At 45.5% G+C, this 69,545-nt stretch overlaps 5 protein-coding genes across 7 annotated transcripts in view; 1 reads left to right on the top strand and 4 right to left on the bottom strand.

The window, feature by feature from the left end:
• Positions 1-2,629, bottom strand: part of LOC124061712 (cytosolic 5'-nucleotidase 1B) — a 3,199-nt gene extending 570 nt beyond the window's left edge. Inside the window, exons 1-7 of one of the 2 annotated variants that reach the window (XM_046393887.1) lie at positions 2,488-2,629; positions 2,339-2,395; positions 1,414-1,527; positions 699-834; positions 483-605; positions 218-348; positions 1-126 (exon numbers count right to left, since the gene is read on the bottom strand). The exon at positions 1-126 is cut by the window's left edge and continues 570 nt beyond it. In XM_046393887.1, coding sequence (XP_046249843.1) covers positions 1-126; positions 218-348; positions 483-605; positions 699-834; positions 1,414-1,527; positions 2,339-2,374 — 666 coding nt within the window. In that variant the 5' untranslated portion in view covers positions 2,375-2,395; positions 2,488-2,629. The remainder of the gene's footprint in view (positions 127-217; positions 349-482; positions 606-698; positions 835-1,413; positions 1,528-2,338; positions 2,396-2,487) is intronic. The other variant, XM_046393890.1, reaches the window with a different exon arrangement.
• A 43-nt stretch (positions 2,630-2,672) lies between these two features.
• On the top strand, positions 2,673-13,510 carry LOC124061709 (GRAM domain-containing protein 4-like). Its single transcript, XM_046393883.1, has 19 exons — positions 2,673-2,823; positions 4,541-4,744; positions 5,274-5,379; positions 6,341-6,461; positions 6,561-6,628; positions 7,074-7,206; positions 7,345-7,370; positions 7,478-7,569; positions 7,869-7,960; positions 8,177-8,225; positions 8,328-8,399; positions 8,492-8,535; positions 8,624-8,733; positions 9,070-9,224; positions 10,590-10,737; positions 10,928-11,021; positions 11,457-11,547; positions 11,731-11,799; positions 11,916-13,510. The coding sequence occupies exons 2-19, from the start codon at positions 4,583-4,585 to the stop codon at positions 12,021-12,023; spliced, it is 1,740 nt and encodes a 579-aa protein (XP_046249839.1). The 5' UTR covers positions 2,673-2,823; positions 4,541-4,582; the 3' UTR covers positions 12,024-13,510.
• Positions 13,511-13,743: 233 nt separating this feature from the next.
• Positions 13,744-24,060, bottom strand: cdhr5b (cadherin-related family member 5b). The gene is made up of 12 exons (XM_046393884.1): positions 24,016-24,060; positions 23,421-23,510; positions 22,965-23,054; positions 22,649-22,750; positions 21,922-22,107; positions 21,346-21,436; positions 21,134-21,231; positions 20,459-20,662; positions 19,549-19,659; positions 19,407-19,473; positions 17,167-17,336; positions 13,744-15,160 (listed from the first exon to the last, which is right to left on the bottom strand). Exons 2-12 carry the CDS (start codon positions 23,484-23,486, stop codon positions 14,645-14,647), a joined length of 1,701 nt encoding a protein of 566 aa, XP_046249840.1. The 5' UTR covers positions 23,487-23,510; positions 24,016-24,060; the 3' UTR covers positions 13,744-14,644.
• A 14,176-nt stretch (positions 24,061-38,236) lies between these two features.
• On the bottom strand, positions 38,237-46,861 carry LOC124061608 (ceramide kinase-like). The gene is made up of 13 exons (XM_046393638.1): positions 46,504-46,861; positions 42,408-42,548; positions 42,046-42,168; positions 41,830-41,955; positions 41,667-41,733; positions 41,439-41,584; positions 41,043-41,117; positions 40,298-40,450; positions 39,706-39,811; positions 39,473-39,552; positions 39,119-39,324; positions 38,716-38,936; positions 38,237-38,613 (listed from the first exon to the last, which is right to left on the bottom strand). Exons 1-13 carry the CDS (start codon positions 46,637-46,639, stop codon positions 38,526-38,528), a joined length of 1,668 nt encoding a protein of 555 aa, XP_046249594.1. The 5' UTR covers positions 46,640-46,861; the 3' UTR covers positions 38,237-38,525.
• Positions 46,862-49,318: 2,457 nt separating this feature from the next.
• On the bottom strand, positions 49,319-52,948 carry LOC124061609 (zona pellucida sperm-binding protein 3-like). Of its 2 annotated transcripts, none has more exons than XR_006843785.1 (9): positions 52,710-52,948; positions 51,767-52,074; positions 51,390-51,508; positions 51,113-51,216; positions 50,558-50,735; positions 50,273-50,390; positions 50,108-50,190; positions 49,584-49,762; positions 49,319-49,441 (listed from the first exon to the last, which is right to left on the bottom strand). XR_006843785.1 is itself a non-coding variant. In XM_046393639.1 (9 exons), the coding sequence occupies exons 1-9, from the start codon at positions 52,846-52,848 to the stop codon at positions 49,377-49,379; spliced, it is 1,203 nt and encodes a 400-aa protein (XP_046249595.1). In that variant the 5' UTR covers positions 52,849-52,944; the 3' UTR covers positions 49,319-49,376. The 2 variants fall into 2 exon arrangements, 1 of the variants encoding a protein (XP_046249595.1); XM_046393639.1 differs by having other exon boundaries at positions 49,674-49,762; positions 52,710-52,944.
• Positions 52,949-69,545: the final 16,597 nt, after the last annotated feature.

The raw sequence follows: 69,545 nt of genomic DNA, 5'->3' as shown, positions 1-69,545 counted from the left end.
CCGCAGCGTCCGCAAGGCGCCGCCACAGCTTTCCCTGCCGCCATGCGATGTCATCAAGATGATGTTTAGCGGGCTGTCGAACAGACCGAACCTCTGGCGCATCTCGCCAAGCTGAGCCGAGAAACTCTGCAGAGGAGGAATGTGAATTTACCTTAAATGTTCTCTTTTCTCGTCTGTGTCGGCTTTAGGCGTATCAGCAGGACGTTGCTGTGAGTACCTGGGCGGCTTGTCGGCTCGCCGACACTGGGCCCGCGTCCTCCCGGGAGACGGCGTCCCCACAGAACATCACTCTGAGCTGCTCCGATGGACAGAAAGCTGCCTGCTGGTCCAGCAGTGCTGAGAGGACACCTGAACCAATGACAGGGAGGATGATTCACGCTCTCACCTGGACGCCTTACAGCACATCATCATCATCAATACACACTGGATCCTGTTTGAAGCGTCAGCTGTAATAAACGACAGAGAAGAAGAAACTTCCCGACCTTTCTGCGATGACTGCAGCGCCTCGTTTCTGTCGGTCGTCAGGAACAGCTGCACGTTACTTTTCAGTAAACTCTCAACGAAATCCTCCTCGTTGGAAAAACAGAACCTGCTCACCTCGAGACCTGCGGGAAGGCGGAGATGACATCACGACAGGAAGTCAACACCGTCGCCGACAGCACTACAAACCGTTCTCCGTCAGCGGCAGGTTAGATTACCGTGGTGTCTGGTGCTGCTGATGATGCGGGCGCTCAGCTGCTGCTGCTGGCTGTCCGTGGTGATCAGGACGACATCAAACAGCAGCGACTCAGCAGGATTTTCCTCCAGAAGACGTTCGTTCACCCTCTGCAGGGCCTGAAGAGCAAAACGTGCAAATCAAATGGGATTATCTGAAATCTGCCTTTAGAGCCTCTGGTTTTATTCTTTTATTTTATTCTGTACTTTTGTCTCAGTTTGCTCTCAGCTCCTGGTTCTTTGGTTCCTACTGAAATATTTAAAAAAGAAGTGTATAAATACATGTACACGTGTTTCATGTTTTTTGAAAAGGTTCAGTACTTCCAAGCTCTTCACAAACATCGCTTAAGCAGGAGCAAACGGTGCAAATGTTTGGGACTATTTTCAGAAGCAGATTAATCCACGTTTGGTGCTCTAGTGAGTATGTGGGGCAGCAGGACGGGGTGTGTGTGTGTGTGTGTGTGTGTGTGTGTGTGTGTGTGTGTGTGAGTGTGAGTGTGAGTGTGTGTAAATATGACATCTGTTGACCAGAGCAAAAACACAGAAGACGCCAAACTTTTATTTTAACTTAATTTGGTATGAGTGAATGTCACCGCTGGTTCATGCAACCATCCAGTGTGTTTTCTTTATTTTTCTACACACACAAAATGACAGCAGGCGAAAGTTTTAAGTTGATGTCTTTTGGTGCTAAATTCTGACCTGCAGCAGCGGGAAAGCCACGCCCACTCCGTACACGTCCTCGCCATCATCAGCTCCAGATCCAAAGACTGCACGAGACGTCACCGCGACAACCACTGCGTGATCAGCATCCTTCTGTACAGACACAGAACCTGAGTCTTTATTTTAGCTTTTTAAAACCCTGAACAGAAGCAACACGGAACACCACTTACAGTCTGATTGAAATAGAAGAACCTTAAAGTGTCCGTGCAGTCAAACTTGTGTTTTTCTTCTTGTTCCTACGGTTGAATGTTTGAGCTTCACTGTGTGGAATGACTACTAGTCTGGAAACCAATCCAGGACCAGCACTCAGCAGACACCAGTGTGAGGTGGAAACTTGAAGCCTTCAGTGCACAAACGCTGAGAATGAAGCTTAAAAGCTTAAAATGAAGTGTTTTCTTACACGGGACCTTGTACAGTTTGTCACCCTCCTGCAGAATAGTTTTGTTTGCTCTGTGCAGTCAGTTTCGTTGTCTTTGCAGACACTGCCCAAATTTTAGCCACATATTCTCCTGCCAGAATCCGTTTAGAAAATATTCAATTTTGAAAATAATTCCCTAAAGGGTGAAGATATGTCACAGTTAAAAAATATTACATGCTGCACTTTAAATTACTAGGTCTCGCTCATCAATTCGGCATACACACTTGATACTTTAATTTTTGACCTACTCCATCGGGACATTTGCAAGTTGTTCATACTAGAAAATGTACGCGATGTCCTATTGGACATCATGAGAGCGACATGAAAATACCAGATTGTAATCAGGTGGAAAACTCGGAGAAATGCTCGTGCAGGACAGGCCCGTGTCTCTGCGGGTATGTGATCTCACCTGTCTCACTGTCTTTTGCGATGAGACAGTGCTACATACACGGTGCTCAAAGAAAACTTGCCTCAGGTGAGTTTTACCTGCTTCACGTCGGTGTTCTGGATCGTGGAGACCATTTCCGCCTCTCAGATGAAACTCTGCGGGTTAGAAACACGCTTAACACGCTAATCTGCACACCTGTTCGCCGTCAGGACACGGTAACTATCACTGAACTGTCAACATAACTTACCTCAAAGTTCCTCCAGAAACAGAGACTTGACTGTTTGGGTTCCGCCTTCCCGAACACCGACGTTCGCTTTAAGAGCGCAGCGTGATGGCGTCACTTCCTCCTTTGTCTGCCGCTGGCCACCCCGCCCACAGCACTGATTATTGTGTCAGGTAGAGAAACACGGTCCGGCTTTACTCTCTAAGCCCCCGGATCTGGCCTATCTGACGGGACGGAGGAGCGAAGCTGGTCTTTAGCTGGTCTGAGAGGAGACTGGTCCGGTTTGGGGCGGGTCTGTAACCGGTGTGACCCGCCGGGAAAGAAAGAAGGAGGGAAAGTTTGCTTCAGCTTCGGTTCACGGTGAGAACCTCTTCCTCTGTCCCTCTTTTCCTCCCTCACTTCCTACCCCCTTCATACCTCCTCTGAGGCGTCCAGGTGTGTCTAACCTGTACCCCCCGTGAACCACCCGGGTTCCTGTAGATCCTGCTTTAGGTTAGGCTCGCAGGTAAGCCGCAGCTGATTGGCTGTCATCAGTCCACATGGTAAACAAAAGCCAAAGGGGGGGACTATTTTCTGTCATTACAGGCTGAGATTAGATTGGCAGGCAGTTCGTAAAAGGGCCAGTCTGTCTGTTTTCGTCAGTGAGCTGTCAGTCCGTACGCCTTTCGTCCGTCACTCGCCAGCTCTGTCAGTAAACACTCAGTCAGTCGGTCTCACCTGTGTGTGTGTGTGTGTGTGTGTGCAGGTAAAGCATGAGAGCGTGATCTCCAGAGTCAGTCAGTAGTGTGTGAGTACACTTAGTGCTGTCAGTCCTGCGTGTTCAGACGGCGTCGCAGTCGTGATAATCAGAAGTGGTCTGACCGGTCGGACGGCTCAGAGGACCTGAGACCGAACAGCAGCCGTCCGGCCATCACTGAGGTGGGCCACGTCATGGGGCTGAAATGGAGTGAATGGGAAAACCACCCGGCTTTTTACACGACAAGTTCAGCAACATGTGACCTCCTCAGTCTAAATCTGATGTCACCCCGAGGGCAGACTGTCTAGGGTTAAGGTTTAAAGGAATAGTTCAGTGTTTTGGGCTTATTGGCTCCCTGTGGAAGAGTTAGTTGAAAAGATTGACAGCTCTGTCTTGTCTCTGTGGTAAATATAAGGCTACAGACAGCAGCTAGCTAGCTTAGCTTAGCATAAAGACAGGAAGCAACAAGCTTGGCTGTGTGTAAAGGCAATAACACCCGCCTGCCAGCACCTCCAAAGCTCGCCGAGTGACACATCAGACCTGCTTTGTTCAGTAAAGTTGTTATTGTTATTACAGACTTATTGTCATCTGTCTGTATATGCGCATGCACAGAAAGACTTGTATATTGATTGATTTTATTTTTATTGTTATTTTATTTTATTCCAAATATAAACCCTGTATAATGACAAAGAGAATGAACATTTTTCCCTGAGTGGCAGACTCCTCTTTTAGAGAAGGAGTCTCTTTGTGGGCGTGATTGTGTTGACTGAGTCCAGGTTTTAGAGGAGTCAGTTTGGAGACCACACAGACTCTGCAGTCATGTGTCACAGTCCCCCCTGTGTGAGTCCAAAGAGCACAAGATAAAGCGTGAACAGGGGATCCAAACATTTCCTCCTCCCTGGACAAACAGTATGGTGACGTCCCAGTGGAGCGTCTGATTGGTTCTTTGTTTGTTTAAGTCTTCATGGGAGTTGGCTGCAGTGTTGAGTGCTGACTCTTCTGATTAAATGAATGTTGAAGGAGGCTCACATACAAATCAGCCAGAAGAGTCCATTTTCAGGTGTTTTTACTTTGTCATCTCTCTCTTTTTAACCATTAAATAACTATCTAAAACCAAACTGATCAGAAAAATGAACACTTGAACAAAGTTTGGTTCATGTCCCATGTGCTAACATGGGCTTATGAGCCGTACTGCAGCCAGCCACCAGGGGGCGTCCAGGTGTTTTGGGGAGTTTTCATGTTGTCCATCTTCATATACCATCAGTGGGTTTAACTTGTTTTAGATGTTAGAGGTGCAAAAATCAACTGATTAATCGATGAGTACTTTTCCGGTCTCTGCAGCCCCGTCATGTTCAGGTAGAGACCGGCTCCACGGAACCCACCATGCGGAAGCATCTGGACAGGATCCGATTCCGGGGCCAGAAACGGGACGAGTTCCTGGATCTGGCGGAGTCGCCCAACACGTCTGACACAGAATGCACTGAGGAGGGCGCGATGAAGCCTGAGCTGAGGGAGGCTGACGGAGAGCAGCAGAGTGACGCTCAGGTACACAAACACACCTGTCTGATCTGTGACAACGAAAATCTGAGAAACACAGCCAGGAGATCTGGTCCTCAAAATGAACCAGATCCGTCTGAGGCTGTCTGAGGGCTCATGTTGCTGCAGGACGGACTGTTTGGCTCTGCGATGAAGCTGCTGAGTGAAAAGTTTCCTGCGCTGATGGGAGTGATGCACGAAACCACCACAATAAGAGCCAGACTGTAAGAGGAATCAGAAACGGGCTCACCCACATGCCTCTGCAGGTCCTGCAGAGACCCTCTGGCTGAAACGTTTCCTCCCTCCTCATCCCCACTGCGTCTGTTAATTCAGTCCGTTTCCTGTTGATCTCAGCTCTGATAGACTGCTGTCTGACGGTCCGGTCACACCATCACTGATCCGTTTCACTTCAGGGAACACTTCAGTAGCTGCGTGGAAGTTTCATTGTCATGTTGTCACCCGGAGCCGATAACACAAAGTGTCTTCATGTTGTACAGAGTTTTCTATGTCTCTGGTTATTTGTGTGCTTGTCCCTCAGGCTGGTCCAGGATCATTTTCTGCAGCTCTCCAGGACGACGTGAGGTCAGATCTCAACGAGGTCAAAGGTCACCTGGAAATCGCCTTGTTAGAGAAACACTTCTTACGTGAGTATTCAGAACCAGAAGTCCTTTATTTATCCCCGAGGGGAAATTCTTTTTCGTACAGACATTGCACTTGCAGTTTTCCCGACCAAGAAAAGAAAGATGTAAAATAGGATAAAACCTAAAATAAGTATAAATCTAAAATATAGGTATTTACATGCGTACATATATACATTGTATATATAAAAGTATGTGTGTCCGTCACAGTGCAGAGTTTAACAGTTTGATGGCAACAGGCAGGAATGATTTCCTGTGTCGCTCTGTGGTGCATCATGGGAGTCAGAGTCTGTTGCTGAACGAGCTCCTGTAGCTGGTGGACCCCAAGTTAAGACTGTCAGTCACAATCAAAACAAATGAAAAACGCCGAAAGAGTGAAATGTCCCTTTAATCCGTGCAGGAAGAATCTGTGTTGATTTGCTGTTGGGTCACTGTGGTGTTTTGGATGTTAGTCAGACCTCCAACAACACAACAGCATGCTGGGTAACCCATCAATAACTGCCTGTCTGCTTTATGTAACACACACACACACACACACACACACACACACACAGCTATTAATAACCATGCTGACCTGAATGAATGACACTGACACACAGGACTGTGTTACCTCCAGTGAAAGTATTAACAGTATTTACGGGAATGAAGCGAGAGCCTCGTCGTGCTCTGATGGGTCAGACGTTATGAAACAGGAAGCAGAGTGACTGTCTAACGTGTGATCAAACTGCAGAACTGCAGAACCTGCAAGCAAGAGCACGAGGTGAGCGCGCACCTCTAAATAAAGTTTCTGAAGCCTTCTCTGATGTGGAGGCTTCCCTTTAAAGTCGGGTTCACCTTTTTAAAGTCTGGCTTAAAACAAAAATCACACTCCTGTTTGTGCTTTGAGACAGCATGATGTAAGCGACAGGTGAAGACACCTGAGGGATACTGCGATGACTTTTACCACGTGACCGTCCGTCTGTTTCAGAGGAGGAGCTGAGGAAACTCAAAGAGGAGTCCAACGTGGAGTCACTGAGGCAGGAGCTGGAGAAGGAGCGCAGCAGATGCAGCGAGCTGGAGCAGAAGATCAACGACGTCTTGAGGTCCAGGTGGTCATTTCGATTAAAACTTTATTCACAAGCTTATGTTCCTGCAGCTTTTTCATGCCTACACTGACGGGTTGTTTCTGTCTGCTGGTCGCCTCACAGCTTCGAAGACTCACCTTCTCAGACTCCTAAAGCCCCGCCCCCTCCTCCACCTGCAGCCAGCAGTACAGGTGAGCTGTTAAGAACTCACTCACCTGTTTAGTACTGCCATGAGGGATTGTTTGAAATGGGAAAAACAGAAATCACTCTGAGGGGCTGCTGGTTACTTAACACACACTCAGTGGCCACTTTATTAGGTACACCTGTACGATCTAAAGCAGTCCAGTACAGCAGCTCTGCCACCTGTTCTACTTTCACAAAGCGTTTCAGAGTGACGTTAAGTCAGCCATATGCTTATTGCCGACTGGACTCCTTACTTAAAACTACAACCTCGGTAACAAACATCAGGTTAAACCGGAGATGATCATCTTTGTCCTTGACAGAACTTAGGACGGAGCTGGTGTCCTGACTGTGGGGACACGGGCCTGTCCTGTAGCGACCTTACAGGTTCATGTTATGGCTTAAAAAACGTGGTCAGGTGTTAGTGAACGGACTCTTTTCTGTTCCTGTCCTCAGACAAACAGAAGGACACTCTGTCCGACAGCTTCCTGAAATGGCTTTACGATCGTTTTGGCGTTTATATCGAGGACTTCCGCTTCCAGCCGGAGGAGCAGACGGTGGAGGCGGAGGAGCCGCTGAGTGCCAAGAGGTGAGGAGGAAACGTCGACAAAGTGTCGGTGCAGAGACCCTTCAGGACGCGTCCACCTGCTCCGGGTCTCGTGTCTTTAAAACACAGCAGCCGTTTTTTTATTTACCAACAATCTCATGTCTGCTTTCTGATCCGCAGGCTGACTGAAAACATGAGACGCCTCAGTGAGTATTTCTCTGCGACGTCCACGAGGACAGCACTGTGAATGGCAGAGCAGTCGGTCAGTCTGTGATTGGTCAGCTGGTCAGCCCGTCTGTTGTTGTGTTTCCAGAACGAGGATTCAGACCCGTGACCAACTTCATGAGGAACCTCTCCGCCTTATCCAGCTGGTACTCCGTGTACACGTCGGCCATCGCCTTCATCGTGAGTCCTCATCCTTTACTCATACAAAGATGGACGAGCTGAGAGTCGCCCAACACGCACGAGATGTTGATGTTGTTGTCACGGTAGACAAAGAATGTTATCTTGTCAACAAAAACAGCTGATTTCATTCAGTAAATCTCATGTCCAGGTCCACGTTTTCTCTCCCATCCTCAGAAATATTAAGAAATATGCATTTATAATAAATATAAACTATTTAAAGCTGAGTCTATGAAGTCAGGCAGTCTTTTCAGTTGATGATGCCGTGTGTGTGTGTGTGTGTGTGTGTGTGTCCTCCACAGGTCTACATGTATGCAGCGTGGAACGGCTGGGTCATCCCCATGTTCCTGTTCCTCGCTCTCCTCCGCCTCTCCTTGAATTACCTCATCGCCAGGTCAGTTTAAGCCCCGCCCACTCTGACATTTAGTTCTGTCTTTATTATTTTTCAATTTGTTTTTAGATTTCAGTCCTGACACTCAGCCTTTCCAAAACCATCTGATGGATTCTGATTGGCTGAGAGATTGAGTTTAAGTCTTTGATGCACAGATATGTAGTGAGTGTGAAATGATCTCATATGAACCTGTATGTTCCCATGATGCACTGCTGCCAGAGGCTGGAGGATCCAGTGGAGCATCGTACCTGAAGTCTCAGAGCCTGTGGTGAGAACAGCAGCAGGCGCTTCACTGTGCCAGATTCACGTAAAGCTGCAGGTGAGTGACAGGTGAGGTCAGGTGATCAACAGGTGTCCCGTGTCTTCCCAGGAGCCTCCTAAAGAGGACCTGACGGTGTCGGAGAAGTTCCAGCTGGTTCTGGACGTCGCTCAGAGAGCTCAGGTGAGACGTGACGGACGGTCAGAGGCTCTACGTCACAGCCGACACCTCAGGACGCATTTCACATCAGCTGTTTGTGTGTTTCGTCCTCGCAGAATCTGTTCGGGAAGATGGCGAACATCCTGGAGAAAATAAAGAAGTGAGTTTGTCATCACGGGGGGCAGAGGGAGCCAAAGGTCTGCATACAAGATCTTTAATACTGTGTGTGTGTGTGTGTGTGTGCGCAGTCTGTTCATGTGGGTTCAGCCTGAGTTGACTCAGAAGCTGTACGTTGGTCTGCTGGTGGCCTTCGTCTCGTCCTGCCTGCTGCCGTACAAACTGCTGGGCTTCATCGTAGGTGCGTGACACACCGCGTCAATTTGTTTTGTGTGTTTGTGTTCAGGTTTGACTGAGTTATGAAGAACCAGATCACATTTTCTTCATACATGCTGATCCTTTTTAAAATCATCCATCAGTCTTTGGATTGATTTCTTCCCTTTAAAGCAGCCGTTTGTTTCAGTTCATTTGCATGAAAAAAAAGAAGTATAAGATTAAGTGATTGTGAGCGGAAAGATTTTCCATGTGGCTGAAGTTTGATCAAGCAGCTGCTGAGCCCCACACCCAGCAGAGCAGACACACAGGAACACGATCATCGCTCAGAGTCTCTGACCAGCATCTTCCTCCTCCTCCTCAGGTGTGTACGCAGGTATAAAGTTCTTCATCATCGACTTCATCTTTAAGAGCTGTCCCAAGCTGAGGCAGCGCTACGACACGCCCTACATCGTCTGGACCAACTTACCCACCGACCTGCAGCTGAAGGAGCGCAGCAGCGTCACAGTGAGCAGACGGGTCAGTGCAGACGCCCTGAAATATCCACAGATAACGTCTGGCTTCGTTTATCATCCCACAGTTTCGCCCACCGGGTGGTGTGTGTCGCCAGGCTTCAGTCTCCTCCACCAAAACTTTGATTTTCTCTTTTGGTTTTTTTTGACTGCGTCCCCATTTGTGTTAGCAATGTGTAAGAGGAAATGACCAGACAGGTGCTGTCAGTGTGGGCTGATTTCTAAATAAAATGCTTTTTAATTGGTGCTGCACACAGTGGACAGATGATGCAGTGACCAGCAGATGGCAGCGCAGTAGGATCTGAAAACTCTTTTATACACAGTTAGGTCAGGTTCAAACCTTTACACAAAAAACTTTAGCACCAAATTGAAAACTTGAAGTTCAAACATTCAGATATTTTATGCTCAAATTGAAAATAATATCATCAGGATGTCATGTGATGTCGCGATGTGAGTGAGCCACAACACCAAACCGAGTCCCCTGAGGTGAACTCCACTCAGCGTTAACTCAGCCGATTTTCAAAGGAACTTCTGCATTGGCTCTTTGACTTCGCAGACTTCACGTGCGGTTTTTCAAGATCAGTTCATCTAATTATGTAAACTTGAATGAACTGAAAACATCAAATGTGTGCTGGTTGCAGGATCTCTACAAAGTGGTTCTTACTGGTCCCCAGTGGTCTCTGGTCTGTCTGGTTTCAGGTCTCTGTTGTTGTTTTTCTCTCTCAGCTGTCTGAGTGTGAACAGGTAGGATCCTGATGTGTGTGTGTGTGTGTGTGTGTGTGTGTGTTCACTGTGTGTGTTTCTAGTCTCAGTGTAGAGGTCAGTAGTGTGCAGTCAGAGATGTAGAGTCATCAGACGAGTGTGATACTGACATCACCGAATGCGACCAATCAGCTGCTGTTATTCTCCTGACAGAGAGCTGAGATACTTCAGAACCTACTGGTCAGATTGTCAGTAAACGCCTCGCTCCTGCTGTAGAGGATGAGTCCTTTAGATGTTAATGACGCCCGTCATCTCCCTCTAGCGCCTCCCTCAGGACACACTTCAGCAGGAGTTCCCTCAAGTTTTCAGGATTTTACCTGAACTTTTAGTTTTGTGTCCTCTTTTTATGTTTTTACCAGAACTGGGCTTGGTCCTACCTAAGATCTTTGTTTTTCTTTCCCAAATTTTGTGCAAGTCCCTGAATTATCGCTTTACCTGAAATTTTGACACAAACATTTCAAGTCAAGAGGCAGAGCTTTATATTTTACTAAAAACTCTGTGAACACACCTGGACAGGTGAGTCGTTGTCGTTGACTCTCGGCTCTCACACTCTCTGACTGTGATTTGCTAATCCAATGCTTGCCCCGCCCCCTTCTGTCCACCGGTCCAGGCTCCGGCGGCGGCGGGTCGAGGCAGCTTCGGCGCCGCAGCTCCTTTGGGTGTCAGCCGGGACGAGGACGGAGGACGATACTACAGCACCAAGAGGGGAGCTTTCCACGAAGTCTTCAACCTGCCGGAGAGTGAGCGCCCTCTGACAGGTGGGGCAGGAAGTGCACGGCTTCCCACAAGTTAATTCAAACTGGAACAACTTTCCCAGGCATTTCCTGTATGATTTTGTTTAAACGTCAGCAGAATGTCAGATCGTTTCTCAGATGAAGGACGTGAGCTCACCTGCTGCAGGTGAATGTTGTCTCACCAGGTGTTTTGTTGTAATCTTTGGTGTCGCAGTGTGTGAGAACGGCTGGCGCTGCTGCCTCATCAACAGAGACCGAAGGACACCGACAGACTACATCCGCAACGGAGTCCTCTACGTCACCGAGCAGTGAGTCCTCCACTTCCTGTCGGTGAATTACGGATTGCATACAAGTCAAAATATATTAACTGCACCTTTGATTCAATATTGTCAGTTTTGGTCATGTAAAACTAAAGTGTTTTAATCTCGTTTGCTTCATTTAGTTTGTTCCTGCTGTTTAGCTGAAGCTTCTTGTCTGATTTTCAGTGAGATTGTAAAGAAGTTTAGTCTGAAAATCTTTTTTTTCCCCTCAAGAGCTGATAATGCAGATTAAGCAGCAGGTCAAACGTCTAAATCATCTTCTGAAGCAGAGATGTTATTGGTTGTTGGAGGCTAGTGTTTGACCAATCAGGAGCTGCAGTGTGTGTTGCAATGCGGGTTGTTAAACACCAATTAATTAATTTATCCAGTCGTGGGCTCCTGTTTCCGTTCCAGTTTTTGACTCCGTCTCATCTGTCTCCTCAGTTATCTGTGTTTCGAGAGCTCCAGCTCCCGGTCTGGATCCTCCAAGAGGAACAAAGTCATCAAACTCATCGACATCACCGACATCCAGAAGGTATGCAGAGTCTCTGGTTCAGTTCCAGCGTCCGACTTTGATCAGGGTCACTTGAAGGTTGTGAGTGAGTCTGATCGACGTTTCTGTGGTAACTGGAGTCTGTTCATCTGATCATTCTGACTCATGAAAATAAAGTTCATTTGAACGTGGGCTCTAACGTGTCGTCTTCTCTGCCCCTCACAGTATAAAGTTTTGTCTGTGCTGCCTGGATCTGGGATGGGGATCTCCATAGCGACGCCATCCACCCAAAAGGTAAGTGGTCAGAGGGAGGAGCACAGCGTACGGCGTACTTGTCTCTGAATCTGCTGACATAGAAGTGTGAAGTTGCACTGAGTAAACGCACTGCGCTGTTCCTGCGTTCGTTGCAGCCGATGGTGTTCGGCGCGATGATCCACAGAGACGAAGCCTTCGACGCCATCAACACTCAGTACGTGAAGATCAATGCCAAGGCTGCAGCCACCAACCCAGAGACGTAGTGACACCTTCAGCAGACGACTGCCTTCACACGAACACTCGAACTGTTTCACCGGAGTCAGACCTGAACCAGCTTCAGCCAGCTGCAGTCTGAGCTGCTCCTCCTGTGGTCAACGAGTCCGCGTTCGTTCGCCGTAAACTCTCATGTTAATGTCTGGTTTGCGTCACCTGCGTGAACGAAGACACGTGGAGGCAGGTGGGGTTACCTGCTCTGCGATGTCTCACTCAGTGAATTCACTTTGGTGTACATTTCCCATCCATACTCAAAGCTGTGTTGTTGAGCATCAACACTGTTTCAACGATTGTTGCTTCTTTTATGGCTTCCTGTACAGATGCGCCACATTAAAAGCCTTCTAAGGGACAGTCCTTCCTTTACTCGGCTTTTAATGTGAAAGAGACTGCAGCTGTTTTGCTCTCGTAGAAAAACCAGTGAGGAGAATTTGAAGTTGACAGTTTCTGCTCAGCTGAACCAACACCCCGTCACCCGCTGCTCACCGGTCAGCTGGGTCATGTGACTGGTGGCTCTTATTAGAAAAAGCTAAATAATGAGTTGCATGACTTAACATGAAAATTTATGACTTTGGCGGCTACACGAGGTTGTATCAAAAATGAGATTTGCCCACTTCTGAGTCCACGATCACAGCAACACAGAGCTTAAATGATTAGGTGCAACTTTTCATTAATGCTGAGATTTTCTGATTCGATTGGCCAGAAAATGATGAGAAATTCCATCAGTTATTTTGTTTTGCACGACAAACGATTCGAAACCCCAAAATCCTCAGTTTAGAACAACAAGACAGACAAGCACCCCAAATCTTCACCTTCATGACTGCAGCGTGAAACTGAACTGTTCAATCTGCTAAATGATGACTCAGTTTTCTGGACGTATGGCACCTGCGCTAATCCGTTGTTTTCATAGTGTTATTAGCAGATAAACATGTTTAAACCTCATTTTGTCTTCAGGGAATTGTAGAAACTTCATTTTATGACTCTGTATTGTACTCAGCAGTTAAGCCTTAAAGTCTGTTTCAGTATGTATTAGTGAGTAAAGGTGGAATAATAATCTTTTTTTTTCTAACCTGCACATGAAACATAAAGCAAAAGGAAGCAGTATATTTCACCTTATATCAATATTTGTATAAATACACACTGGTTTGATTGGGCCTCACGAAGAGCTTTTGTTGCCAAATCTTTTTTCATTTTGTTGATTATTTAAGAGGTTTTAACTGAGTTCATTTTTGCGACATTGTTGTACGCCTTGTTGCCTCTTTCAGACTTTTGGTTTTGTGCGTTTCCTGTCTTCCTTCGAGTTTGTTTTAGTGATTTCTCTGGTTAACTCTGTGAGCGTTTCTCTGTCGACCTGACGCGTCTTTTTAGGTTTTATGGTTTTATAAAATTGTATAAACGGGTGTAAATTTGTAACTGAAATGTTTTCTCCTGTTGAAATGTACATTTTTTTTTATTTTAGTAAAATCAAACGTCAAGCAGACAGTTGTTGCAGTTTCGATGCAGTACCTGCTTCAGCCTGTTGGTGTCACTGCCTGCAGGGTGGAGACTTCCTGTGGCTTCAGAAGGAAAGTTTAACCTCTCATTTAGCATGAACGACAAAATGTTGTCAGACATGCTGACTGAGCGACACACATTCAGTTTAAAAAGTTTCTATTTACAATAATCTGTCTTTAATTAATGTCAAACTATAGCCAAAGCAGTCATTAACAACCGCTTACTTTAATGTTTTGATGACTTCACACAATCATAACAGAAAACAGGAGCTTTAAACCACTTCAGCCCTCAGTTTAAGAGTTTGTTATTAAAAACAGAAATGTTTTTCATGATCAGACTTATTCACAACAGGTCTGCTGCCGAACATTTTCATGAACTGCCGTGGATGATTCAATCAAAGTTCAGAGTTTGTTTCGGTCATAATGTTTTACAGTCTACAGAGTCAGGAGACTTTTCTTATCACAGGCTGTAACAGCAGCCTTTTATCAGCTGATGTTTCTCTCTTAACATCAGACATGAATTTCAATGATTAACTCCAAAAAGACACACTGACAGAACTTTAATTCTTTGAAAAAACGATGTTTCCTGCTTCAACTTTTATTACATCTTCGTCACTAACATTGACGTATGCCTACGCACTTGTGTAAAACACTGAAACACACTTACACTATAAATCCACCTCAGCAGCTGTCACTCGGTGTCTTGTTGAAACGTGAATCTACTGATGTAAAGTACTAAACGTCTGTTTTTAGTGAAGTTAAATCACCAAATATAAATTTATTTAACAAATGCTCCAGAGCCCCTGCAGTACCCGCACTGACCTCTTGGCTTCGTTTAAACTGCACTGATGTCAGCAGCCTCAAACTGCTCTTAAACGCGAGCAAAACATCTTCAGGTCACAGTACATGAAGTATTTACACAGAAAGAATAAATGGTCAAATTTATTCCAAATCTAAACCTTAACAAAGTGCGAAGCTTATATTAAATTCAGACAAATAACATTTGGCTGGCTGTCACCGTTGCTCTGCAATTGACCGCCAACAGAAAGCGCTGACAAGTCATCATTAGATTTTATTATGGGCGGCTCCTGCTATGTCCTCGCCCTTCCTTTTGGCACCTCTCACAGATCAGCGGTCAAAGATCGGTCATCCTCCGAGTCCTCTGCTGGGTCCTCTATCTTCACCCCGAGTCCGCTGTCCAGATCTGCATCATTGAAGACAACCCGCGGGTCGTCGTCGTCTCTGCTGCTGGATGGCTGCTCATCGTCTTCTTCGTCGCTGTCGCTGTCGCTCTCTCTGCTGTCTGGGATGATGACGACCTCCTCCTTGGCGTTAGGGTCAATGTCCTCCTTAAACCAGACTGACTTGTATCCCTCGTCCATGCGTCTCTCCTTGGTCAGGATGGGTTTTACTTCCTTCTCACTGTCCTTGTCTGAGCTCGCCTGGCTGGCGTTGTCGTCATGCGGCGGCGCTGAAGACTTCACGATTTCCTCGTAGCGCAGGAAGTTCTCTGCTGTTTTCCGTGGCTCTCCGGTCCTGAAGCTGCCGGACCCAGTGCTGTCACTGTCGTCGTCGTTCTGGAAAGCGTTGTTGGTGTACTGGATGCCCTCCTTCTGCCCGCCCGAAGCTTGACCCAGCTGTGGACGGACAACAGATTTGTGTAGAACAGACCGTTAAAAACAGAACCACTGTGGCCTTCGTGACTTTCCAAACTTCATTGGATTTGTACAAGAGGCATCATTGTGGAAAAAATCATTTCTCAGCTTTTATTTACATTTGAACAAAAAGTGGCCTGTCCAAAATTATTCATACCCATCTCAATAATCAATAGAAAAGCCTTTACTGGTTATTACAGCAGTCAAACACTTCTGATAATTGTTGAGCAGCTTTTTGCATGTCTCCACTGGTATTTCTGTCCATTCATCTTTAGCGATGAGCTCCAACTCTTTCAGGTTGGAGGGTCTCCTCGCCATCACCCTGATCTTTAGCTCCCTCCACAGATTCTCAGTTGGATTCAAGTCAGGACTCTGGCTGGGTCACTTTAAAACATGAATGTTTTTGTCTGCTAACCAGTGCTTCACCACCTTTGCTGTGTGTTTTGGGTTGTAGTCGTGCTGAAATGTCCACTGGTGCCCAAAGCCAAGTTTCTCTGCAGACTGTGTGATGTTGTTGTTGAGAATATTGACGTATTGCTCTTTATTCACGGTGTTGTTTACTGTGATTAGGTTCCCTGGGTCATTGGCTGAAAATCACACCCATTAGGTTCCCCCCACCATGTCTGACAGGGGGGGTGGTGTTCTTAGGGTTAAAGGTTTCTCCTTTTTCATGCCAAATGAAGGATACATCACTGTGGCCAAAAAATTCAATTTTTGTTTCATCTGACCATAAAACAGAAGACCAGAAGTCTTTTTCTTTGTCCAAATGAGCATTTGCACAAACAGACTCAGGGACAGCTTCTTCTCCAGAGCTGTTGAAACAATAACCCCCCTACAGTGAAACCCTCACATCCCACCCCCATACAGGACTTCACACATACACCCTCCCCCGTCTATCTGCACACACACACACACAGCATACCATAGTCTGGCACGAAGTGCACTTTTTATCTACCTCATTTTGTATTTTGTATTTCATATTTTTATATTTTTTCTTAAGTGTGCAATTTTAATTTCCTGCTGACTATTTATAAGTGTGTTTTTAAGCCGAGAATCTGCACAAAATTTCGTCATGCTTGCATAATGACAATAAAGACTCTTGAATCTTGAATCTTGAATTTGCAAAGACCACATGGGCTTATAGCCCTTTCCTGACTTGTGAGCAGCCACAATGAGCAGCTGCAGGTCCTCAGTGAGCTCCTTCGTTTTACCATGACTGTGCACAAACCGACTGCAGCGCTGCTGTTTTTCACCTGTTGAGTTGATTAAAACAGCTGTTCCCAATAAGTCAGGCTAATTAGGACGCTTTAGAACAGCTTGGACTGTTTGGAATGGTATAGAACTTTGGATTTTCCCTCAGACTGTGACAGTTTGCAAAGGGTATGAATAATTTTGGACATGCCACTTGTAAATAAAAGTTGAGAAATATTTTTTTCCACAATGATGCCTCTTGTACATCGTCTTATTATCCTCTGACTATCCTGTGTCATTTCCAAACAAGAAAAAACTTGATGGTTGAATAAAAGTCAAAATTTGCGGGGTATGAATAATTTCAGGCTTGACTGTATATTCAACATTTTACACCCACTGGTTTTTCAGTGACTGTATGGGAAAAATGCCTTTTGGGCCAGTGTATGTTGCAATGTCCCATGCGGCTCATGTGCCACATTAACTGGGTGGGTTCCTAGTGATTTGCAGGTGCACCTGCTGCTTGGAAGGAGTCATACCTGAAAGACTAAAGTCAGTGGACAAAAGACATTTCTGTTCAGGACAATACATTTTTTTCAAATTGACTTTAGTGAGGCTAAAAATGTAAAGTTTTTTTGTGAAGGTGGTGTTCAAAGAGAAAGGTCATGGGGTTATTAAAATCTATCCATTACATTCCATTACCGCTTATACCACTTTAGTGGTAATCATGAGTCTCAGTGTTTAGAAAGTTTCCCTACTTCCTGTACTTGCTGTTACATCCTTTTGCACTTTTAACTTACAGAGCTTCGGAACATGCTGGTTTCATAGATTTTCTTCCAATCTGCTTTCCCCCTCTGAATGTTAAAGATGAGCACTACGATGACCACCAGACAGATGAACAACAGGACGCCCAGCGTTGCACCGACCGCTGCCATGTCGCCCGGCCCGTAACCACCTGACGGTATGATCGCTGCAGAAACAAAATACAGGTGTCACCAAAAAACAGCGAACTCTAAAGGATACACAAGTTCATTTGATCTCTGTGTTTAAGAGAACAGACCATGATAAAATAATTTATGATTCAAACATCACAGGTAAATGTAGCACTTGTGTATAAGGAGTGTATACATTCAAAGTGGGGATCATGGACTGAGATAGCATTTTTTTATACTGTACTTAAAGCCTGTCGATCTACGTTAGAATGGAGTTTGAGGAGGGTGTGTTCAAGTTTGGTAGCAACTTTTCAGACCTGACTGCTGTCACTGCATGACAGTGGAGCGGTGCTCTGTGGTGGGTCGCTTTGAATGTCAACATGAGACACCTTTTCTAGTCAAAGAAGGCGGCTCTGAACCCCAACGTGATCTCTGATTTTACAGGAACTTAGAATTAGAAGTGGACCAACACTCCATACATGTACATAGGACAAGAAGGTTCCTTCCAGATAAGATAGGCCTTTATTAGTCCTGCAGTGGGGAAATTCTCAAATTCCCAAGATGACGCCCGTTTCACTTTGTTCTTTAATAATGTGTGCTGCTCTGTATTTTTTATTTGGTGACAATCTCACCTTAGCTAATTTTCCTGAACGTGAAAACATTTAATAAGACCGAAGGTGCTGAGGGAAGACCACCTGTATGAGGGCGAGCTGTGCCGGCAGTGTCAACGCTTCCTTCACTGGTCTGACTGGGATGAGTGGTTGAAACACCGCCGTCAGTGGCCGTACTGGACTGAGGGGTGGTCTTGCTGTTGGTGGTAGAGTCCTCAGTGGCCATACTGGACTGATGGGTGGTCTTGCTGTTGGTGGTAGAGTCCTCAGTGGCCATACTGGACTGATGGGTGGTCTTGCTGTTGGTGGTAGAGTCCTCAGTGGGCGTACTGAACTGAGGGGTGGTCTTGCTGTTGGTGGTAGAGTCCTCAGTGGGCGTACTGAACTGAGGGGTGGTCTTGCTGTTGGTGGTAGAGTCCTCAGTGGGCGTACTGAACTGAGGGGTGGTCTTGCTGTCGGTGGTAGAGTCCTCAGTGGGCGTCATGGTCGTCCTGTCTGTAGTGCTTGGAGGCATGCTGGTGCTGGTGAGACCTGGTGAGAACTTTTATGTCTCAACCCTCTCTGAGCCTTAAAGGTCCTTTGGACTTGATATGCAGCACTGCAATTGAATTTTTCTGGTTTATTAAAACCCAGCCACAAACTGGTAACCGATTGTCCCAGTGGTACCATTGTGTGCCCTTGCTAAGTAACAGAGTTCCTGTGTTTCTGTTGTGTTGCAGCTCAGACCTCAGGCCTCATTTATCAAAATATTATCTCTACCCTTTACTGGACAAAAAACCACTAACACCCACTAACATCTGGCTTTTGCTGTCAGTTGGAAAGGATACAATTAGCATTCGTTTCCATGTGGACATGTTGACTCTGCTGTAGTCGCAGGTAATGATGAGCTCCAGGTCCCACCGACTGTGATGGAAATATGACATCCTGGACCCACTAATTTTCGCTCCTTTTCCATCGCGATGCTTTGACGAGTGTTGAAGTTAAGCATGTTGGGGTTTAAATGCGTTTCATGTGTCTCTACTCAAGCAGTGCTTGAATGTCATTCAGTCAGCGCTGACTTTGAAAGAATAACCATGGTAACATTGTCACTGGCCTTGTGTGCAATTGATTTGAACTGATCTGATTCTAAAACATAACAGGAGGTGCAGATATTCCCTTTAGTTTTTCTCTTTTCTTGTCCTGTCCATACATGTTCATGAAGTAGAACAGAAATACGCACGAAGACTGCGGGAAAAGTATTTTGACCACATCAAAGTGAACTTGGTTTTTTGTTTTTTGGGTAACTTCAGAGCAGACCAACCACAGGACTGTGTCGCAGTGACTATGTGGTGCAATTCAAAAACACAACTGGCCTAAAGGGGTCAGGCAAGCTACAAGCTCTCCATTCTGACTGCCATGTTTGCATGTATCGATAGTTCACGCAGTACGTTGGAGAATGACGCTACCATTAATGAACAGGAACTATTGTCTTTTAATTGAGCTCCGTTTTCCTCCTACCTGATGTCACTTTCACTAAGAGCTCAGCTGTAGCTGAATCATCATTAGTCGTGTCTGTTGCCACCACCTGGAAGTGAAAAGATCAAATTGAGTGGTGAATAAGCAAATTACCTTTTAATGAGTAACTTTAAGTTTTACTCACTTGCAGATGTAATGTACTCTCTGGCAGATCCTTAGTCATGAATAAATAGCCATCAATGATGGTGAAATCACTGCCGTCTTTGATGCTGTAAGTGATGTGAGGATTTAAACCCTGTTAAAACAGAAATGAGAAGGTGAGTGCTGCACATCAAGCTGACAGAAAACTCTCAAAAGTTATCAAACAAAACTGTTGAAGCTGAACAGTGAAGCTGTGTTTGATAGGGCAATTAGCTGAAGCTAAGAGGGTTTACCCAAAACGCTGTTGATGTAAATTATTCTGGTATCAGAGCTATAACTCACTGAAGACATCTCAATTTGACACTTTATATTCTGTATTTTAACCATAAATGCTTAGTATTTGCCAGTATATTCAGAGCCAAAAAATAAGTAATGTTGGATGAGATGCTGAGGGATGAGACAAAAGTGCAACGTTTGGCACCTTGGGAATGAGACCTAGTTGGACACTTACACTATATAGACAAAGTTCAGCTGGAATAGAAAAGAACCTTCAACAAACTGCTGTCACACAGTTTGAAGCATAGCATTGTCCAAAATGTCTTGGTATGGTGAAGCATTAACATTTCCCTTCACTGGAGGTCAGGGGCCGAGCCCAAACCCTGAGAAGCAGCCCCATAGCACACTTGAATTCAATAGCGTGTGTCCAAATACGTTTGTGTATGTAGTGCACTTGAAAGAGTAAATGAAGTAGGCAAAATTTTTATCCAGACTGTCCATTGCGAAGATCCATCATATTTTACAAACAGATGTTGCTGTTACCAATTCATCAACTTTTTCACCTCATCTAAGTGTAAAACCTTCAAATTTCTGGCATTTCCACTTCATAAATCAAAAAAGCACTCGCATGTAGACTGAATTAGATGGGTGTACGAAGTCTGGAACCAGTGTTTTACCCCAGTGGTCGTGTAGTCATCATCCGTGGCGAAGATCAGCAAGGGCTTGTCCTTGATCGTCAGATCCATCACCATGGTGCCCATTGCAGTGACGCTGCCTTCGTACTGAGGCCTCTGAAACTTCGGAGGGTGGAGACTCTTCACCTGAACACTGACTGTGACGGTGGTGCTGGAGACCTGATAACTGTTTATCTTCTGACGAGCCTGGGAGAGAAAAACAAACCCAAAGTAAGATTTAAACAGAAAAACAGATGCAGACTGTCTTGTTGACAGGTTTGCAGGATGAAAACCTTTCCATGTCATTATAAACCCCAAGCTAATTCCCCGAAACATGACCGAGGACTTGACTTTAGAGTCCCCAGTGGTGGCTACAGCGTCAGCACCCAAACCGATCTGTTCTGCACACGGTCTTGTCAGTCAAAGAACTTTACTACTTTCAGGCATGTGCAGAACAGATCGGGCAGTCGGTACAGATTGGGCGCACACATATGGCTGTGGTGAAAGGACGTTCTGGGTTAAAATCGCATTTAATTGTTGTTTTTTTTTTAATCTAGGATGTTACTACAATGTATTTCTTTAATTTCAGTTATTACAAACTCATGTGTTTGCAGCAGAGACACAAAGACACCACCATTTGAATGAAATAGATAAAAGCAGTTGAAGTTTTGTCTGTACCAGGACTGTCAGACTGATTGTCTCCAACACGGTGGCTGGCCTCAGCATGCTGATGTTCCCCGTGTTCGGGTTGATCTCAAACAGTCCGCTGGTATCTCCTAAAACACAAACAAACTGAGCTGCCTCGATGTGCCACTAATCAACAGCTTGTGGTCACGGACATCAGACTGACGGACAAGCTGCTGTTATTAATTACAGTCCGGGCTGCTTACCGCTCAGGAACGAGTACGTCATCTCCTCATTTATCCCAGAGTCCCCGTCGATGGCGTAAACTGGTCCTGGTTTCAGGGTTAATGCTCCAGTCTGCAGAGGAGAAAACACATTGTCGTGTTGGTGAAAGTCGTTCTTTAGCTCAACCACAGAACAGAACAAACCTAAATACTGAGACCTAAAAAAGGCTGTATTTAGGTCTCAGCCTTGAAAACAAAGTGCTTGCAGAGTATTTAACAGCATCTGAGACCAAAGAAGCAGCAATTGTGGACGTTTTTTGCAGTTACTGGTGAGTTGCATGTAGTGGTTGGAGAGAGATCAGTGGGATGAAGCCAGGGGGAGGTTATAATTTTGTATAACCAGTATGTGTATTTACAACACATAGAAACGCTCTGACTTTAGATGTGGTCGGTCCACACAGCAGTTTGTTTCAAGCACATCATGACCTTCAGTAGGGGAGCTCGCTGTTTGGCTGCTCATTGGTCTCAACAAACACTCCATCTACACTGGTCACCTGACAGTTAAATATCAGCACTGGATCACTAATGTAACAACAATGGCAGCGTCACACGTCGCACCTCTAGTTCATTTAAGTTGACCCTGCCAGTGTAGCCGGAGCTCTGACAAATCAAAACGCCCCCAATTTCGTACTGTGTGCAGGGTTGGAACCACGGTGGTCTGTTGTCCACGTCTACGATGGTAACCATGATGGTGGTGGAGGCAGTGAACGAAGGCTCTGTATTGGCTGGTGCCAATGGAGTGTCCTAAAAAAATAAAAAAACAAAACAAAACCAACCAGTCAGTCAGTAGAGGTTTGAGAAACTGGACCAAAACTGGTCTCATAAGGTTCTGGTTTAAAAATACCAGCATTCCCCTTTCAAGGCCTGGATCACTCACGCTGGTGTTTTTAGTAGTTAGAAATAGTACGTGTAAAAGATTTTAGTCTTTAGTCTGACAAAAGAGTGTGTTAGTCTCACACACAAATAGCTGGTGATGTCTAAATTAAATTACTCAAGCTAAAGGTACCGTAATCAATTAGCGTACTGATTGACTTAAGAAGATGCTATGACTTATCGAAGTAATGTCTATGCACTGTCGATTGCATGCGCATCCGTGTGGACTGTAAACAGCACTCATGTTTGTACATTTATCCAAAATTTTTTACAGTTTGCTTCACACACCGATAGCAACAAACCTTGTGATTCAGCATCGTTTGTTGAACTCCACAGAGGAAAAGAAATATCTTATTTCATTGAGTTAAAAGGACAAAATCAAGGTTTAGAACCAGCAGTGAGCAGCACTTACCTGAGCATACAAGACCAGTTGGACATTTTTGACTTTGTCGTAGTCGAGAGGTGTCTGAACACGGATAGTTGGGCTGGTAGGGGAACTCAGTTTGAAGGCATCCTGCAGAAATCAAATAGGATAATAAACACTGTGCAGATCTGCCTCTTCACCTAGCAGTTTCCCCCCGCTAGGCTAGATAAAACACATCCTGGACTTACTGTATTGGATACTGTAGCATTGGAAATGAAATTAATAACTCATATGGGTCTGGGGGAGAGAAACAAGAAGAGGAAATGTCAGATCCACTGAGAGACAAAGTAAAACTCAGTCTTACAGGTGTGTCAGACGTCAGTGTGTAGTAGAGTGGTTGCCCATCTAAATCTGTGGCGGCGTAGGTGCCCACACTTGTGTCTACAGGAGACATCTGGGACAAAAAGGTACAAAACAGTCAGTGTGGTTTAATATTAACATGAAACAGTTTTAACATTTCAATGAATTACTAAATGGACCAGGCTGGGGCTAGTTGGTTAGCATGCTAACTTTAGCAGATATCTCTGTAACACAGTAAACAAATGTCTTTTAAGGTTTTGTTGAGTTAAATTTTGGTCATATCTTAAATATTGCAATTTTAAAATGGGAAATAAGGTGGAAAATACTTTAGAGAAAAAAAACTTGGAGAAACTTGAATGGTAGCACTGGCAAAATGTCATTTTGACATTGGTCACCTCAAAAAGCTATAGTGATGCAACAATATTTCCTATTTAGTTACATACATTTATCAAACTCTTACCTCATTGACATTGACATGGTAGACGTCCTGCTCAAAGACTGGAGGATTATCATTCACATTGGTCATAATTATAATAATGGTGAGGACCAACTGGAAACAAACAGACACTCCTGTAAAACTTCATCAACCACATGGAGAACCTCTTCACACATTTATAACCTGTTAAATGAAACTGAACAACTTCTTCAAGAACCTGTAAAACCTCCTCAACTATCTGGTCAACCAGCTCACGCATCTACAGAACTCCTTCAAGAAACTAAATAACCTTCTTAAGCACAATTTCCTCAGGAATCTGTTCAGCCTTCTCAAGCACCTTCTTCAAGGACCTTAAAAACCACTTCAAGCACACGGGGGACCTCTTCAAAAGCCTACAACTTTCTAAATAGACTGTACAAGCTCTTCAAATACATTTCTTTCTTTCTTTCTTTCTTTCTTTCTTTGTTTCTTTCTTTCTTTCCATTTTACATTAAGTACTGGACATCATAACAGCCATTCATCAAGTGAATCAATATCATTACACCACAAAGTGAAAAATGGATTTAAGTTTAGTCCAGTACAATGCAGATTTAGTGCAGATGTATGAGGACAGTTTTACCTGAAGGCCGCTCGATGTAGTGCAGGTTAACGAGACTACATGAGTTGTTTCAGTCTGCAAACAAAACAAACGCAGACAAACAAAACAACATTCAGGTTTATTTCCTAGACCAATATCTAAACTGAGTCTTGAGTTTTGATCTGGTTGGTGTGATTAGTAATAACTGACATTACCTCATAGTCCAAAACCCTTGCAGCTACCAGCTGGTTTACTTTCAGGATGAATGGGTTGTCGGGAACAGTGGGAGGTCTGAATGCAAGTGTCACACCTGGTTGGACACTGATTGTCACCACAACATCACCCACTGTATTGTTTTCAGCAAAATACACAGGTGAAGGAGCAGAGCAGACTGTTGACACAGAAGAAGAATGCAGCTGTCATAATTAAAGACACAGTACCAACCTTCTTTATTTTCTTTAATGTAAAGTCATCAAATTTATAACTTGAAGTTGGCATGAAGTTGTTGCCACAGTTGCGGTTGCATATTGGCACTGTGTCAAACCTCAGCCTTATCACACTCATAACCCTGTAACGCCTAACCAGAAACTAAGCCTGAAGCCCAAACGTGGAGGTCAGCAGTACAGGGAACACAGTCTGAAGGTTTCAAATGGGAAAAAACACTTTGAACCAAGACCCGCACTTATGTAGTTCTACAAACCACACAGTAAATAATGGAAAAATCGTACTTTTCAATTCATTCATTTCCCTTCTTTTATGTGTGAGTGAAAAAAGTCCAATAGATATTAACAAGTCCATAAGAAAAGTATCATTCATTGTTTACTAGGTCTTTAAACCTCAAAACAAACTACTGTAAAAGAGTGATACCAATCAGCTACTGCTCTCAACTGTCTCCAATTGTCATGTGTTGAAGACACTTTAAGCTTCTTTCAATCCGTCACTTGTCACTAGTGCCTGAACTGCACTGGAGGTGAAACTCAACTTGACAGACACATTGTGAGCAGTGAGGACTAGTCTGTCTGTTCTACATGGACCCATTACCCAAGGTGACAGGTAAAACACACGAGCCTCAGGTGAACCAGTACATTTCGGTACTCACTGTCCTGGGCCTCAGTGGATGTTTGAAGCAGAGTCAGGAGCAACAAGCTGAGGGACGTCCTCACAGTGAAGTGTAGATGACTCCTGTCCATGTCTCCGTCTGTCCTGTCTGAAATGATCCGTGTGCATCTCTGTTCTCTGCTTATCTGCTCAGCTTTATGGTTGCAGTGGACTTTTCCCCGCCATAAAAACATAACCAACATGTCTGTTTGCTGAAAAGTCATATAAGATGTATTTTTTTTCCTAACTAACTGTCTTTGATCGGTTTCACTTGAGACACATAATGGTTACATACATGTGGAAAGAATTAATGATATCGTTTAATTTAATGGCCTCGCATAATAAAATCCTCAATGATCCTCTTCTGCACTTCCCCTTTATTGAGAGTTCATGTGTTCTGGCTTCCGTTTATGGTTGACAACGGTAACTGAATAAACATACACGTAACAGCACATAAATACAATTAGATATCATAAGTGTATTGAATGGCGAAGGTTAGACTGTGTGACTGCTAGGATTTCTGCTGGTACTGGTTTGCTTTGAAATATCTAAAATGCCAAGTGCTTTCCATTAAAACCATTATGTGTGGTTACACTGTAACCCATGTTCTCTGAGAGCTCTCCAGCTTTTAGGCCACAGTGATGAGCGAATGCAACTTTATAGTATGTTATATTATCTGTTTGGCTGACTAAATTATGTGTAAGAGTATCTGTAATTTGAATGGACGGGGCTTATAAAAGAAGTGGGTTGTGCTAAGACCAGAAGTGGATGGTGCTGAGTTGTTACTTTAAGTCTGAAATTAATATGGATTGATCAGAAGTTGCTATATTTATGTAGTAGAACACTATTTCTGATCACAAGAGTAAGACTTACATAAGATTTTTGTGAACTTGAATGAGTAAACTTAAACCAGGTAATCAGTGATGATTTTTCATCACAAGCGCAAATACTGACACATTTTACTCAGATGATACTCACATTTGCAAAAGTACAGGATCTGTAATGGATACTTGTTTTACCCAAGCTCATATAGATTATGAATAAATAGTAGTAATCGCAGTAAGTGTCAAGCAGGACCGCAGCAGGAGGTCTGACCACAGTCCATGGGAACCTGCGTGACAAGAAAGCACAAGGACTCCAGGGAAGAAGTTGTGTTAGTAATATGCATTAATGGGACATGAATGTGTGCAGAAGGAGAGGGAGAGGAAGAAAGAGCTCAGTGCGTCATGGGAGGGCCCCCGGTAGTCTAAGCCTATAGCAGCATAACTAGGGGCCAGCCCTAACTATAAGCTTGATCAAACAGGAAAGTTTTTAGTCTACTCTTAAATATAGAGAGGGTGTCCGCCTCCCGGACCGAAACCGGAAGATGGTTCCATAGTAGAGGAGCTTGATAACTAAAGGCTCTGGTCCCCAATCTACTTTTGAGGACTCTAGGAACCACAAGTAGCCCTGCATTTTGGGAACGCAAAGTTCTAGTGGGATAATAGGGTACTATTAACTCTTTAAGATAGGACGATGCCTGACCGTTCAGGGCTTTATAGGTGAGGAGGAGAAGCCAGTACAGGAGAAATATGATCTCTCATGCTGGTTCTTGTGAGTAATCTTGCTGCAGCGTTCTGGATTAGCTGGAGAGTCTTTATAGATTTATTGGGGCAGCCTGATAGAAGGGAATTACAATAACCCAGCCTGGAGGTAATCAGAATTCCTTTATTTTTCCTTTATTCCTTTATAATGAATGCATGGATTAACTGTTTGTGCATCTTTCAGACTCAGAATGTGCCTAATTTTTGCAATATTGTGGAGGTGAAAGAATGCAGTCTTTGAAATATTTGCTATGTGCGAGTTAAAGGACACGTCCTGGTCAAAGATAACTCCTAAATTCCTTACAGTGGAGCTTGAGGCCACAGCTAAGCCATCTAGCATTACTATATCACTGGATAATTTGTTTCTAAGGTGTTCAGGGCCCAGAACAATAACTTCAGTTTTGTCTGAATTTAGAAGTAGGAAATTGCAAGTCATCCAGGTTTTTATGTCTTTAAAACATGCCTGAAGTTTGATTAGCTCATTTGTTTCTTCTGGTTTCATTGACAAGTACAATTGTGTGTCATCTGCATAACAATGAAAATGTATGGAGTGTTTCCTAATAATATCACCGATGGGGAGCATATAAAGGTTGAATAATATTGGCCCAAGGACAGAACCTTGGGGAACTCCGTGACTAACTTTTGTGAATGTGGACGATGTATCATTAACATGAACAAATTGAGATCGATCTGATAAATAAGACTGAAACCAGCTTAATGCAGTTCCTTTGATTCCAATTAGGTGTTCCAATCTGTGTAATAGGATAGAATGGTCAATGCCAGTAGGAGGTCATTTGTGACTTTGACCAATGCTGTTTCTGTGCTGTGATGGACTCTAAAGCCAGATTGAAAATTCTCAAATAAGTTATTATTTTGAAGAAAGTCACATAGCTGATTGGCGACTGTTCTTTCAAGGCTCTTGAAAAGAAATGGAAGGTTAGATATTGGTCTGGGTCAAGTGTGTGTTTTTTAAGGTGAGGTTTAACTACAGCTACTTTGAAGGACTCGGGTACATAGCCTGTTATTAGGGACAGATCGATCATGTCTAATAGACAGGTGCTAAGTAAGGGTAAAACTTCTTTGAGTAGCTTAGTAAAGATGAGTTCTAAGAGGCATGTTGTTGGCTTGGATGAATATATAAGTGAATGTAGTTGATGAGGGTCAATAGGAGAAAAGCAGTCAAGATGATTATCTGTTTCTACTGTTGTTTCTAAGGTTCCAGTGTTTGATGGTAGGTCAGTACCAGCTGAGGTCAGTAGTTGTTGAATTTTGTCTCTAATGTTTAAAATCTTGTCGTTAAAAATGATTATAAAGTCATTGCTGCTAAGGGTCACAGGGATACAAGGCTCAATAGCACTATGGCTCTCTGTCAGCCTGGCTACAGTGCTGAAGAGAAACCTGGGATTATGCTTGTTATTCTCAATTAATTTTGAGTAATAGGCTGCTCTGGCAGTCCATAGGGCCTTCCTATATAATCTAAGACAGTCTTGCCAGATTGAGCGAGATTCAATAAGTTTGGAGGAACGCCATTTCCTTTCAAGTTTTTGCCCATTTTGCTTTAATTTGCGAACCTCTGTATTATACCAGGGTGCAAATCTCTTTTGCTTTATGCGTTTCTTTTTTAGCGGAGCAACAGAGTCTAAGGTCGTCCTTAATGAGCTTGCAGCACTGTTCACGAAATGGTCAATTTGAGAAGGATTGTTATTTTGTTCACTAGTATCGGGACATGATACTGAAATCAATGACAATAGAACTGCTTCTTTAAATTCAGCCACAGCACTATCAGACAGGTACCTAGTGTAGGAGTTTTTTCTTGGTGGTATGGGTTAGTCAAATGGGTATGGGTAAGTTTATGCTTATGGGTAAGTCAAATAGTACAAAGGTCATTTTAAGTCATCTTTAGGGTGTGACTGGGAAAATAATATGCTAGTCAGACTTCATCAAAGGGAACATTCGAGTTTTTGTTTCATGCCCTCTTAAAGTTCAAAATTTACTCAAGATTAACAGAATTAATCAGATTTCTGTGATAAATTAATTACTTCCCAAATATGTAAAATTCCACAACTGTGGTTTTCATGTTCATAATTGCTGCAGTCTGGACCTCAGTTGGTGTACCGAGAGGTAAATTTACCCTGCAGTTAATTTTGTAATCCGATATTAAACTTAATCTGTTCAACCTATCTCAGAGGAATGAAGTAGAAGATCTAAAAAGAAAATAACAAAACATCATCTGCATATGAAGAAATGTTCATATATTGTTGACAGTTACAGCATAAAGTTTAATAATTTATGGCCTCCTCCAGACTTCATCCAGTAAAAAGCTGCATTGGCCAATCAGACACCTGCACGATCCCATTTTAATATTGTCACTAATGACTCAGATATTGCAGATATCTGCTGTTAGCCTAAGCCTTTTGCTTCTTATTCAGTTCAAATAGTTTAGCAAACAAAACAAATACAGTTGTGTTCTAGGAATTTGAGGAAATGTTTTAAAGTTTTTTTCAGTTATGTTTTGTGGGGTTCGCTGGTTTTCTTCCTCACTTTCCGAGGAGGTTATAGCGAAACGTGACCAAATTGTTGGAAACATTTTGGACAATGAGATTGAGCACACAACTCAACACAATACATAACAAAGGTCTGGTTGTTTCAAGACATTTTAATGTGGAATTGTTACATGTTATAAATGTCAGTGCATATGAATGGTTCAACTCTTTCTATGAGATCAAAAACTCAGCAGTGTTTTTTCATACAGTGCTTGTTAATACTCACCAGAGCCAGTTAATGTGAAATGCTCCACACAAACACTTAAAGTACTTCATGAAACCTAATTAAATAACCCACATTATTCCCACATTAAATATGATAATCGCTGCATTTATTTGTTAACAAAATTTCCTTCCAACATCAGCTTTAATCTTTGTGTCCGTTGCTGCCAGGCGTCTTCTACAGGTCTGTTGGCCAGTTGTTGTAGACGGACGGACACATGTACTGTCTCAGCAGGACGTTGACCCGGTCAGCGTCTCCTCCCACCCCGCTGTGGACAAACACACGGCCACAGTTAAACACTGCTGTCACAATGTTCTCTTTATGACAGCATGTTCATCCCAGTTATGAAACGGTATTTAGTTCGTGTTCGTCTTCTTATCAGAAATTGCCAGCTTATCTTAATATCATAGAATCATGACCTTTAAGCAGCTGGGAGGCTCTTAATGAAAACAATGTTACAGTTAGAAAGAGTCTGCAATGTGGTGACTGCTGTTAGCGCTGAATGAGTGCTGTGGACATGTACAGTATGATAATTTACCACACACTGCTGCCCTTGTTAGTCTCTGTCATGCCCACAGTCATAATTTTAAATTTATATTGAAAAATTTCCAAATTAGAATCTTAATAGTTTGTCATATTCACACTGAAAATATCTAATTAAAAAGTATGAAATGTTAATATATAAGCATCTTGTTACAAAAGTAAAAGGAAGACACAATTCAAGGAGGACATATTTATCACCATCATAATAAAATGAGTAGATGTGTTGCAATAATTCAAACTGACTCTTCTCTTCTTCACTGGATTTGTAAGCTCGAATGATAGTTAGTTAATAGTTACAACATGTGTCACCATAATGTGAGTGAAGCGTAAGAAGTCTCGCACCTCTTCTTGATGCTCTGCATGCGGCGCAGGAAGGCGCAGATGGAGCTGTGTTTGGCTTTAGATCGCAGGAACTCTGCGTATCTGTTGGAGAATTCAATGTCTCCCAGCTGCCTCCTGCGGTCCAGACCAGCAGACAGCAGCTGCCTGAAACACAGCCACAATAATCACATTAATATGAGTAAACAATTAGCTGAGATTAGCCTTCACGTTGGTATTTCACACATTGGTATTATAAAAACTGTTACTATAGAAAAATAAAATATTGTAAAGGTTTTCTCTTTGTCTTCTTTTGATGTAAACTCACCTGAGTCCCGCCTCAAGCAGAGCGTCACCAGAGTTCATCCCCGACAGAGACCACGGTGTGTCCACGTTTCTGATCTGGGTCAGGAAACTCTCCACCTCATCCTCATCCCTGAGGTCCCGTGACAGCACGACACACAACATATAAACAAATAAACAACATCTGAAGAAATGAAGCACTTTTTCTCTAGAAGTGTTTTATACTGTTTAAAGCAAATCACTTGTTATAAAACGTGGAAGTGGGCTCCGTTATCATATTTTGAGCAGTCATGGCTGTTCAACACAACACCATTTTAATAAATGCCTTGTCTGAGCTGAAAGCACCCCAGGTGAGAGTACCTGACAGGAAGTGATGTGGTGAGATGGAGGAGGGCCAACAGCAGGAACACCTGAGTCACACGGATGGACGGCATCATGAGGATGTTGAAGATGAAGATGATGGTTTCCTGAGGAGACAAGCTCATTGTTCAAACCTCCAAACTGACAGACTGTCAGGTCTCATACTGTTTGGTCTGTTTGGGTTTGGTTTCCTGTTTTATTTTGTAGGGGTTCCCTCACTTCCTATTTGTGTTTTTTGTTGGTGTCTTTACTTCCAGTGATTGTCTATTGTTTTCATCTGTGTTTGATTGTCATTGTGTTCACCTGTGTCTCATTAGCCCCGCCCCTCGTGTGTGTGTGTGTGTGTGTGTGTGTGTGTGTGTGTGTGTGTGTGTGTGTATATATACCTGTCTTTCCCGGTGTGTTTTGTCAGATTGCCTGCATCTTTTGTGAGTAGCTTTCTAGCAGTTTTCCCTTGTGTTGAATTCTTTCCTGTCTAGTTTCTCTTCCTCGTGGTTCTCTTCCTCCTTTTTGTACCGACCCTGGACTGTTAATAAACCGCCTCTCCACACCTGTTTGCCTCTGGTCTGCTCTGTGGGTCCAAGATTAGTCCGTCTGAGCCTGACACAGACAGTGTCCTTTTGGTCTGGTTTTTCCTGGTTTGAGTCTCAGCTGCATCATTTTTATTAACATTTATTAGGATGTAAGATAATATATTTTTAACAGTTTGTCCCTTTCCTGTTTCAACATGACGAACCTTGTTCGACATTTGTGCCTTCAGCCTGTCTTCTGAAAGCTCATATGCTAAATCTGGACACCATAGACAACCCGACAGGTTTACTGTATATGTTTTGTAAGAGTGAAAAGGCAGAACTTTCTACTTCTGACCAATCAGTGAAAGTTGAATTATTACATGTAAATTGTCTCAAAACCAAATAAATACATCAGCCATAAAACCCCATTCAGTTAAACCCAAAGTTAAAGGATATGGTGTTCATGCATTTTAACCCTAACACATCTGTCTTGACAACATGAACACTTGCAAGTCATTAGGATCTTTCCCTTTTCAAACATGTGATACATACAGACATTTGATATTAACTGGGACTGAATGCATGAACCTGCTATAAACCTGCAAGCAAAGAGCTACAAGAACTTTTTTACTGATGTAATATTTCGAGACGTAGACAGACTCCTTCCCAGAAGCCCAGAGGCTCTCAGCAGCAGTTTAAAACAACAAAACAATTCTAAATTTAAAATCCTGTCTGTGCCTGTCATGAAGCTGCAAATCCTCCAAGTGTGGGAGGAAATGACAGCTCAGATTAACAAAGTGGTCAAAATGAGCCTAAGCCTGTGAAACAAAGCTAAAGCGAACAAATGCCCACTGCAGTCAGTGTATGAAGAGACTCACCTGGACAGATCCTGCTCAGAAGCCAGGTAAGACCGGATCAGACCTGCAGACTGGCTGTCAGGGCCCGGGCTGCCTCCTTTTGTACCCCCTCAGGTATCAGACCTCACTCTGGCTTTACTGGTCTGATTATTTACTATGTCAACAGGCCGAGGAATCAGATTTTCCAGTCGCAGCGTCAGTTTGTTCTCTTCCTGAAATCTTAATGAAATTATTGGATCCAACTTCCTTAATGAGCTCTAATCACCTGTGAGGGCTGCCTGCTGTTTGCTCACATGAAATCATCCTCACGTTGATAGAGTATTGATCCACAAACGCACGCTGATAGCCTTTTATTACTGTGATTTTCTGCTTGCTCCGTCACTGCTGTTCTCTGTCCTCAGCACGTTACCAGAAGATTTCTGCTTCTTTTTGAGACCCAACTAAATAAATTGTCTTTTTCATTTTGGGCAGGTCTCTTCGATATGCACCATATTTCTGAGATTACAAACGCTTCTGTTATTTTGCTACTCGGTTTTATTCATCTCGTCCCTCTGGTCCCATGATACCGTGTGGGCCCAGCTTATGGGCCACAGCTTCAGGTTGTTCCTTACAGGACACCTGTAGCATCAGCTGCAGGTGTCTTCCCTTTTCTTGGAAAAATGGCGATGATAAATGATGTGTAAACACAGCCTGTCATCCTGCCTCTGCCTTCTCCTCGAGAGGACCTGAAGAAATATTTAGTCACTGTATTGCTTCTGTTGCTCCTGACATTGAAGCAACAACCTGAAAGGCTCTGAGGATTATCAGTGTTACTTCCAGTAGTCATAAAATCCACCTTGTAGCACCTCTAAAGGCCACCAGTTAACACGTCACGCCTCATTTGTTTAAACTCATTTGTTCTGCACAAAAACAAAGTGTCAAAATTACCAAAAATGTTTAAAAAGGTAAATTCAAAATTTTTAAAAGCCCGATGGAAGCACGTTGTCTTTTTCTTTTATCTTTGGTCTGTATTCTTTTAGTTTGCTAATTTGGGCTGCATGTTTGTATGGAAATTAAGTTGAGTTAAACGGTTTCAGACTGGTAGATTAGTCGATGAAGTGTAACTCCTCCTGCAACACATCCATTAATGGAGGCTGGTGAATCAACAGAAACCACCGTCACTGGCTGGATTAGCAACAGCGATGAGCGCTAATATCAGGAGGAAATCAGCAGGAACAGCCTGCTGCTCAACGTCACCACAGAGCTGACGGTTGATTTGAGGAATAAAGGAGGCAAAGACACACACTCCTGTCTACATCAGCGGAGATGAGGGCCAGCAGGTGATCAGGTTTAGGTTCCTGGGAATCAGCATCACAGAGAACCTGTCCCAGACTTCACCCGTGAGACGGAGAAGGTCTAGGTTTAGCTTAATAAAGGAAACAAGTTGATCTGATTGGCGGACAAGAAGCGAGACGAATTCAAACAAGAGAACCAACCAAAACAAAAAGCAACATAATGAGTTCATATTCTACATAATATGCTTTTACCATAAATAATACATTGACCTGTAGCCCTGAGTGGGAATGGAGGAGTATTTAACTGCTGTAAAACTGGACAGCAGGGCTGACAGGTCGAATAAATGTGTCATTTCCCCTGCGGTACAACTGAGACTTCATGTGTTGAGTTTGAGCCCGGGAAGCCAAACGCAAAATGAGGGGCTCCACTGGGAGACAGCACAAAAATGAACCAAACAAGGAGTGATGGCAGGAAATAAAAATTCACCACTCAAGGCAAGTCCTCAGGGACTTCCTGTTTGATATTAAAAAGTGAACGTCATCTGATTAAATAAATAAAATCATCACTGTGGACACGGAAGAGTTGAATATGTTTTTAATTCCTGGTAATGAAACAGCTACAGCAGAAAGTAAAGATCAGTTACAGCTCAGACTACAGCTGGAGGTCGACTGATCCACTAGATCACACTGCTCTCCTTCACCGAGCGACACTCCTCTGAGTGAAGCTGAAGAGTTTCAAGAATCACTTTCAACGTTTCAGCTTGCTTTTATATTTTAGAGATAACTAATTGGAAAGATAATTAGGACCATACTAAAAATAATCATTATCTGCAGTTATCCTTGATTCTACACATTCTATACGTTCTTAGCAAAATAGTGCACCTAGAACAGCAGTAGTAATGTTCTCGTGATTTGCAAGTCTGCCTTATAATCTAGATTTTTTTCCCAGATTTTCATGACAAAATCAGTTAATTTCAATGTTACCTCTGCAGTCGGTGGATTCACTAATGGGAGTGAAGCTAATTTGTTAGAAGACTTTGCGAAGACCTCCTGACATGCAAATCTTTGCTGCTGATCACATTCAAGCTGTCTCAGCAGTGTTGACCTTCGAGGGAATGGACGTTTGACAGTCCAAATATTGAAGACGCTCTCATATTAGCTCTGTGTCACCATTCAGTTTAATATAGCCTGGCTTTGCTGGAGTATAAACTGCTCCATAAAGACATGAAGCATAATCTGCATAATCTCTCACCCAGCAGTTCATGACAATAACAAGTTCTCCTCATTAACTGTGCATTAGTGTCCGCTTAGCAACATCGCTAGCTTGCAAACTGCTAACTAAAGCTAAACTATACTAAGCTTGTTGGTGAGTAAAAAACAAGAAGACCTCAAGTACCATCAGTACTTGGATACATGATGGTAGAAATACATCTTATGAATTAACTGTGAAGTCACTGTCCTGTTAATGACCATTTTAACAAGCTTGCTAACAGACACTCTTCTGCAATAACTCTTGTTGAATGAAAGGATGTACAATCCTGGGGCAAAAATGGAAAGCTTTAGGTTCAGCATGGTGTTAACACCCCAGTACAGAGAAAACTGAAATGAGCTACTGAGACTGACTGGAGCTAGCATGGTCCTGGCTTGCTAGTGTGTGCTGTTAGCTTGCCAGGCACAGTAGTTGACCCACTAGCCCAACGTGTGGTTGCTCATCACTAAGCCCTTTGCATTGCCTTTTCTTCATGAGGACATACACATGAATTTAGCTGTGCCATTTTGTGTTGAAAGCAGGGGTTTTTGCATCTGTACAATTTGTGAATGCAACATTAGCTTGCAGCAAGCCAGCTAGCTTGGCAGACAGCTATTCTTGCTGGAACAGGTTAGCTACTGATTGTTAGCAACTGAGCTGGGCTATTACAACTAGTTGGGATCAGCATGTTCCTTGCTAAATGGCATGATTGCATTAGCTCACCAGCTACAGTAGCTTGCCAAGTAGCTATTTACTACATCATCAAGCCTTCAGCACTGGTTACTTCACAAAAACATGCAAATTCATTTGTCATTTTTAGTTTTGACCAGGCACTAAATCTATGGTTGGTAAAGCACAAACACATTTAATAGTTACAGCTCGACAAATGTAGATAAATATGTGTATCTTCTAATTAAAAATCCACTTTTTCAGTCGACCTCTGTGTGCACAGGTTTAACACATTTGGTTTGTTGGTTGTTTTGGGGGAGTTACAATAAACATTCAGACTCTGATTGTAAATCAATACAACATCAAGAGACAAATCAACATGAGACAGACAGCAGAGCTAAAGATCTTCACAGGTTCCTACAACTGAAGTTGGTTCGCATCAGTTCAGTCAAGTCTGTATGGTCGCCAAGATTTCGAACCTGTGAAGACCTCCAGGCTGAGCTACAGCTGTCAGATACAGACCGACAGACAGCTACATCATTAAACCCAAGCTGGTATTTGGTCAGATTAGGATCGGGAGAAAGCTGAAAGCTGATTGGTTGGTGTTTTGGAGCACCGTATGCTGCTACTGGTTCCCTCCACTGTCAGTTTGAGTCCTGCTCAATGTCAGCAGAGTGGAAACAGGACTGCTGGACAACAAACAAACAACAAACAAACAGCATCTATAGGTTGACAGTCCAGTGCTGACATGTGACTTCCTGTGCGGTTCATCTCAGAGGTTAAAATGACAGAGCTTCGGGTGAATTAAACAGAGAAAAACATTTACAGATTAATTTTAATTACAGAGTCCCTTAGAAACTGCAATTTTTTTTAGAGATAATCTTGTTGTAGGGATTCAGCTTGTCCTGCTCGATGAGGTCAATCTAAAATCGTCTTGAGATCAGGACATTTGATCTGTGGACCAAAGTGTTGAACAGAATGACACCCTGTGACACCACCCTGAGGCTTAAGGAACACAATGGATCCTAACTATCAGTAACATCAGTAAAGATTGTGGGAAAAGGTGATGCTGCTACATGTGGACTGAATTTTGCAAAAAAGAACTTTAACCCTGTGGACACAGCGAGCAGCGGCTACGGCGAGCAGCGGCTACGGAGACAGTTAACATCAGGCTACGACATAATCAAAGATGTCAACTGTGATTTTTGGAAACTCAGAACCTATACTGATTCAAAATGGAAACAATTCCTGTGAACAGATGTTTGATATCAACACTGGACTTTACATTTCAACAAAATCAGGATTCATAAAACTTCAAATCAGTAACACAAGCCTTCCACTAATGCAATAAAATTTATAAGCATATAAACATTCAAAATCTATGAGTGCTCGGAGAGCCCCGTCCACGCTCCTGCTTGTTAGCATGCTACAGCTTAGGCTAATGGGAACGTCATTAGTTTTGCAAGGAATTAGTCTGAAACCAAAGCACTGGACAAAACAAAAATAAATGTTGACCTGATGATGGCGATCATCAGTTATCACAATTGATCCTGAGAGCAACATGGACGTCTGTGCGGTCACCCGGGGTGTCCTGACCCTCAGGTTGGAAACGACTGCTTTAGGTTTCATGATGGCTTTAGTTGTATGTGAATCTTATTGATTTGTGGAAGGTTCAGGTGACTACTGTGAGGTTTTAGGAAACGAGACGAGTTCAGATCCTCACGTCTCACTGAGAGTGAGCTGAAGTTACAGGACATCGGCACAGTTTGGGTTAAACATCACTGGTGTTAAAGCAGTACTCCTCCTTCTCTTGTGTACTTTGATAACTTGATTTGTGTTCTGCGTTTACTGCGACTGAGTTCATTTGCATATCAAGCAGAAATGGAAGATTAAAAACATGCATATGTGCGCTGCTCAGCCACGACCAGTTTGACCGACACAAAAATTTGCTTACCTAAAATTGAAATCTGAGATTTGTTGTTTTTTTGTTTTGGGAATTGAAAATTAAAAAAACAATTAGATATATATAGATAGATCAGACACTGTTAGAACTGAGCTCAGGTCTTCCTGAGAAACGACAGACATAAACGCTGACTGGAATGGACCTGTTTGAGGAACAGAAAGTAACACAAACCTTCACACAGCTGAGAGACGCTTCAGCAGCGGAAAATAAACCTCCTGTCAGCGTTGTTTTTGCAGGGGATTCGCCTGAACCTGAACCTGGCCCCTAGTGATCACATCAGCCCAGGACTGGCAGGTGTCTGGCCTCCTTCAAACGTGTAACAGATCAGATCCAATGCCTAATACTAAATTCTGAGTATTTAAAAGAGTTTAAACTATTTTAAAAAGTGCAAATAAGCTATCATTTATGTAACAATTTGTAATCTACTTGTAAGCTGAATAAATACAGGAACTCTCAGTCTCTTCTGATCAGCAGCAGGGCTGTAGTCCAGTCAAAACGGCAACAAGACGGAGACGAGTCCGAGTCATGACAAGTCAAGTCCGTCCTGCAGGCAGCGACACGAGGCTTTGACGTTAACCACCTACGTCAGCTTTTGTCTGTGTGCACATTGTGTTACTGTAACAGGCGATTTGTGACGTCAATGTAACGAGATTATTAAGTCATGACATGAAAATCAGGGGGAAAATCATCATCACTTTCACAACTGCAATTCAATATTCAAACAAATCAGGTGCCAGACACCCGGCAACACCTGGCAACACCTGGCAACAGCTGGCAACAGCTGGCAACAGCTTCAGCCAGAACACACGTGGAGGGTGAAGCCTCACTCTCCAGTTCAGTTTCCTGATTATTACCTAAACTATCAACTGGACCCAGAGAGTAAAGTCTCATTCTCTGTGCTCTGACGATCACTGCGGGGTGAAAGCACAAGTCATCGAGTGAGTCTCCTGGCGAAGGACGTGATGAGCGACACATGATGGCGGCGGCGGCAGCGATGATGTCAGAAGAGGCAAAGCGACAACCTCAGTGTTTGACAGGGAGCGACTGGGGCATGAATCTATATTGCACAGGGGTTGGTGAGATCTTCGAACACCGTCGGTTCTTCGATCCCTCGTGCAAACAGTTTGATCAACTGGCAGTGCACTCTGTGGAAAAATGACCACAGAAAAGGTTTTTAAAGAACCCTCAAACAGGGTTAAACTAAACGACAGTACAAACAAAAAAGAACTGCCAAAGGGTTGTGGTACCTGACGTCGATGGCTGTGTGGTTCAGGATCTCGCCGTCGCAGTTCCAGCTGCTGTAGGCGGGGGTGCAGCCGCAAGCCGGATGGTCCCGACAGATCTGGCTGAAGATCTGCCGTTTGCCGCTCTCCCGCAGGTCCAGCTCCAGGTCCGAGTCGCTCTGGCAGTGACGTGGTGTGAAGCGGAAACGCCGCACCCGGTGGACCTCGACGAAAGTCAGGTCAAACTGGACAAACAGGGCAGGGAAGAAGAAGGAGACAGTGAGGGAGGTCTGCACGAGGGCAGGAGTAACTGCACCGGATGTTTGGGATCTGGACCAAATCAGTGTTTGATTTGTCCAAAGAGAACCGAGTCTTTCCAGAGGTTTCACTTTTTTATTACGGTTTACTACGAATGCTGATTTATCACCTGGTCGTCCTTGCTGGTGTGTCGGAGGAGGTGCCTCAGGAAGTCGAAGCGGGAACACTTTCGGACCAGGATGAGGTCGGTGGTGCCGTCGGCCAGGTGAGCAGCAGGTGAGAGGCCTTTGGGGCTGCGAGGACAAGCACAGCTCATACTGGCAGCGTTTATAGCCAAGAACTTCCCTCGGATTGTCCTCCACGCACCGTCGCTCTCTGGACACAAAACCCCAAGCGTGGAGACGAACAACAGTCAAGGAATCCGTCTTAAAATAATCCGCACACTGTAATGTAACACACTGAACACAAGCTCAGTGATTTTCAGTGAACAGTGAAGCTCCAGGTGAGGAGCTGCTGGACTCACCGCCCTCCGAGGCCTCGTCCATCTCGTACCTCTCGGCTCTCTCTGAAAGTAGCTGCCCGTTGTGCTGACAAACCACACAGCTGGAAATTTACAGACGCACCAAAGTTACGCTGATAAACTTAACATATTTTCTCAGCTGATCTAAACATGAACAGAATGAAACTGCTGCAGCTTGCTGTAATAAGCTAAACACATTCACATCGAGGGTTTCATGGATACAGCATCTCGCTCACCCGGATCGACACCTGGCGGCGTCACGCGGCGTTCCCACGGTGCCTCTGGCCGGCAGGTAGGACACTGTTCCCTCGTAGTAATGATGGGTCAGGAACATCTTCACACCTGACAGAGTCAGAGCACCGGCATGAAAGGAAACTTCTCTGCTCATTTCACCTGGTTACACGGTCATAGCTGCTGCTGCACTGCTACAGCCTGGCCCATCCCGCACTGCGCTCTGCTGGTTGTGTTCCTGTATGTTCCTCGTCTTTTGTGTTTTGTTTTTATTTGTAAGGTTCAGGACGAATCCGGAAAAGGACGCCTCTGCATACGTATTGCTTGACGACAAACCTGAACGTGAAAAGTGGCTTTTTGTGCCACAGACAAAATGTGCTTGACTGAAAAACCTCACTGCTCTTCAGTTTTTAGACAAAAAATTAATTATACTTTGATTTACAGTTGACATTATGTAACTATGATATTCAGTAAGACAAAAGAATTGATAGTTAAAGTCGCAGAGATGTTTTTTCTGCGTTTGGTCTACAGGAGGCGCCGTTCACTACTAAACAACATAACGACCATCGCAGACTGAACACACGAATGTATTTCTACCTGAGAGGTCGTATCTGGCCGGTCCCATCCATCTCTTCCTCTCACTGTCAGTCAGCACGTCGCCATAGAAACCGTATCCCAGCAGGGAGACGGAGTATCGCAGGAAGGTGTTGTTGTGGTGAACCGAGCACACGTCCATCGGCTGAGAGTCTCCTGAACGCACACACGAACACACGGTCAACACACCAAGCTGCAGTCATTCTGTGTGCATGTTTACCTCCACCTGCTGCACTCGCACAGCTCCAGCTTCCACCCGTCCTTTAACTGTCTACCCCTCCTGGACTAATCAGCCCAACCCGAGGGAGTAAGGAAGCTAAAGCATGGCTAAGTGTGCATTCGGCCTTTCTCAGAGGGCCTCCGGCTGTGCGTGTCAGAGACTGTTTTCCTGAGAGGACACTAGATGGCAGCAGGAACTCTTGGAAAGTCATGAGCATCGGTGGATTTTCATTAAAGTCGGTGCGACCGCATTGAGGACAAACTGGACGGTGAAGAGAACATTTAGCGACATTATGATCCCGAGATAAGAGGCAAAAGGCAACACTTATTGCTGAATTGGATTTGGATTGGATCTTCATCCCGTGACCTTCATGAGCCTTTTGACACAAAAGCTGTCAAATTTCATCAGCGCAGAACAAAAGTCGTCCTCTGATTTCTGATCACTTTAATTAATTCTTTTTTCTTTCCTGTGTTAAAAAACCTGTCTGGCACTGAAAGGACCCGTGCTGTGTGTGATCATGTGACTGACCCACAATGATGTGCAGCGCAGAGGTCACGGGGTCGTTGGTGCCCACGGTGGCGAAGCAGATGCAGTCAGTTGAACCTGAAACAAACGAACAAGCAGGTGAAGCTTGACAAAAGGCCAAACTCACCACAACAGTGACGAGAAGCAAAAAGCACACAAATAAAACAGAACAAACTGGGAGACGAGGCCACAGTCGGTACGTGGATTTATACCCTGGTAACAGAGAATCCTGCCCTCTGATTGGCTTAAAATGTTCACCTCAAACAGAGCTCAGGTCAACAGTTTAAGCTCCGTTCTAAATGAGGGTCAGTCAAACCTCCTCACGGACACCTACGACCTGCTCAGGGGTTCTTCAGGCTCTGCTGGATTCCAGTCAGCTCAGCGTTTAGTGTTTCTGACCTGCAGGAATGATTCCGATGCGCAGCGAGCAGGGAAGAAGAGTTTCATCCAGACAGTTCGGATCCACGCCACCATCGATCTGCGTCCTCCAGATAAGGCCGTGGATGATCTCGCTGAACATGCCGTCGCCCCCGACACACACCACCCTGAGCCGAGGTCAAAGTCGGCCGTTAGCAGGCGCTTAAAACTCTGAGAGTGACGAAACTGAACAGACGAAATGACGCTCACCCGTCAAACTTCTTCAGCTCCGCCTCCGTCCTCAGGTGATCCCTTGCATAATTGGCGCACTCCGTCACTACGGCAACAAAGACACACACACACAAGGTGTTTTACGTGTGTAATCCCTCACACAGGAAGTCCGACAACAGAAAGCGAGTGACGCAGGATGTACCGATGACGTGCGTGGAGATGCCTGCCAGGGCGAACAGCGGTGCCACCTTCTGCTCGTAGATGCGTTTGCCCTGTCGCTTCCCGCCATACGGGTTGATGTAGACCAGCAGGTGTTTGGGTCTGTCGGCTGCAGGAAACAACAGCAAAGTTACCGAGAGTTTCCGGCAACCGTCACAGGTGTGTTGGTCGGTGTGTGCGTGTTGGTGTGAAGTCATACCGACGGCGGCGAGCTGCTCTCTGATGCTGCTGACCCAGCGCTGACACAGCGCCTCATCTGGACACGTGAAGGTGACCTCAGCACGCCGCCAGCGGTGCTGCCGACACCTCTCCACGTAAAACACTGAAACAGAAAGCCGACACACGCGCACAAAGCGCACGTGTGTCAATACTGACCGTCTAATGATTCCTGAGGTTTTTCCACAAGTGTTTGTTTTGCTTTCAGGTGCTTTTTAGAATTTTTTGAAATACTTTTTTCTCCACAGGGTACAATAACGAGCATCAGCAACATTTATATTTTATATTTTTATATGTTTTAGCTGTGTTTTTGTTTGTTCATTGTGCGTTTCCAGATGTTTTTACCTGTGAAGGCCTGCCTGCAGTCCTTCGCTTCTCTCTCTTTGATCTTTTTCCAGCTGCCATCGTCTCTTTGTCTGCTGCTGCTCTCATCCTCTTCCTCTCTGACGGAGATGATCTCTGACACTGACACGCTGTGACACACACCTGACACCACACACACACACACACACACACACACACAGTTTGTTAGCTGTTCATCACAGGTTTCAGAGCTTCCCTGCAGCACATGAATGCATCATCTGAGAGTTGGTTGACTTTCAGTTCCAGGAATGAGGTCAGTGCAACTCCCATAAACAGCAAATTTAAGGTGATATTTATAGAAAAGAACTGAATGTTGGTTTTAAATGACTCATCTGAGCTGAACTGAAACCAGCTCCAGACACAGGAAACCTCATCCAAAATCACAAGGACGTCTGTAACCTCTGCAGGCCTCCGATTTGCTTGCTCTCACACAGATCCAACGTCTTGCTCAACGACACGCTGACTTGGCGCGTGGACGTGGAGGACCCGGGAATCGAACCGCAAACCCTGAGCGCGTTCATCACTCAATCCAATGCCCTTTACTCTATTCCAACTACTACCGTTATCATTAAAGGATGTGACAGTAAACCGCTGGGGGAGACGGGGGAGATGAGAAGATCAGCAGATTTACATTTGTCATCACTTCAGTGCCAAGTGTTAAGTTTATCAGCTGCAGGTTCATCAGTTCGCAACACAAGTCGTCCACTTCACGGCATCACAGGTAAGCGGAGGTCATGTGACAGGCAGGTACCTCAAAGCAGCCTAATGCCTGAGCAAAGAGAGGTCACATGACCACATACGACAGTCCGACTGGCTTTTCAAGGTGCCGCATGAGCTCCTCTTGGTCTGACAGGACCACTGAGCTCATCTGACTGTTTTATTCTGTGCTTCAGTTTAATGCAGAACCGAGTTATGTGCCGGAACGACGCGAAGCTACACGACAACGCTTCACCTGCTGCTCACTGACCTGGGAGCTGTAGTTTTCTTCAGCTATAGCCACGTCAGGTGAGTTAGCTGTGCGGCTAACATAGCTGACTGAAGTCTGCCTGGACGACAGCCGAAAGACGTTTTGCGATGCTAAACGAGGCAGCTAAGCTCGTCTCCGCTCAGTAAAAGAGACAACCTTGAATTCAGAAGGTGAGAAATGTATTTTTCTGCTTAGTAAGGAAAATCTGCAAGAACATTTCCCTTTTGACATTTTGTGAGCTTGTGTTGCTTCCTCATCAGGCTTTAACAGAGATGTTAAACATTAAGAGAACTCGTGAAACTCGGCGAACTCGCTGCTCGTCTACGTCACTCAGCTGGAACTACGAGGGGGGCTGCTGGACTATCGCCTCTAGTGGTACAAAGCGGTATTACAGCCAGGATGGACCGGGGCTAGCTGGTTAGCATGCTAACTGCAGAAGACAGAAACGTCTCTGACGTAATGCCAGCACTGTTGTTTCTTCGCTTCACTTTTCTTTGTTAGTTCATTTTTTTTAAATGTTTTAAAGTGAAATTACGGTGACGTCGTACAAACTGCACCTTGAACACACGGACAGGTCTGATATCCACCTGAACGTCTCACTCACACAAACAGGCGGATATTAGTGTTACATTATTCCTGGGAAAAAATAAACAACACTGTATTGAAGAGCCGCAGCACATTAATCTACAACGTGAACAAACTACAGCAGAGTTAGTGAAACTACTGAGCCGAACTACACGGCAGACACTGAACCAGGAGCAGCGAGGAGGGCAGCATGTTTCTGCTGGATTTGATGCCGATGGAAAACGAGCACCACTCACTTCTCTGAAAACACGAGTTTTATTCCAAAATGTGACTTTTGACTGATCTTCACTGAAACAAAGACTCATTAATGGAATTCCAACTAGTAGACTGACAGACGTCTGGAATTAAGATAATAAGTCCACTTTCTTTTTTTAGGGTTTAAGTTTTTAAGATTCCTGATGAAAATCCAGAAGTTTTTAATTTTCTTTCGTTCTGATTTTTTAAATGATTTTGCATCATTTTGGAACACAACTGCAGGTTCCGTTTGGGAACACACAAGCTGATCTGAGAGCTCCAGCCATCAAACACAGAAACATGTTCTAACAGCAGCACCACAGTCACTAAACCTGCAGTCAGCCGGCGCAGGAGGCCCACTGCATCATGGGAGAAAAACCTCCTACCTGAGTCCAGTCGGCGAGGGAACGAAGGAACACAAAACCCTGCAGGAGAACCACACAGTTACCAAACACTCCCCAGAGCAGAGTTCACCCCACAAACCGACCCAAACCAAACATCATTCAGTGTTTCAGGCCTGCAGAGGCCTCGCAGTACCGAGTCCCAAAACTGACAAAAGGCTCCAAAAGATAATCAGAACAATACAATGAGCACAGTTATTTATTAAAACAAGCGGAAAAGAAAACGACTTCATAAGCTAAATTTTACCCCATTTTCACTTTAGAGCTCCGTGTAGGTTCCCCGCTCAACTCTTAGAGCTGCCACAATCAGTCGATTAATCAATTTGTTGACTGAAAAAACATTGCTGCCAACCATATGCTGATAATAAATCAATTCCAACATTTTTAAAGCAAAAAACATTTGCTAAAGGACAGAAAAACAAAAGACGTACAGCAAAAAAAAAAACAAACTTATCTTAAAACTAAATCCTGAGTCTTGTGACAGTGTTGTGTGAGTGAGTACAATCCACCTCATCATTATCTAGAAATACTGTTTCTGTGATGAGGTTATGGTTTTGTGTCGCCGGCACACTTCAAACTGTCCCAGCTGATGTGAGACTTTTATTGTTACCAGCCTAAAATACGAACTGCTGATCGAACTACAGCGTACACCTTGAGCCTTGAGCGCTTTTTAAACTGAGTTAATGTTATGAAAGAAGCGTCAGCAGACTGAAAGCAGGTCAGACATTAAAGATTCACACGTAAAACACACACACACACACACACACTGCTGTCAGCGTGACAACAGAAACACAAAAGGAAGTGGATGACAAACTGTGACCAGCTCAGACACTGACTCAGAGGAGATGACGAGTCAGGAGCTTCGACCTGCTGACATCCAACGCCATCAGAGGGATTTCAGGTTGGTTCTTCATGAGCTGACTGACAGCGTTGGAAAGAACCTGAAACTTTCCCACTTCATTAAAGATGAGTTCCTGCGTCAGCTTTCGGGTACAACCTGAAAGGAGAGACATGGACTACAACTCCCAATGTGCATTTCAGCAAGAAACGTCCAATCACGGGGCCTCAAATTCTGTCCTTTCTACAGTGTAATCTTTACCTGCAGAAGGTCACCATCTGACTCTGGATCAGTTCAGCTGAAGCAGCCTGCAGTCAGTAGGCAGGTCAGGGCTGAACTGAAACCTTCCTGCAGGTTTTTGAATATTCAAAACTTATCCTGAACGCAGCGCACCTGTCTGACTGAGGACACACGGACAGGTGAAGGTCTACTGATGAGGAACACCTCCGTGCTCTACGAATTCTACAGATTCTTGTCGGTATATTATTACTAGACATTCAGCAGCATCTCAAAAGCTCTGCAGATGATTGGAGTGGACACACTTGTTGCAGAGGACGCTGCTGGAGGTGACACGTGTCCAGTAACGTAAAGTTAGTCCTCTACATGTAAAATTAAGAGCAAAACGTCCCGTGAGCAGCTCACGTGAGAGGAGCGCAGAGAACTCCGACACTAATGTGCAGTTTACTTCGTCAAACACACTTTTCTCTGCGGGTGTAAAATCCAGCAGAAAATACACGAGGTTTGGTTGGTGCGGACTCCTGCTGCTGCAGCCTCACTTTGAGCCCCACATATTGTGTCACACTGGATGTTATGTGTTATGTAACCGGATATATCAAGTCTCACAGCGCGGACGACTACTTCGTGATCCGTTCTGTATATCAACGTGTGACTTATCTACACGTCCAAACACCGTCTGAGAGTCCAACATGTCCTCTCGATGTCCTTTGTTTATCGCACAGGATGTCGCGGTGGGTTCAAGGCCGGCCGACAGACAGACAGACAGACGGAGTTAACGATACGTACACACAGACAGACACGTTATGCGGCTCTTACTGGGTCTAAACGGATGGTACACCGGGCTGGAGATCCGTCTCTTCCAGGTGAGCAGGGACCGGCTCAGGCTCACATCGTACGCGGTGTTTCTGACGCGGAGCTCGGACAGCAGCAGTTGCCTTCCCGGTCTCTCCATCTGCGCCTGTCCGTCCTGCTCTGTCCTTCAGCCGGCTGAAGAGGCAGCGGCAGTCCCGGGACGGTTACCTGCGGCAGGGCATGTTCTGTCTGTGTGTCCGGAGAGGCTCCAAACCCCCAAAAACTGACGGTCAACCGACAGGACTAACGGTAAGAATGCGACCGTGTAGCGGATTCCAGCTCGGGATGTTTTCCTGACAGATAGCGGTTTCTTACCGGAAGTGGGAGGAGCTCCATTCTGCTGCTGCATTCAATGACTGCCAGAAAACTCCGTCTGTTCTATGTTTCGTAAATCACCTTTTTTGTTTTTTTAAGTTCCTGGCATTCAAACCTTTCGGTATGGTAATAACCTTTTGAAAAATAAACAACTAAATAAAAAATTAAATTTAAATTTAAATTGTTTTTATCCGGATATCGTTTCTTCGTTATACTGATGGAAAACATGTTTTTTAAGCGGTTCTGTCTACTTAGGAGTCTTTAAAGGTCTGGATTTACCCAAATTCTGACTTGGATCTCACGAATTTGACTTTTTTACTATATTTTATTTTATTACACATGACTTCATCAAGTGCACAAACCTGTAAAGCCTGTCATCAGTTATGTTTTGTAAATAAAACACTGAAAATTTTAAAGCTCAAACGTGACATGTTTATTGATAATACTGAAAAGGAAACAGTTTGATGTGAATAAATTATCAATAAATGTCTGCAAAACATTTTTTTTTTTTTGGAGTTGAAAAAAGGATGATCAAATCACATCTACAGGTGGAGTGGACATTAATTAATGTCCAGCTTTTACATTAGTGAGGGGCAGTCGTGGATCAGCGGTTAGGGTGTCGGACCCGTAACCGGTGGATCGCTGGTTCGATTCCCCGTCCCGGTGTCCATGGCTGAGGTACCCTTGAGCAAGGTACCTAACCCCCACTGCTCCCCGGGCGCTGCACGCGGTCAGTTTGCTGTGTGTGTGTGCACGTCACTTGGGTGGGTTAAATGCAGAGCACAAATTTCGTTGGAGTGAGTTCCCTCCAATGACAAAATATGTCACTTTAATCTTTAATCTGAGAGGAGATGGTGTAGTCAGCTGTTCAGGGCCAGCTGTCCCCTCCTTCTCGAGTCCTGTTTCCTGTCGGGATGTTAGAGTGTTAAAGCCTTCAGCAGCTGCAGCTCACAGGTGGACGCCTGCAGGAAGCTCAGACAAAAGCATGAAGTAACTGGAAGAGCAAATTCTGACTTTACTGCTCAGAAACTCATCCGATCCTCACGAAAACTGGCTGATGTTGATGAGGGACTTCAGAGCTCCTCAGACCTTCTGATCAGTTCTCAGTCAAAGTCTAAAGGTGGCAGAGGCTTTTTCTGTTTAATCACACCGTGGAGCAGCTAATCCTCACTGTCTGACATCAGCACTGTGCTGGACTTCAGACGGTGTGGACGAGTCCTTTAAGTCCCGTCTTTCACACCTTCAGTCTCCTCGACCAGTTTTCCAGGATGTTCTCCAGCTCGTCAGTGCAGTGTCAGGGCCAGCAGGGGGCGCCGCAGCTGCACACAGTACTCTGACAGTACTTCTGTGTCACATTTCATTCCCAGTAAAATTTCACCTGGATTTATGGTTTTAACCTTCACTCCAGGAGTCAGGGAAGTCATTGAAAGGCTTGTCAGAGAATCCAGATTTCAGCTTGAAGAAGCAGCTTTTTATTTCAAACCTGTTGTTGATTTGTGTCTCAGCAGCAGATCATCTAAACTGAGATTAATTTAAGCTCAGACTCTCAGGGAACTCTGTGTGTCTGCATTATTGGACATGTGATTTTGTCTAAAGTGAGATGACAAAACTCTTGACATTCAGTCCGTTTCGTTTCACTGTCCTGATGGCGACTTCTAAACAAACTAATTTGTTTTCCACATGAGTTTGCCTTTAGTTTTCTGAACTGGATCTCTGAGGTAACTTACAGTCAATAATGACAAAATAAAACAGAAACATTAAGTTTGTCGAGTTTTCACTGAAGGCTTTTATTGTGAAGTTTCTGTCTGACGACCCCGTCCCCTCTCGGTTTCAGGCCACGTTGCCAGCAGTGCTCCTCTCCTCCCCCGAGACTCGGAGCGCAGAGATGGATGAATCCGACAGGAGGCTCCTCTCCGGCCCGTGATGGATGCTGCTGCCTCCGCCGCTCAGGCCGCGGCGAGCAAACGAGGTGGCTCAATGGTGAGGAGGGTGAAGGTCAGGGTTATATATAGAAAACAGATTAGGAGCCCTTTGCCCCCCCCCCCTCGCCGTGATGCACGATGACAGCCGCTCCAGCTGCGTCCACTCAGGTGATGTCAGCTAAAATGGACGACGGGCGACGAGGCGGAGCAGCTGTCCCAGCGCAGCACCAAGACCCCACCGAGCGGCCGGTGCTCACCACAGCCTGAGGAGCAGAAGTACAGGACCCGACACCGGACAGCTCAGACCGAAGGTCAAAGGTCGGAGCACGTTAATGCAGTCCAGGCCTTCAAGGCCCCTCAGAGCAAAACATTTTAGAGCTCAAAGCAGACGCTGAAGCTGAGGCAGACGAGAGGAATCACAAAACTCTGCAGACGATCATGAACGCATGCGCGCGCACACACACACGATATGGAGAATCATTTGACTGCATTTTAATGGTTAACTAATGAGTGGATGAATGAACAGCGAAGCTCACAGCTCGACAGGGTGCAACAGGTTTAATCTCAGTCCTGTCATTTTAAAGTGCTTATTTTGTGTTGTCACCGCAGAGGTCGCTCCTTCACTGTGATTGGTCCCACAGCTGTTTCCTGTTCCCACCGAGCATCTGCAAACAAACATGATTACATCACAGGTACCCTTAGAGGGAAAGAAAAAGAAAAACAAACAGACAGATCTACAGTTAATGAATAAACAGTTAATTAATCAACATGTTTGGGGACTTAGTTTGGCCTCTTCCATCTGCTAACCTGCAGGGGGGGGTTTGCTTTGACTTTTGGGTAGTTCTCACGTCAGCCATCTTTACACATCTGCATGGCCTGTGATGCGCCTATACGTACCTGTTCCTGTCACGCGAGCCTGACTTCCTGTCCCACACTGTGTATCGCAGCAGGTACAGACGTGATGCCGGCCGCTGACCTCCCTCCACCTGTCAGTCACCACAAACAGATCAGCTCGTCACATCAGCGTCACCACCTGATGTTTCGCCTCAAACACTTAACTTTGTCATCTTATTTCCAAGTCAGTTGTTTCAACACTGAGCACACACGCACGCACACACACACGCACGCACACACACACACACACACACACACACACGCACGCACGCACGCACGCACGCACGCACGCACGCACGCACGCACGCACACACACTTCAACTCCAATCTGTGCTTTGCTGCATTTGAGCACAAAAACACAGCGTCGGTTATCACTCGACCCCACTGAGACAGATGGTGGTGTTTGCAGCAGAGGATGATGGGAGTTGTAGTCTCACCCATCAGTGAACGAGCAGGCCTTGTTGGTGGCATCAACAGCTGCAGCAGCTGCTGTGGCCCTCACATTGCAGGTGATGTAGATCTGAAGACACAAAGAAAATGTTCACGTCAGCTCGTCATGTTAAAAACCAACAGGCGTAATGTCCGCCGTGTCCGAGTCTCACCACGCCGCTGTCGTCCTGCTGGAACCTGAACGCCTCCAACTCAAACTGCAGCTTGTCGTCCTGAGACCGAGGCAGGAACTGAGAGCTGGAGCCTGTCAGCTGACTGTCAAACAGGCACCTGAACGCAACACAGAGGACAACACGACAAAATACTCTGCTTTGAGTAATTTGAGTCCGATGTTTAAATGTGCTTCAAGTTGGACCACGATTGGCTTTCTGGTTTTGATGTCAAAAACCGTCCATGCTGGCTTTGGAAAGGACACACCAGCAGCACAGAAAACTGACCCGCTGTTTCCCAGGAAGGCGTATCGAGGGACAGTGTCAACGTTTGGGACCACAGTGGCCACGCAGCTGTCCACCGTCACCCTGAGGGGGACGTGATAAAACTGTTTGACTGACACCTCAAACTTCATCATGTCCCCCAGCAGGAACTGAGCGGACGGACGAGAGACCTGCCAATCATCTGAGGGACGAAAAGACAAACAACAAACACTAAGGAGACCAAATGACTTTTGTTTTATATTTTAGAAGCTGCGGTTAGAGAATTCTTTAAGATTTTAGAAAACAAAACAGCTGATAAGTTTATAAAATATGATACCAAAAATATACAAAGCACCTCTTACATACTAGAATATGAACCAAATACTACACTAGTTCAACTACAACAGTAGCCACTCTGAATGAGTACTTTTACTTCAAGTGCATCCTGTTGCCAGTACTTCTGTAAATGTAATCCTTTGAGTGCCTCCCTCTGAACCAGTGCAGACCGGCTCGGCATGAAGAACCTGACAAAGAGCAAAAGGTTTTGGTTCTCCCGAAGCAGTTGGAACGAACGCCCACCCATCATGAGTCTGAAGGAGAAGTGGAGGCTTTCCTCTGAAACCTCCCTGAGGCTAAACGGAGTCCAGCTCGGCTTCAGCATCCCGCTGCTCACGTCGTGCTTCCTGAAAACGACATTAAGAAAAACCTACAAACGTTTAGGACGCATCGATGTCAGATAGAGAGATAGATGCCTTATTGATCCCGTGGGAAATTCAAGATGATGAAACAAACACTAAAACTGCAGAAACTCCAGATGTTTTTCCAGGTTAGTTTGTCTAAAAACATAAAATCAGACCTCTGGTAGTGACACTGGATGTCGACAGCGACGTCTGTGGTTCGGACGATTTGACTGTCCCCCAGAGGACTGGGAGTGTAGACCAGCGTGAAGGCGTAGACAAACGAGTCTTCAGACATCTGAAACACAGTTTGCAGGACACTTTGAGCGTGGAGCTTGAGGACAGGAAGTAACTTTTGGTTTCTGGAATCTGTGAACCCACAGAGAAACGTCAGCACCTCTGCAGCCTTGCTGTGCCCTTTAGCTCCTTGGTTTTGATTTTGACACAAACCCAACTCCAGTTGGACGGATAAATGCCACCAAATGTCAAATATGAAACCGAACCCCTTGAGTCAGCAAAGCTGTTAATGTAAAAAGCATCTTTCTTAAACCCTCACCAGCAGCTGGCTGCCACATCCATGCAGCTCCGACTCAAAGACCAGGACCTGAGCTTCAATATCTTCCCCTGTGGCAGGACATCCTCCCAGCGTCATGTCTGCCGCTCGGACAGGTTTACCGATGCCCAGCAGGTCTTTCTTGGCCTCCACTCGGACAGAGTTCTCCCTGCAGATGACCGTGACACTGTTGACCGCTTTGGGAACCTTCAGCTCAAAGTCTGGAGGGTACTGGGGCTCTTCTTCAGCAGGTGGATCCGGAAACCTCCAGGATAAGGGCTTGTGGAAAGACTGCTTCTCCTGGAGAAGATCTGGGACGGAGGGGGAATTTTACCCACCAGTTTGACTGGTTTTCATACTGCGTGAGACACAAAATTGATTCGCAGTCTTGGAACCGACTGATCATTCAGCTTTTATCAATAGTTACCAGGACAACACCCAGTTGATCCTCCTCACTGAGTGCCATTTCAAAACATTGTCCCAGCCACAACAACAACCGCTCTCACCAACTACAGTAAAGTGGGTGCGTTCTGCTTTCTGACCACAGGGGGGCAGTACTGAACCCAATATGGTTTAGTGCAGCAGAATGAGCAGATGATATTTATGCTTCGTCATGAGTGTTTGCAGTTAAGTTGAATACAACTACACACAACTAATGAACCACTGAGTGCAGTTTTTGTTTTTCTTCCTCCTATTTAAACATTTTTATTTTTATTATTCTACAGAGGGACAGAATTCAGTTGCAGAGAGCCACTTATATCTGACAAATTTGATGTGTTGCTCAAAAACAAATCAGTCCCTCCATCTAATGTCAAAACTCACATAGTAACACATCTGACTTATTGAAGAGCCTATCAAAGCTCAAGTCACTGAACCAGAAGCATAAAAATGAGAAAGTTCACTTGAGCTTCGTTGTCAGTATTTCCACTGATTGTTGAAGGTCTACCTGTTGGTTCCTGGACTTCAGGCTGCTGTGGGTTCTGGTCTACAAACCCACCGGCTGCAGACTCAGCATCCCAGTTTGACTCTGGAGCTGCCGTAGCTCCACAGAACAGACAGAAAAAGATTCTGACAGAAAGTTTCATGTTGACCAGTTTATTTTTTGTTTCCTTTCTTTGAAACAGACTCACCTGTGCGGCAGGTGGTTTTGTAGAGCTGAGGTTCGACTCCGCCCACCGTCTGATTGACCTCACGGTTCCCCAGCTGCTCCTCGTTCACCTGCATCAACCTGCTGAGACTCACCTGAGTCAGAGTCCAATGTGTCAGAAAGGGAGAAAAAGCAACAAACAGCAGCTAGGTGAACAATATTTATTTATTTATTTTATTCTTACCAAAGAAAGTGACGTCAAAAGGACAAAGGCGTCACGCGCTTTTAAAGACTCTAACAACAGAATGGGATTAAACGTGGTTTGGACTTCCTGGACGTTAATGTTCGTAGCGTCGTGCAGCGTCGTTCAGCTCTTTGCTCCGAGCTGCTCACATCCACCATGAAGCGCTCCATCCGGACTGATCCCGGATCAGCTCGGATCAGCTCGGCTCAGCGCGAGGGACTGAACTCTGGGTCGAGTCGCACCGGAAACCAAAGCTTTTGCCTGTTTGGTCCTGTTTTTTTCACGTGCTGTCAAAAGTGTCGGACATACCTGATCTTGATATTTGACCAACTTCCACTGAAATCTAATTTAAGCTGTATAGATCCATAAGAGATTTTGGTGTGTGTGTGTGTGTGTGTCACACAGACTAATTAAGGTCCTGATGGAGTTCATCCTGTTAAAATTGTTTATGAATCATTAGAGGCAGAAAAACGTGCTGTCCCCTGTGTCCTCCATATAAATAATGAGTCCAGCCAAGGTCACACTAACACTCATGTTAATGCTAACACACACACACACACACACACACACACACACACACGCACACACACACACAATCTGCAGCCTGTTGTGTCGGGTGTGTTTTCACAGACGTGAATCCATTAAACATCCATCCAGCTGAATTTAGTAAAGTCGGCCACGCTTTATTGTGCATATGGTGACGAAGAAAACCAAAAGAGTTGAGAAAGAGTTAAAGGACTTGAACAGACACACACTTCCTTCTGCGCTGTAGCACAGAAAGAAAATAGTCCCGACATGAACCAGCTCACTACAAGGTCTGTGGATTAGTAACCGGGTGGTGAGACATCTGAGCTCTGAGCACCACAACTGAACTGTCATCTGCTTCCATTACGTTCAAGAGAAGGCAGCCGATGTTTCCAAAACCCTGCAGAGCACAGCAAAGCCGTGCAGGTGGACCAGCTGCGCCGCAGGTAAGAGGAAACACATGTAGTTCTGATGCTGGGGCGAACTGTCCCTTTAAAGCCTGGAGCACAAGGTGAGATGGAGTCCATCTCCACTCGTTGCTCCCATGTCTCCAGCTTTGCAGAACATGTGTTAGTTTTATTTTATGTGATCTGAAAAATATTTTGCACTTACAGTATTGTTTGAATATTGTAGTAGAGAGTTTGACCACCAGGTGTGTGTGTGTGTGTGTGTGTGTGTGTGTGTGTGTGTGTGTGTGTGTGTGTGTGTGTGTGTGTGTGTGTGTGTGTGCTCTGGTGATCTCCCTCCATTCATTTCCTGTATAAACTGCAGCAGCCTCCTGGGGCTGCTGGCTGCTCACCTTCACTGATATTAATGAGCTCGATCTGCTCATTTCCTTTATTTATTAACTGCTAACAGCCAGAGGAAAGAGGTGTGTGTGTGTGTGTGTGTGTGTGTGTGTGTGTGTTCAGTCGTTTAAGTTTAATGTCGTGTTATTTTTACGCAGACGTTGCTGTTTTGTTTTTTTTTTTTGCTTCTTGAAAACGAAGCAGTTTGTTAATGATGATGATGGCAGCAACTTTTTGGGACGTCCTTGATGAAGGAGACTTTTTGGACAACAAAACTCCGCCGTGATGAGGACGGTCGCAGGCAACGAGAACACAGTCCCGATAAAACAATAATAACACTTCATTCATGAGAGGTTGCAGTAAAGTCTTCTTTATGAAAAGTTTAAAAAGGCACGTAGAAGTTCAGATGGGGAAAAGAAGCCTTCTGATAAAGCAGCAGTGATTTAAAAGAAAATCGAATCCGTCTGAAAGTCTTCACGTTCGCCCAAACTTCACTTCCTCCTGAGCTCCACTCAGGCGCCGAATCCTCAACAAATTAAGACTCTTTTCAGCCCCAAAGACACTCAGTTAACAATTAAGTGGTGCAGTTAAAGTCTTCAACAGATGAACTCCTGAATCGTATTTATATTGTGAGCTTATCTCACATGTGCTCACATGCTGAACTGGAGACTGTCATGTCGGGGTCCACCTGGTTCACTGACCTTCTGTGAACCAGGTGGACCCCCGACATGAGACCTGCTGGGTTGAACGTGTGTGTGAAGCCTCCACGTTCTACAGCGTGTGGCTTCTCTGCAGCAACGTCCATATTTGAAGCTCCGCAGTCACCACAAGCTGATTGGCTGTGATGCTGAGCTTCAGGTGGTTGTTGCTGCACCATGTGATGAAGCTATGAGTGTGTTTGGAGGCGCACAAGGGAAAAGAAGTAATTCTCTCCTTTGTGCTGTGTGTGTGTGTGTGTGTGTACACAATGCACACACACACACACACTGTAGGTGGCTGCTCTGACAGTCAAGGTCGAAGGAAGTTGGAAGACAAGCGATTCCACTGCTGTGGAATCTGCTGAGAGGCGCACTTCCTGTTTGACCTTTGACCTCGACCATCCATCCCATAATCTCATTCCGGCTCGGGTCTGCGTGACACGGACTTAGAAATACACCATTTAAAACAGAGCAGCAAACGCATCCACCATCAAACACTAAAGAAAATGTTTTCATCCAGAAATAAATAGCAGCGGGTCCAGTTAATGTTCAAGTCCTCACATCTGAGAGGCTCATATGAAGATTTTTTTCTTTAGTCATTTTTCACTTGAAAATGACTAAAACGATCAGTTGTCAGGATAGTAGCTGACTGGACAATAAAGACAAGAAGGAAGTTTCTGCCAAACCCAGCAAGAAAAGCTCGTCTGTGTCAACTGGATGCTACACTGACTCACTATCACCTCTAGAGGTACAAAGTGGTATCGCAGACAGGACGCGCTGGGGCTAGCTGGTTAGCATGCTAACTTCAGTAGAAACCTCTGCAGCACAGCACACAGACGTCTCTGGCACAACATCAGAGCTGAGATTTCTTCACAGTCTGTTGTTAATTTGCTTTTCAAACTAAATTTCTTACAAAGTGCTCTTTTAAAAACACCAGGCAGATGGGCAGTCAGACAGACAGACAGGCAGACAGACAGGCAGACTGACAGACAGACAGGCAGACAGGCTAACAGACAGGCAGGCAGACAGGCAGGCAGGCAGGCAGACAGACAATCAGGCGGGCTAACAGACAGACAGGATAACAGGCAGGCAGGCAGGCAGGCAGGCAGGTAGAGAGACAGGCAGGCAGGCAGGCAGACAGACAGATGGACAGACAGACAGGCAGGCAGGCAGGCATACAGGCAGATGGACAGATGGACAGACAGACAGACAGACAGGCAGGCAGGCAGACAGACAGACTGACTAACAGGCAGACAGACAGGCAGGCAGGCTAACAGACAGATGGACAGACAGACAGACAGACAGGCAGGCAGGCAGACAGACAGACAGACAGGCTAACAGGCAGGCAGACAGACAGACAGGCAGGCAGGCAGACAGACAGACTAACAGACAGACAGACAGACAGGCAGGCAGACAGACAGACTGGCAGACAGGCAGGCAGGCAGGCTAACAGACAGACAGGCTGACAGACAGACAGACTAACAGACAGACAGACAGACAGGCTAACAGGCAGGCAGACAGACAGGCAGACAGACAGTCAGGCGGGCTAACAGACAGACAGGCTAACAGGCAGGCAGGCAGGCAGGCAGGCAGACAGACAGACAGGCTAACAGACAGGGAGACTGACAGACAGACAGACAGGCAGGCAGGCAGGCTGACAGACAGACAGGCAGACGTCGTGTGTCTTAAAGCTTTCGAACATCAGATCCTGGCTGCTGCAGAGGGTGGAGCAGAGCACAAACAGGCTGATGTGTTTGGGTTAAACTGCAGAGCAGCTCAGGGCAAGCAGACAGAAGGAGACAGGAAGTCCACGAGGAGCAGCAGCAGAAGCAGCAGAAGAAGAAGAAGAGCGAGGATGTTAAGGCTCTGTAGGCCCTCGGCTTTTTACTCTTCAGCATCGAGCTGGAAGCTTCTTCGGGAGCTCTGAGGTGTCAAAACACGTTTCAGTTCAACTTTATTATTCACATCAGGAACAAGCAGGACTGACAGCGAGAGGGGAAAGCAAACGTGGCGTTCAGAGGAACGGGAGGGACGCATCATCGATGAAATTTAAATAATCCTTTTATGAGTTCTAATGTCTGAAGGTTTGATTAAAAGAGCAGCTGCTCTGGTGTTTCCTCCCTGGGTGTTGTCTGCCAGGCTTCATCTGTCTCCCTGCAGTCTTATGTAAACATCCCCAGCATGAATACGTGTAAACCTGCTTCTGCATTCACGCGTGTGCTGGTGAGGTGGTTCCGTTGTTGTGCCGCCGGCAGATCGACACCTGTGGATAATGACCGAGATAATCACGTCGGTGTGAAGAAAGGCTTTCTATCCGCAGTTGGAGCACAGTGAAGATAAGTTGCTCTCATTCATTTGATCATATTTTAGTAAAGTCAACAGTCGTGTTTTCTACCTGCGTCACCGTCAGTCCTCAGATGCACTTTGAGACTCTGTGATGATTTTTGTGCCTGCACCTGTGGACCGTTTGAATCCAGCTTTGGAGGTTTAGACAGGACCTGGACTCAGACCCACGTGTCTGTCCTTCTGATCTTCTTGGCGTCTTTGCCGTCTGCTGGAAGGCGATCTGACGCAGCTGAGCCTGGTCTGCTGATTCTGGCCAGTTTGGAGGGCCTGCAGGGGGATTGTGGGTTGGGTTTTTGGGCAGGTCAGCGAGCAAGCTGATGGTTCAGTCAGAAAAGATGCATTCAGAGGCCATGGAGAAACTCATTACGCAGAAAAAACACAGCAGAATCATTTCTAAAATGACTGGATTACAGCTGTGGGCTGCCTCTGTTTTACTAGTTGCTAATTGCTGGTTGCTAACGTACTCGCAGTTTTGGTTGCTTGGTAACGACAGGTGCGACAGAAGTGGGAGCTCCCACACACCTTGGCCAACAGGATGAACACACAACATGTGAACGGTCTGTCAGGCTGCTGATGTCTCAGATCAAATGATCAGCGAGTCACAGCAGACCAACATGGTGACTAAACGCTCTCTGCTGCTGCTGCTAATCACCTCCTCTGATGGCAGCGTGTGTGAAGCTCAAAGCATCAGGGAGAAACAAACCGTGTTTTCTCATGTGTAATTAACACTGAGCAGGCAGAACAATTAAACTAAGCATGAATCACACGCACACGCACACACACACACACACACACACACACACACACACACACACAGTCTTTCAATTCAATGTTTCGAGCCACCTTTGGCTAACTGACACATCTTTAGTTCCTCTTGTAATTATGTTACTTCATTTTGTACAGTCAGGCAGCCAATCAGAGAGCAGGATTCTCTGTCGCTGGAGCCTGAAGCATCCTAATGGCTGCACTTTAACCCTAGAACACTAACGTTAAAATTAGTAACACCATCACTAACGTTGGGTATATTTTACCCGATATAATATCTCGGATAAAATACAGTTTCTCACACCAGCGTTCATCATGCCATATAGGACACACAGTGGCCACCTCTTGGTTTTTCTTTCACAGCTGTACTGAGCACACATTTGGTCGAAAGTATCAACACATCCCTTCATTTGGTTGTAAAATTCGATCGCTTCAAAATTGTGTGGGTGAAAATCACCCGACGTTAGTGTTCTAGGGTTAAGTTAGAACAAACTAACTAACTAAAAAGATGTTATTTTTAGTTTATATGGATTTCTTTATAGATTAAGCTGCAGATCCCTCAATTAATTAATGAATCCTAAAGTCTATAAGGAAGAAAAAATGCAAGAAAAGTCCAAGGAGACTCAAAGACACTCAGTTTACTATTCAAAAGACTAAAGAGAAGAGTGAGACTTCAGTTGGAAGTGAATTGTGGGTATTTTCGCCTAATCGGGTTTGAAGTTACAAGAGAGAAACGTGACTCTTGTTTCATTAACCTGAGCGGAGTGAACGCTTCGTTTCTGTGAAACTTTGATTTCTTCAGGCGAGACTTTGAACTTGACGCGTTTGTCATCCCGAGTCCTCGTCTTCCTCCGTGTCCGTGTCTCTGAGAGAAACAAAACGAGGATGAACATCAATTAGGCTACTTAATGAAACACGCTGTAAGTGAGGCCGTAGCTCATTATGCCACATTAGTCTGATATAAATAGTGAGCTATTAGCACTAATTTATTAGAAATCTGCCTCTGATTAAAGAACCTGAACCCTCATTATGCGCTGTGGCCCCAATCTGAAGTTCACGTGCAGACACCTGTTGACTGGTCACCTGGTTTCACTGCTGACGCTGCGTTCAGGTGTTTCCACAGCAAATCTGAAGTGTTTAACAACTTTAAGTTACATCAAGAGGTTTGCGTTTCTAAAGAAGCTCATGAAATATGATGCTTTGTCAACAACAAGGTGATTTATCAGTCGAAAACACGAATGAACGGGAAGCTACTTTGTGAATTGATCAGAAAGTCATTTTCAGTGAAAAAAATCTTTTCGTCTGTTTTAATCATTTGAACTTATTTGGACTGATGTTGAGGACCGGAGTGTCTCTCGCTAACTTTTACAGTCCAAACAATCAGCTGATTAGTGGAGAAAGAAACATCAGCAGATTAATCCAGAATGAAACTCGCTGCCGCTGAGATCAAAGCAGGTCAAAATTAGCTCCACCTCAGCTCCGCCTCGACTCCACCTCAGCTCCACCTCGACTCCACCTCGACTCCACCTCAGCTCCACCTCAACTCCACCTCAACTCCACCTCAGCTCCATCTCAGCTCCACCTCAACTCCACCTCAACTCCACCTCGACTCCACCTCGGCTCCACCTCGACTCCACCTCAACTCCACCTCGACTCCACCTCGACTCCACCTCAACTCCACTTCAGCTCCACCTCAACTCCACCTCGACTCCACCTCAACTCCACCTCAACTCCACCTCAACTCCACCTCGACTCCACCTCGGCTCCACCTCGACTCCACCTCAACTCCACCTCAGCTCCACCTCAACTCCACCTCGACTCCACCTCAGCTCCACCTCGACTCCACCTCAGCTCCACCTCAACTCCACCTCAGCTCCACCTCAACTCCACCTCGACTCCACCTCAGCTCCACCTCGACTCCACCTCAGCTCCACCTCAACTCCACCTCAGCTCCACCTCAGCTCCACCTCAGCTCCACCTCAACCAGCTCCAACAGTGAAAATCTGCTTTGACACCAACGCACGAGTCATAAAAACCTTTCAGTGTCAACGCTCACATGTTCCTGATGACACTCAGGCAGCTCAGCCGTGTTCTGCGGGGAACCTTTGGGTTCTGACACTCATGTGGATGTTCCCCCCACCTAAACACTGCAGACCCAGCAGGGGGTTTAATAATGCAGCTGATCAGTGCACATTAGATATACTTTGGTTTGAGTAAGATTTGTAGTTTTCCAAAAGTGACTGCAGGCGAGTGGACGAGTGGACGCGATGAGTCTCTCCAGTGTCCCTCCTCACCGATTGGTTTCCTTCGATGTTTTAAAGGGACACACAAGTTTTCTGCACTATATTCCTGCGTTGTGCACTGGACACAAGACGAGTTTGGAGAGCGAATGAAGCTCCACAATCGGCCTTCACCGTCACGACCTTCTGCTGAAAAGTCGGCTTTGACGTCAGTCTGCCTGTTGTTGTTGTTGATGTTGATGCTTCGTGTTGTCTGACAGCAGACGGCTCTTCATCTCTGACATCCACACTCCAGTTTTTCATTCCTCCAGCGCTGGATTTCTTTTTCCCATGGTGCTCTCTGAGCAGGACGCCTCATCTGTCATCAGAGCGAACAATAATGTCCCTGCCAGGTGTGATGGACAGCCGAGGCGAGGCGGTGGCGGCGGCGTGCTGTCCGGACACAGATTGAAGGTGGAGCTGTGGAGACCAACATTGACATTTCCATCAGAAGTCTGTTCACGGGCTGCCTGGGGACGCCGCGTCCTCCACCCACAATAAAACACCTCCGCCCTTCAAACGTTTCTCTGAGGCCTGTGATTGCAGCGCGGCTTCGTTCGTTCAAAACTCTGTCGCCACAAACACTTCGTCCACGCTGTGATTTATTGGATCAAAGAGTTTCTTTTCCATTTTACAAGTTATTGTCCGCGGCTCAGAGTGTGACAGGAACTCGTCACGAACAGAAAAGAAATATCTGCAATAGTTTAAGAAACGACAGCTCGACTGACACGGTGGGTGAAGCCACCAGAGTGAAGTACGGATCAGTCGTGACCTCCTCCTCTGTGCGGGAACAAACAGGAGTGCTAATGTTGTTAGCCAACCGAGCTAACAGTAACTTTAATAGCTGGTCAGTAGCTTTTGTCTTTACTCGTCACTGAAAGACAAAACACACAGTTTTGAAAAGCCATAGGGGATCGAACAGATCAGCACACAGAACAGGAAGAAGCTCGGTGAGTGACGCCACTGATATTATTGGACAGTTTAATTTGCTGCAGTTTTGTTTCACTGGTTGGGTCAGGTTATCTTTCCGACATGTGAAGGTGTTTGGTGACACTGAAGTTTAAATGGTGACTCTGTGGTCACGGCCTCACTGAGATGGTCGGCTCGTGTCTTGGCCACAAACGCAGGTCTACTCTTTATTTTAAAACACTTCTTAAAATGAAACTGCTTATTTTTTAGCTTTCTAAGCTCATTTTACACATGAAAGCGTTTCCATGACAAATTCCAGTACCGCACTTGTGAAACAGCTTTTCATAAATGCATGAAACAAATTCACGCGAATGCACGTGTGATCCTGGGACGCCAGGCGTGTGAGATATCAGCATGGATCTCACGTGTCGCTTCGCGTTCGGGGACAAACGGGTTCATCAGACAGCAGCTCAGCTGACATGTAAACAAACCTCAGCCTGCACGCACATGCGAGTGAGGTGTCGCCGCCGTCGCCGCCTGCGCACAAACCATCTGTCAGAGTCCATTATTCAAACTTTAGCATTTCCCATGATGCTCCTGTGTGATCGCAACACTCACAGGACGAGTTCAGCAGCTTGCAGCTCACGCACACACACACGTACACACACACAGTTTGACTGCTCAGACTCAGAAGAAAAGAAAATGTTTTGTGTGTGTGTGAACACGCTGCACATCGCGAGTCGCCTGTCGTTTTGATGGCTAACATTCAGATCACATGCAGGTGGAAACATCTGGCAGGTGAATCACTGTGTGCTGGAGGAGAGTTGATCGTGAGTTCACTTTGATGGACTCAGGTGAAGCCTCACCTTTCTGCGTGTGTGTGTGTGTGTGAAGCCAGACAGACAGTGATTGGATGTCTCATTCTGCTGAACTTATGAGGTCATTCCGGTTGACAGACTCACCCGCAGAATGTGATCTTATAATAAATATTGATCGACCCGCTGAGAAGACTCGAACTTTTCAACAACCCCGAGACGCTCGGTCACACGGAGAGGAACTGCAGCTTCGGTGGCTTTTCCTGATCACAACACAGGAAGGTCTAAACCCACTGAGATCTGGTTTGAACTGAGTCCACTCTGCTCTAAACCCTGTTGTTCCCAGCATTATTCAGCCGCCACATTAGTAATATTGTTTAGATGTTGTTTGTTTTGCTGACTTTCTGCATGTGTTACGAGCATAAGCAAAACAATAACACGCACGTGCAGCTCATTTAGTTCAAGGAACAGACTTTCCTGCTCGTTACTTGTTGTCTGACAGGAAACAGATTTGTTGGGTGAAATATGGTGGCTAATCTGTGGCGGACTTTTTACTCTGCAGCTCTCGGGCAGCTCGGCTCGGGGTGAAGCTCACGGACGAGCTCCTCAGTCATGCCTACAGGAGGTCTCCGGGTCAGGCTTTCATCTCGTTTGGTGAGTCAGCTGCAGCGGCGTCTTCGCTGGTTTACAGGCTCATTCAGACATGACGGCAGAAAACAGAGAGAAGATGAGAAAAGTGGATTGATATGCAGACCCACCAGTGAGCTTCTCCCATCACAGGATGACTTATCGATCAGCGCTGCGGTGCGGCCCTGAAGGCGTCTGCCGCTGTGACTGAGCTGTGGAGGCTTCAAGAGCGTCTCGGCATCGCATCCTCAGGTCTGCTCAGAGTCACCGAATAACACACACACACACACACACACACACACAGATTTGACCATCAGCAGGTGAACTCAAACAGCTTTCAAACCAAACGATCTGCACTGAGAGCAAATGGACTTGAGTTTGCTGTAGCTGAACAGCTGAGGTGATGCTGCAGTGCGGCTGTAAAGGATTTTCAGAGCAGACAAACTGAGTGCAGACACGTTGGTCTCTTCTTCAGTTCAGGTTTCACAGTCTGCTTCTCCAAACCTCATGCAGATTTTCACACCGTGGTGCGTTTTAGTGCCCGCAGGGACAAACGGTCGCCGCAGGACGGACACGTAAATCCACGAATAACAGTCATATTAACGCCCCCTCCGTAAAAGTGATGTGTTTCCTGCTGCTGACGGGATGACGTGGATCATAAATATTAGCAGTCGCTGTCAGGCTGATCACTTTATCCACGACGCCGTCAATGGAGAGCGAAGAGGAATCGCAAAGTACAGAACAACCTACAGTCTGGAAATCTGGTGTCATCCCGGACCTGAAATCCTGCAGCCTCACACACACACACACACACACACACACACACACACACACACACAACATGGCACCACACCTTGGGGAAACGTGAAGCTTAAAACTGACCAAATAAAAGCTAATGTCTCAGTTTAACTGACTTGGTGTTCACACATTTCATAAGTCAGACTTGTGTGTGTGTGTGTGTGTGTGTGTGTTTGCACGCTTATGCAACATCAGTATAGTTTATGGTTATTGCTAATCACCACATTCTCAGAAACAAACAGACAAGGACTTGAAACCTTGTTGGTGGTTTCATTTATGCTTTGGTTCAGAACTCTAAAACTCTTGGACAGTTCATTAAGAAGTGATGATCCTCCGTCTCAGTCACAGCAGCTCCTCAGCCCTGACGTCCTCTTCATGTCCTCCCCTCCTGCTGCCGTCCTCCGGCTTGTGACTTTGCCTGGGGCGACTCCGTGTCCGTGCTGATGTCACACGCTGTGGCGGCGGCGGCGGGCGGCACCTCCAGCTGCCTGATGGCATGACGACAGCTGATGGCCTGTCAGCGGGACGGCTGTGATTGGCTGAGTCGTGGGCAGTGGAGCTCCTGCCATAGACAGGCTGTGATGTTGTGTTGGTTTCAGATGTAAATGTTCTTAGGTAGCACCAGCCAATCAAGCATCACCGTCAGTATGTCACCGCCACATCACTACCCACAGAACGGCGACGTTTCCCCTCCCATCATTCTTTGCGTCGTATCAGTGTTTGATGCTAACACCCATAAACACACACGGCAGATGGACAAACCAGCCTCACACATCTAACACATCATCTCCCCCGAGGGCCTCAGGCTTCCCCAGAGACGCAACAAACACCAGCTGCTGCCGCCGCCACCGACTGCACATTTCACTTCCTGTCTGTCTGCAGAAGAGCTGATAAACGCTGAGTTAAACTCTTGTGTCGCCTTTGTCTTTGCATCAGCCGATTTATTTTTCATTTTAGGAAAGTTATTTTGATAGCACCATCAGAGACGTCCAGAGGTCCATGTTTCCACTTCCTTTCTATCCGTTTTACTCTCTGAACCCTAAAGAAGACCACTGATGGATTGTTAATACATGTTTTGTATTCTTACACTCATAGCAGATTGTATCAGCTGACCGACATGTTAAATCACAGCAGGAGGACAGGAACTCGCTCCTCGGAAGAAGACTCATCGTCTGCAGCTAAAGAGTTTTCACTGTGTGGTCTGAAGCGTATTGATGTGATATCAGAGAGAAGCGCAGCTGACGGGAGGAAACACTGGGTCCTGATCAATAATTCAGAGGTTTTTGTGAGTTTGCACAGGTTGCTGGCAGAGTTGACTCAGGCGGATCGGCAGATGACGGAGGAAGAGTCGGAATTTATGCATCAAAGCGTCGTCAGCGTGTGATAAATGATGAACGACGGCTCGGTTAATCACACACAGTAAACCTCACAGAGTGCAGACATGCTCCCACGTGAGGAGAATATTTACTGTAACCCTGAATCTTCACGTAAAGACGTTCAGTCACCTCTGCAGGTTTTAGGTGCTCAGATGGTGACTGATCAGGCCCACTGGGTGCAGGCCTCAGGGCTTCACCTGCAGAATCACTGACAGAAACAAAACAAGCACAAAGAGACGCACAAAAAGGGACACAAAATGTCCACAAAGAGACACAAAATGTCCACAAACAACACGGCTGCGTCGTAGTTTGTACATCCGTCGGCATCTGAAGCTGTTGCTTAGCGCAGCCTGAGCACTTTATAGTTAGCCAACCTACCTGAGTCTGACTGATCAATAATAGATCAGTCGATACCCTTCCAGTCTGATGGAAATCAGATCAGAGCGGAGCTGCAGAGACGAACCTCACAGACTCAGAGAAATAAACACAAACACTGAGATCATGATGTGGGTCACAGAGGCTCCCTGGCCTCAATGTCCATGATCTGACACAAATCCGCAGTCTCTCATTGGACGGCGTCAAAGCGTTTAAGCAGCTCCTCTAAAAATCATTAGTTTCATAACGTGTACTGCTGGTGCAGACGGAGAGACAAAAGAGGTCAGCCATCATCTCCCTGCTGCTGGTCGTTAGGTAAAGGACATGAAAACAAACTGCTTCCATGGACCTGGACCGCCTACGGTCCATCATGTTGCCGTGCCGCTTCCACACTACGACTCAGAAGAGGACCTGGACCTGACCTCGCTGACCTCCTCACTTACTCTGCTCCTCCTCCCTCCTTCAGGCTGTAATCTTCTTGATAAAGTTGTCTTTTTTTTCCTCTCAGCGGATTTTATCTCCCGATGCTGCTGATGTTGCTCTGATAGTCCTCATCATTATTCTCAGCATCGTCCTGCCAGCAAAGCGTTACTGGGGCAACGGTGACCTTGCCAACGGGACTCCTTTAAGAAGCGTTAATGAGGATGAGTTGAGGAGGAAGACCAGAAGCTGCCGCGCCTGAGGCAGACGGACAGATGAGACGTACAGACACAGCGACAGACTGCATTCCCTGAAACACTGATCCAGTTTGTGATCACTGACAACATGTACAGCGTGTGCTAGCAGCCACACGCAGCTAATTTGCAGCTGAAAAGTCGAAACATGTTTTCAGAGCTGGAAGAAATGTTGAGATTCTAGTCAGTACTAATAGCACACTGTGAAAATACTCCACCGCATCTTAATGTCTCAAAAACTTGTGTAGGTGAAAGTATAATCTGCAAAATGTATCTACTGTTACACATGATGTGTGAATGGAGTGTGCAAACAGGACGAAGAGGCGACTGGATTCCAGCTGTTTCCTGTGGCGGCTCGTCAACCCGTGTTTGAGTCCGTCGGGTTGGATCTCAGTTTCTTCTGTCTATTCAAAAAACAACCCTCACGCTGAATTATTCCAGAATGAAGAGTTAGCAGATGGAGGCAGGACCTTATTGTTAGGACCCCGTGTGGCTCCAGGCTCACTTAGGTCTAACATCACTTATCTTTAGATATTGATCACAGTGACTGGCAGAGATAATCCAGGACAAACTGAGTAGTTATCGACATCTTTGGGTTAATTTGTCTCCAGAGGGAGTCAGCTGAGTGTCTGTGTTTTCTCCATCTGTGTTTTTAAAGCTGATCACATCCACAGTCATCAATAACCCCTCTTTAATCTGACAAACTGATACGACTGATCGGTTCCTGATCCCATTAACCTCTGACCGCTGAGAGTCTGAACCGGAGCTGCTGATGTTCGCTGGTGCCACAGATCCATTCAGGCTCTCAGTGAGGACAAAATGAACTGAGGAGGTCTGGATCCATACAGAGGTCAAAGGTCAAGTGCTGCAGATGAAGAAGGACCAGAAGGGGGGGGGTATCGATCAGTCGGCAGAAAGAGGACGGAGAGTCAGAGTGTTTTAGTGTATCCTGAACAAACACTGGGCTGAAACACCACAGAATACTGAACTTAATGTGGCTAATGCAATGCTGTTGACATGTTGACCAACAACCAGAGAATATCAAACAAAACCAGAGCTAAAAGTTTTGTTTTGTTTTCTGGCTGTTCTGATGAAAGCGAAGTGGGACGAGCTGCACTGGAAACAGACTTGGTGAATAAACGTCCACCGAAGCCTTTTCAAACTGCTCAGACTCCTCAGACACGTCGACGTGTTAAACGCCAGAGCTTGACGTGCTGAGTCGTGCTCTTTGTTTCCGAGGGGAGGATATCTCTCAGTCTCCGCAGAGGCGTCTGCTTCCCGCTGAACAAAACGCCGCCACTTCCTCTCCGACAGAACAGCTCTTTCAGACATCAGTGAGTCTTCTTCTCCACTTCATGTTCACGCTGAGCTCTGATCGGGTGTGGGACAAACGCTCGGCAGACTTCAGTCAGCAGCGACGCAGCGACGCAGCGACTCAGCGACGCTCTGCCTGAAGCCGTTTGAACGAGGACGGAGTCAAGATTCTGGCTCACGATCGGCTGAGAACACAAAGTAAACACCCGATGATGACGTGAAACTGAAGAACCTGAATCAGCTCCACTGCAGACACCAGGACTGAAGGCTTCCATGTCAGTTTTTGTGTTTATTAGATCATCCATTTCCAGGCACAAAGAGGAGAAAACAGTCGTTTTTCCTTTAATGATGTCCGCAAAAATCTAGATTCTGATCCGTTTTTTCAGATTGAACTGATGTCTCCTGACAAGGACAGAAAGAAAAGAGCTCGTCATTGAAAAACCCATCAAAAGACAAACAGTCATTAAAATAAAATGATTTATTAATGTTTTATTGTTCATTTTTCTGGAGCCAAAACAACTTTTTCAAGTGTTTCCTCTCTCAGTTCAGGCTGTCTTTTCAACATCACCTTCATCGTTCTGGTCCCATTTTCAGCCCAGTCGCTTCATCCGTCTGCAGTGAGAGTACGAGCTGAACCATCGCCTTCCTTCAACAGATGGAGGGAACAGAAAGAAAGAAGAGACTCACATGCAAAGGCCGTTTGAAGGAGGCAGGTCTCGTGTTCTGTCCCCGCGCTGAAGAAATCCACTTCCTCAGAGGCTGGAACTGATGGACTTGTGAATAAAACACACGTCTGGTTTTGACACCAGATTATCAGCAGCTCAGAGACACTGAGGGGGGACACACAGAAAACCAAATGTGTTGTGGACGTCGACGAAGCTGCAGGAAGAGGCAGCGACTGACTGACATGTTCGGTAGGAAGTGACCGTTCAACGTGCCATACTTCAACACTCAACACAGGAAGTTCACATCTGCAAGTTCACCTCATGCGTGGACCACAACAGTCCACATGAGTAAATCAACAAACTGAAGCTGGCAGGGCTCGGCATGGACGACTGCCGCGGGTCAGTCAGCTTTGCTTTTCCAACTGAGCTGCATGTGACACCACAGGAGTTAAGTCGTGTTGTTTATGTCGTACGTGAAATACGTTTTCAGTGAATATTCTACTGACATGTTCAGCATCACGTTGCTTACGTGGCCTCATCAGGAGTTGACATTATGTTTCCTTGTTGGCGTTCTGGCTGCTGCTAATTAGCTGTATGTGAAACTGGTTTCCAGGAGACCGGACCGGATGAGAAAGGTGTAGACCGTAGAGCTGACGTGGACTGTGCCTCAGCGATGATCATTCAACGCAGCGTAAACGCCAATGACACATGCGCCGATCCACGAGTCACAGGAGCTGACGCATACATAACGACTGCTCTGACTTTTAATGTGTAATCCTGAGACAAATGATGGATAATAAAAATGATGAATTCTGAACATGAAGAAAGGATTAAAGATAAAACATGTGCGTCCACTTAACAAATTGACTCTGAGGTTCAAAGCGATTAGTGCAGCTTCAAAAGACCGTAATTCAAAGATGAAGGTGCCTTTAAGTGAGGACAAAAGACCATAATATGTCACATTCTCCAAGGATAACCTCATCACGTAGTCCCTCCTCCTCCTCCTCCTCCTCCTCCTCTTCTTCTTCTGCGACTTCTTCTTCTTGTAGACTTCCTCACAGACAGATGTGATCAAAGGTCATGGCGGCTGAAGTGCTTCTAAAGGGATTACATGTGTGTAGCCAGCATCAGGATGTCATTTCTGACCTCCAGCAGAGATGATTTTTTTCCCCTCTCTGACCTGAAAAACCGTCTGCGAGCTCTTTACCGCCGCCTGACCTTGAGGACAAAAACCCTCCATGATGACGGCGGCCTGGAGCACAGGGCGCCGCTCGCCCGCCGCGAGCTTTCAGAGCTGGTGGTAATTGGATCCTGGTCTTCCTCTGCCTCCCCGTTGCTCTTCTCCGTTCTCTCCGCTGGAGGTGTCATCATCAGTGCTCTAATAAGGCGAAGGCCACGAGCGCCTCCAGCGAGTCATTATTCACAGTAATGACGTCTCACTCGGCTCTGAACACACTCAGTTTTAACCGCTCACACCGATCTGGACTGCAGGTCGTC

Source organism: Scatophagus argus, chromosome 7, assembly GCF_020382885.2.
Source record: "Scatophagus argus isolate fScaArg1 chromosome 7, fScaArg1.pri, whole genome shotgun sequence".
Classification (NCBI taxonomy): Eukaryota; Metazoa; Chordata; class Actinopteri; family Scatophagidae; genus Scatophagus; species Scatophagus argus.
This window is presented reverse-complemented; position numbering and strand designations above follow the sequence as displayed.

Coding starts and splice junctions, on each gene's coding strand:
- LOC124061709 (XM_046393883.1), top strand. CDS start 4,583: ATGCGGAAGCATCTGGACAGGATCCGATTCCGGGGCCAGAAACGGGAC. Junction 7,570..7,868: donor CGTCGGCCATCGCCTTCATC/GTGAGTCCTCAT, acceptor TGTCCTCCACAG/GTCTACATGTATGCAGCGTG. Junction 8,734..9,069: donor ACTGCTGGGCTTCATCGTAG/GTGCGTGACACA, acceptor CCTCCTCCTCAG/GTGTGTACGCAGGTATAAAG.
- cdhr5b (XM_046393884.1), bottom strand. CDS start 23,486: ATGACCAATGTGAATGATAATCCTCCAGTCTTTGAGCAGGACGTCTAC. Junction 21,232..21,345: donor GACGTACTCGTTCCTGAGCG/GTAAGCAGCCCG, acceptor TTTGTGTTTTAG/GAGATACCAGCGGACTGTTT. Junction 17,337..19,406: donor CTTAGTGAAAGTGACATCAG/GTAGGAGGAAAA, acceptor TTGTTTCTGCAG/CGATCATACCGTCAGGTGGT.
- LOC124061608 (XM_046393638.1), bottom strand. CDS start 46,639: ATGGAGAGACCGGGAAGGCAACTGCTGCTGTCCGAGCTCCGCGTCAGA. Junction 39,812..40,297: donor GGCCAGATACGACCTCTCAG/GTAGAAATACAT, acceptor TGACTCTGTCAG/GTGTGAAGATGTTCCTGACC. Junction 38,614..38,715: donor CACACAGCCATCGACGTCAG/GTACCACAACCC, acceptor ATTTTTCCACAG/AGTGCACTGCCAGTTGATCA.
- LOC124061609 (XM_046393639.1), bottom strand. CDS start 52,848: ATGAAACTTTCTGTCAGAATCTTTTTCTGTCTGTTCTGTGGAGCTACG. Junction 52,075..52,709: donor TGAAGTCCAGGAACCAACAG/GTAGACCTTCAA, acceptor CCTCCGTCCCAG/ATCTTCTCCAGGAGAAGCAG. Junction 50,391..50,557: donor GCCTTCCTGGGAAACAGCGG/GTCAGTTTTCTG, acceptor TGTTGCGTTCAG/GTGCCTGTTTGACAGTCAGC.